Source organism: Podarcis erhardii (genome assembly GCF_964252035.2).
Source record: "Podarcis erhardii genome assembly, chromosome: 5".
NCBI lineage: Eukaryota > Metazoa > Chordata > Lepidosauria > Squamata > Lacertidae > Podarcis > Podarcis erhardii.
The window spans coordinates 72,185,072-72,246,019 of record NC_138509.1 but is presented as its reverse complement, the minus strand read 5'-3'; the positions used below and the strand labels follow the sequence as shown (position 1 = coordinate 72,246,019).

Here is a 60,948-nt window from a genome sequence, read left to right as displayed (position 1 = left end):
GGACGGGAGTTGATCACAGTATGCATATTGTATGAGTGTTTCATCGTTGCAAACATTGCACACTTTCTCTGAACATACTTCTGGATAGATCTGTCCATGGGGTTATCTAATCCCCTTTTAGCCATGTAAACAAAGGGTGGAAAGGGATGGGAACATAGAAAAGGGATGGGAACATAGAAAAAAAAAGTAATCAATTTCTGTGTCATTTCTTGGGCTATTCAGATTTCAGTATGTGTGACCCCCAAAGTGGGAGCACGACTTCTTCTTGCCCTCTGGTTAATATTTTACCCACCCCTCTTCTTATAGTCATGTTTTCTGGTCACCTTCCCTTCAGGAGTAATTGCTGGAAAACGGCTCCTGAACCTATATATGGGGCACCTGTGGCCCATCAGACATTTTTGTTGGACTACAGCTCCCATCAGCCCCCAACAGCAGAGCCAATTGCCAGGGATGATGGGAGTTGCAGTCCAACGACACCTGGTGGGCCACAAGTTCCCCTATCCTCGACCCTTTTTTTTCTTTTTTTTTGGAAATTAAAGATCCATGACATTCAATGGGACTTTCTTCCATGTAAACGTTTAAGGATTGGGGGACCTGAATGCTAGGTTGACAAGCGGAAACGAGAAGGGAGGGAAAACAGGAGCAATTCGTGGCGACTGGGGGAAATATTAATTATTCCGCAAAGCGCTGCAAATCGTGACTTTTTTCCCCCTTTTAATTCCCTACAAATCATTTTGTTTTAAATAATTAGGGGGTTATGGGATGAATAAACCCGTCGCGGCGCCCGCCTTTGCTTCAATCACGGCGGCGGCAAGGCAAAGCAAGACCCGCAACCCCCTAGTTTTATAAATATCACGCCAGTGAATGGCGTCTACTCTTTCTCTCCCTCGTGTGTGTGTGGGGGGGGGGTGGAGAAGGCGCGAGCTCGCTCCCGCGCGCGCGCACACACACACACACACACACACACACACACACACACACATATTATACATAACAAACTACTACGCCGCGCTTCTCAACCAAGCCTGGGTTTGCCTCCCTCGTCTGGCTCTCTCCACACAACCCTTAGGAGGCCCAAAGAAGGACAGGCAGGTGCTCCAATAGGAAAGCGACCCCCCGCCGAGGCTCCGAACGCGATCAGCGCCTAAAGGTAAGCGCTCTGGCTGGGGTGCTGAATGAAAAAGCCGCCGCCGCCGCCGCCGCGACAGGCATGGGAGCGGGAAGGCGGGCTTGGAATGCCGCGCTAACTAAGCTAGGCTGCGCGTGGGCGCTTATTTCCACCCCGCTCCCTCCCACCTCGCCCTGCTCTCCCGCGCTCTTGCTGCTGCTGCTGCTGCTGGGGCTGGAGATGGGGATGGTCCGCGCACTGGCGCCATCACGTGTTTTTCTCCTAGGAGTGAGACGGAGTGTCGGCGGCGGCTGGAGGGGGCTGGACTCATAATAAACACAGACGGCAGCCGCTTGTTTTGGTTCGCGGGGGCTCTTCGGGAAAGTCTGCGGAGCTGCAGCTACTGCAGGCGCCGCCGCCGCAAGCGGCAGCAGCCCGAGGAGGGAGAGGGAGAGACAGCCAGCGAGCAAAGCAAGCAAGTCCGGCGGCTGCTGTTTCCCCCCCTCGCTCGCCTCCTTCATCCTGGGGCGCACGAGGAGGAAGAGGACGTAGCGGTGGTGCAGGAGGGAGACGGATTCTGCCGCCGCCGCCGCTGCGAGTGCCCTCCGAGACTTTCCCGACTGGAATGAAGAAGAGGCGGAGGAGGTGGAAGCAGGAGCCGCCGCCGCCGCCGCGAGGATGTTCCTCCTCCTTCTCCTCCGCTCGGGCAGCTTCCCCTCCTCGCCGTCTCCTTCCCGGCTCTCGCCCCTGCAGCCGCCTGCCCGCGTTTTGTGTCGAAATGGCACTTTCTCGCCCTAACCAGACGGGACTGAATGGGGTCGCCAGTCTTCTCCTGCACAAGCTGAAGAAGCTGCAGTCTCAGCGGCGCTGATTCCCCCCCCCCCCCGGATATTTTGTTTGTTTGGGTTCTTTTCGACGCGCCCCCCCCCCCGCCCAATCTCTCTCTCTCTCTCCCGCGAAGGATATTTTGACTGACATTTTTTTGGCGGGGAAGAAAAACAAGGTGGTTGGCGTGGTGTTTTGACTGACTGTTGTTGTTTCTTTGCTTTCGGAAAGAAGGGTTGCCTGCGTTCACGACGAAGACTTTCCTCCCTTCTCCTCTCTTATTTTTTTTTTTTTTTTTGCAAAAGCAAATCTTCCCTTCCCAACGCGAGAGGATATTTAATCGGCATCTGAAATTCGCTCCTTGCTGAGGGGTAACTTGAGAAGGGGAGGGGGCTGTTTGTTTGGGAGGGAAGCAACGGGGGAACCCCATCCTGCTCCCGTCGCTGGAGGAATTTCCACCCCTCACGGATGAAATTATGCACTTCTCCCCTTTCCCGGCTGCTGCTCGGACGAGACTTTCCTGGACTGGACTTTTGAAAGCCACGTTTCTCCTGCGAAGGGTGATTTGGAAATAAAAACAGCAACCCAAACTCTGCTCCTGGAGCTGGAAGGACGCTGAACAGCTGCTCTCTTGCCTGCTACTCTCTTCCTATCCCCTTTTGGAAGGGGGGGGGGTTTGCAGTGCTATTTTGCTGGGGTTTTGTTTTGTTTTGTTTGGTTGCTGCTGCTGCAAGAATTGGATTTTGGGCTGCTCCGTTAGTTCTCTTTTGTTGTTGTTGTTGCTTTGTTTCCCCCTCTGCTGTTTCGGAAGCTGCCCCTTTGCAGTAGGAGAGCTGCTCTGCCACCTCTCTCCCCTTCCAGCATGGCGAGCCCCACGGATAATAACGAGGGCTTCTTCTCAGATGTCAGGAAGGTGGGTTACTTGCGCAAACCCAAGAGCATGCACAAGCGCTTCTTCGTGCTGAGGGCAGCCAGCGAGTCCGGACCCGCCCGGCTGGAGTACTATGAAAATGAAAAGAAGTGGAGGCACAAGTCGGGGGGCCCCAAGCGCTCTATCCCGCTGGAGAGCTGCTTCAACATCAACAAGAGGGCAGACTCCAAAAATAAGTACCTTGTGGCTCTCTACACTAAGGACGAACACTTTGCCATTGCTGCTGACAGCGAGCCTGAGCAGGAGAGTTGGTACCAGGCTCTGCTACAACTGCACAACCGGGCCAAGAGCCATCAGCACCACCACCACCACCATCACCACCACCACCACCACCACCACCATGGGGATGTCACCATGGGTGGTGGAAGCATTGGGATGGGAGAGGCAGGGGAGGACACCTACGGTGATATGGCTCCTGGCCCAGCATTCAAGGAAGTTTGGCAGGTGATCTTGAAACCCAAGGGCCTGGGCCAGACTAAGAATCTGATCGGCATCTACCGCCTGTGCCTAACCAACAAGACCATCAGCTTCGTCAAGCTGAACTCTGACGCGGCAGCCGTGGTGCTGCAGCTGCTCAACATCCGGCGGTGTGGCCACTCGGAAAACTTCTTTTTCATTGAGGTGGGGCGTTCTGCGGTCACCGGACCAGGTGAGTTCTGGATGCAAGTAGATGACTCGGTAGTAGCCCAGAACATGCATGAGACCATCTTGGAGGCTATGCGGGCCATGAGCGAGGAGTTCCGCCCCCGTAGCAAAAGCCAGTCCTCCTCCAACTGCTCCAACCCTATATCGGTGCCTCTCCGCAGTAGGCACCATGTCAACAACCCCCCGCCCAGCCAGGTGGGGCTCAGCCGTAGGTCCAGGACTGAGAGCGTGACAGCTACCTCTCCTGCTGGCAGTGGTGTGGGAGGAGGGACAGGGGGCAAGCCCAACTCTTTCCGTGTCAGAGCCTCCAGTGATGGAGAAGGTACCATGTCCAGGCCAGCTTCGGTGGACGGGAGCCCAGTTAGCCCAAGCGCCAACCGGACCCACTCACACAGGCACCGCGGCAGCTCTAGGCTCCACCCCCCTCTCAACCACAGCCGCTCCATCCCAATGCCTTCCTCACGCTGCTCCCCTTCTGCTACGAGCCCGGTCAGCCTGTCATCCAGCAGCACCAGCGGCCACGGCTCCACCTCGGACTGCCTCTTCCCACGTCGCTCCAGCGCTTCGGTCTCTGGCTCCCCCAGCGATGGGGGCTTCATCTCGTCCGACGAGTATGGATCCAGTCCCTGTGACTTCCGCAGCTCCTTCCGCAGCGTGACCCCTGATTCTCTAGGACACACCCCACCTGCCCGGGGAGACGAGGAGCTCAGCAACTACATATGCATGGGAGGGAAGGCTGCTTCGTCCTGCTGCAGCATCACAGCTCCTAATGGTCATTTCACCCCCCGCACTTGCCACCTTCAACAGCAGCAGACCCGCTGCCCTGCTGCCCCCTGCTGCCCCCGGCTTGGCGGTGAGGATGTGGGTGATCCGGAGAAAGGCTTCAGGAAAAGGACTCATTCAGCTGGTACCTCCCCTACCATCTCCCACCAGAAGACTCCCTCGCAGTCTTCAGTGGCCTCCATTGAGGAATATACTGAGATGCTCCCCTCTTATTCCTGTGGCGGCAGCAGGCTCTCCTCCTATCGACATTCTGCCTTTGTACCAACCCATTCTTACCCTGAGGAGTGTCTAGAGATGCATCAGGTGGAGGCCAACCACCACCGGACCAACTCTACCCCACACACTGATGATGGCTACATGCCAATGTTGCCAGGAGTGGCCCCAGTCCCCAATGGTGGTAGTACTCCCAAAGGTGGTGATTATATGCCCATGAGCCCTAAGAGTGTGTCTGCCCCACAGCAGATTATCAACCCTGGGAGAGGAGGCCGTCATGTACAGGCCACGGTGGACTCCAATGGCTACATGATGATGTCTCCCAGCGGCAGCTGCTCTCCAGACAGTGGTTCTGCTGCCTACAGCAAATTATGGATGAATGGGACTAGCCACCACCCCAAGCTCTCTGTGGAGAGCAACGAGGGGAAGCTGCTGAGTGGTGGGAGTGATTATATCAACATGTCTCCAGCCAGTGGATCTGCTACCAGCACCCCTCCAGATTGCTACTTCGCCAGCTCAGGACCTCCAGGCCCAGAAGAGCCATCTGTGCAAGGACCCACCCGGTCCCACCACAAGCCCATCTACTCTTACTTCTCCCTGCCACGTTCCTTCAAGCACATGCAACGCAAGACAGGCGAAGAGGGAAATGCCCAGATGCGGATGTCCTTCAGCTCCGGCCGCTTGCTCTACGCTGCTGCCGAGGACTCCTCCTCCTCCACTAGTAGCGACAGCCTTGGTGGCCCTGGGGGACAGGAGGGTGTGGGGTATGCCCTTCCCACGCAGACACAGCCATTGCAGCCTGCTCCTTCTTGTACTGCGGACGCGGCTGTGCGGACCAAGAGCCGCTTGGCCAGGCCTACCCGGCTGTCCTTGGATGGCCCAAAGGCCAGCACTCTGCCTCGGGCTCGGGAACAGCTCCCAGAGCCCAAAAGCCCTGGTGAGTACGTGAACATTGAGTTCAAGCAACCGGCCTTCCCGTCGCCTTTGCCCCACGGAGACGCTGGCTCCAGCTCAGAGGAGTATATGAATATGGATTGGGGGGCAGCTTGCCCAGCTACCTTGGCATCCATGCAGCCAAGCCGGGCCGGGGCAGCTCCCTCCGGTGGCCGAGACTATATGAGCATGCAACTGGGGAACGGGGGGCAGTATGTAGTGTGTGCCCACACCCCCTCGCCTCCCCCTCCAGCCCTCCTACTCAGCTACGCTGACATGAGGATGGGTCGCGGCAGGCCGGAGAAAAGCCCCCCGCCTGTGGGGCTGCCTTCTCAACACCCCCAGGCGCAGCCGGGGGAGCTGCCGGCCGTCTTGCCCCACTCCTGCTCCTCGTCCATGATGGGGCCTCCGGGGATGAGCAGCGCCTTCACGCACGTCAGCCTGAGCCCCAGCCGCAGCAGCCAGAGTGCCAAAGTGATCCGCGCTGACCCGCAGGGAGGCCGGCGCCGCCACAGCTCCGAGACGTTTGCTTCCTCGACCACGCCTGGTGGTGGCCTTGGGGCCTCAGCCCTGCCCCACGGACCAGGAGGAGGCTCTGAAGACGCCAAGCGCCACAGCTCAGCCTCCTTCGAAAACGTCTGGCTCAAGCCTGCATCTGGGGAGGCAGGGGCCTTCTCCGGCCTTGGCACAGCGGCGTTCAGGAGGGAGCAGGCAGCTGGCGGGGCTGGGGGTGGCATGGAGAATGGGCTCAATTACATCGACCTGGACTTAGTGAAGGATTTTAATCACCGCCAGCATCATCACCATCACCACCCCCACCCTCAGGAGAGCGCTTCTCTGCTAGGGGTCAAGCAGCCGACACAGCAGCATCAGCCACCTAAATCTCCTAATCAGCCTTGTGGGAGTAGCCACTTGGGTGATGAATTAAGTGCATATGCCAGCATCAGCTTCCACAAGCGGGAGGACATCCAGTAGCTGGGCAAGAGCCAGAGACAAGGTGAGCATGTTGTGAGCTAATGGCTGGTTCATAGAGGTGGGGTGGGGAAACTGCTTTGGACTATTGCAAATAAGATGACTTGAATTGGTACCCCCAGTAAGCCCTTCAGTGAACATGCTCTCAGCTTGGGCATGGGTTAGGTCACATTTTGTTAGTTGGTTTAAATTATGTAATCGTTAATAGATCTGACCGTTCTGCCATCTACTTGTGCACTGCATCTAGTCCCCTATTTTGCCCCTGGTCACCCTTACATACTGTGTGTGTGTGTGTGTGGAGCACCTCAGTTTACTGGTGAGTTAGAACCGGAACAAGTCTGTGTTAAAGGATGGGTGGTCAGGGCATACAAATCCCATTAATTCTGGTTAAGGAGTGTTAGGTCTGTTATATTGCTCTGTTTATGGTCATAATATAAACATTTGTCAAGGAAACAAAGTCCTATGAAAGGATTGTTAATAGGGAAAGGAGGAAGTCACTGCTACTAGATAGCAAACATGAGATGAAATCTCAGGCTATGCTTGGTTTTGAAGCCTGGTTAATACTGGTTAATATATCTCAATCAAACAAAATCTGCCTTGCTTTGTGTTTTGCTATGTAATATCCCTTTCTAATATCCTTTCTAATGGCATTTGATCTGGAAATTGGGGCAGTTGCACAAAGGGGGGGGGGGAATCATTGCAAAAATGTTGCAGCTGTTTAAAACCCTGATAGTGGGGTATTAAATGGGTTTCTTTGTTTCTCATTTGCTTTTGTACCTTTAGAAACAATATATCGTATAATACAGCACCCCCAAAGCATAATCTTTTACGTGTAGACACCATTGTTATTGTTATTATTATTGTTGTTGCTACTACATTATACTTTTCTCTATGAAATCCCCTAATCCACTTTTGGCTGAGGCTCTGAGAAGTGTCTTTGTGAATATTCTGCTGTCCTACTTGTTTAACCTTCAGAAAACTGCCGTCTAAAAGAAAGGAATCCTGTGTTTGCGTGTGCCTGAGCAAGTGTGCATGCTGCATATGAGAAAGAGGTGTGGTCTTTAACTTAGGGCATGAGAGCTGGAATTGGAAACCTCTGCAGTCTAATCCTGAATGAGCCAGTGACAAGTTTTGTGGCTCCGGGCAAGTTTTCCTATGCGTAGAATACGTGTAGTAATACTTACCTCAATGGGTTGCTATGGGGATTAATTACCAGTAGATGATGTTTGCAAAGCTCAGTGTATATGAAACAAAAGGCACACTAACTTAGAATATGCTTGATGTTGTTGAGAAAGCTTTCCTGCTGCTGTGTTGCGTTGAGCAAAAGTAGATGAATGAGCAGTTCTTAAATAGTAAATTAAGCAGAATTTCCATAAACTTTCTGCATTTAAATTATGGTGATGAGTGAAGTAGCAAAGAGAATGTTTTAGATTCGTTTATGGTCCCATGAGTCTGCACAAGGAAGCATAATAAAATAATGAGATGCTTTATCACCGCTGTAGGTTTTCCAGGGTGTGTGTACTGCTGATACGAATATGGCTGCCACTCTTACAGTGTTTCTTCCACTCATTATGCTTGTCAAAATCTTGATGTTCTGCAGTTATGATTCTGCCCTGAGCTTTGTATTATCACACTCCTCCTGATCTGACCTCTTCCTACTACCCCCGTTATCTTTGATCCATGGCAATTACTGGTGAGACGTAGGAAATGTTTGTACTGGCACAGATGGAGGCAAATTCAGCAGTGTGCTTTTTGATCTTAGAATGTCATAACAAACACTTCTTCTGTTCTGTGACGTGTTTTAATTACGTGTTTGCTGGGTATAGGTACTAACAGTGTTGAGAGATGGGAGTGGTAAATGCCCTTACAAAACACAGAGGTGGTTTTCCTGTAGTTGAATACGTGAGGATTGAAAATGAAAACTATGAATACCCAGAATAAACATTTTGCACCATCAAAAAATAAAGTAAGCACCTTTATTACTGCTTTTTACCACATAGCAAATCACAAATGACTGTGTAGGTCCTGTTGCTTCTCTTATGTGCACCAGGTAAATTTTTAAATAGCTATATTTATTACATTCATATCCCACCTTTCCTAGAAAAAGCTTGAGGTGCTGTACATGGTTCTGCACCTCCTTGTTTTATCTACACAACAATCCTTTGTAGTAGTTTATACCGACAGTGACTGGCCCAAGATCGCCTAGAGAGCTTCATCGCTTTGGGTATTTGAACCTGGGTCTCCCAAGTCCTGTTCCAACACTCTAACTACTTACTGCCTTTAAATTTCAATGTGAGGGCCATCTGTAATGGGTGCTTTAGTTGAGATTCCTACATTGCAGGGGGTTAGATTAAATGACCCTCAGGGTCCCTTCCAACGCTATAATTCTATGATTATATAAATGCAGATAGTAAAGATTTGTAGGCCGCCTTGCAAGTGCTTCTTATAATGAAAACAATGTTTTTCATGGATGCGCTCTTGACAGCCACATTATTTGCAGTCACAATATCCCTGGCACAACTATGAATTGCTATGGGGAGCCTCATTCTTTTGCTGCCTATTCAAAATGTAGTCTAAATAATCTTCATGACACCATTCTCTAGATTCCACTTCTTTTCTGCTCTTACTGACTTTCCCCAGATGCTTCAGTTCTAAGAGTTTATAGCTTTGTTGCCGCATAATATATATAAGCAGTTAATTACTTTGTTTTATGGTCCTCGATGTCCTCGGTTGTTCCTTTGTCATGTTATCAGCTGATTCTGAGAACAGTTACAGGGTAACACAACTTCTCATGGAACACTGGTGACTATGAAAGTGGGCTGCTTGGCTAATGTTTTATTCCTTGATGGTTTGTCTAATGGAAACCATTGCTGTGCTAGACTTCTGTTGTTTGGTTGTTTTAGTAAATCAGTTGTGGTTTTCAAGGGTGCTGTCCAGTGAACTATGCAGAGCTCAAGTAACATATTAGCACAATCATATAGTGAAGTGTAGATCGACTCTTGCCCCTGAGCACTATATGTGTTGCTTTCTAATACTCAGCTAACTGAGCTATTGTGGGGGTTTTCTGGGCTGATGGGTGCAATGCAGTCTTTTTTACATTCTTCAGAGAAGGGTAGTGGGGAAATTAAATGTTGTAGAGAGTTCAATTCCTCCTCACATGGGATCACAGTTCTCCCCTGCCTTCTTGGCTGAACATATGCAATTCCTAAGATATCTTAAAGTCGAGAGTATTTACATTTCCTGATCCTCTTACGTTGCTCTTTTGATGCTTTATGAGAGGGGCTATTTTGCTGCCATTTTGTTTTTGTGCATGTTAAGGCAGTGAATATTTTACATGTCCTGTTTGAAGCAAAAACCCATGTCAAGTCTGCTGCAACCTGTAGAGTTTGGCTCTTCCTGCGCATTTTTAATAACTGGTGCGGTTTTCTTTTAGTTTGATTCATAGCTGAAGACATTCTGTTCACTTCTCATTCAGACATAGGCAAGAACAGCGTTTAGACTGACAGAACTGCTTTGGCTGGGAGTGGAATTCTGTTAGCAATATAGTTTCACTGAGCCAAGCCATAAAGTCTGTTATTGGCCTGTTTTTGGATTGTTGACTGTGGAGATGTCTTGGCCTCCGTTGCATCTTTATTCAGGTGGAACTGGGAATATGTCTACGCTTAAGACTGTGCACAAAGATATACAAGCAGCATTAAGTACTTCTGTGGAGGTTATTTGGGCAGTCGTGCTTTATTTGTTCATTGTTCACACATGTTTTAACTACAGGAATACATACCGCTGTTCTCTCCCTGGAAAATATTGGATCAGTGAAGCTGTATGTAGACATCACAGGTTTCTTGGCTATGCTATCAGTAATGTATTCTCTGTAGTTGACAGTGTTGCCCAGGGAAGGGAAAGAATGATGCCAATGTTCTGTAATGTTCACATGAGCCATTTTTCTTTTGAGGGCCACATTACTTTAATACGAAATCTATTGCAGCCACACACACCAGTAGTGAGCAGGGTCCATGTATACAGGCATTAGTCTCTGTGAATAAATGAGGCTAAGGAAGAGAAGAAATAACTGAGAGAAGGAATTATTTGTAAGGCACCCAGCAATACCTGCTAAAGGTGAAAAGATAAAACGTAACTCCTGTTTCCTTATTCGTGTTTTTTAAGAGGGATTTGAAAGCCTATTTAAGATACTGGAAAGACTGACCTGTTAATTTAAATCATAGCTGCTGGAACCTTAGAGTGGGGTTCAGTGTTCGAAACTCCCATTGTTCTAGGCACATTTTGCGACAGGGAATTTCATTGGAGTGAGCGATTTCTGAGCTCTGGTTGCAGTACTGCGCCTAAGATTTCAGATTAAAACTGCAGAGTGGAAAGAAAGGAGGACCTTTTTGTGCCTTCCCACTTCTGGCTACTCTCTGAAGACTGGAGAAGAGATCCTCTTAAGAATATTAGGGGGTGGAGTGGGCAGGGGAAGGACTAGACCGTGTGAAAAATGAACATAATGTTTTAGCAACAGTTCCTTCATTTTCAGCTTTGTATTCTTGTTATTAAAAAAAGTGCACCTAGATATTGCGTCGTTGCGCCCATAACCTAGGTTTAAGGTGCCATTTAGCTCCTAGCTTTCATATCTCAGTTTCTAACGCTGGTGGGGAGAAGGAAAAGAGTTCTCTCTTCGGTGTATTCTTGCTCACCCTATGTAACTATGCCCCCCATTCACAGAACAAAATGGAGGAAAGTGGGCAAAAGTGGGGAGTGTTAACATCTTTGACCCACTCTAGGAGTGGGGTGCTTCTGTGGCATGAACCCGCAATCTCCTCTTCCTTGTCTCGCAGCTTGGTCTAAGGAAGGGTTTCCCAAACTTGGGTCTCCAGCTGTTTTTGAACTCCAATTCCCATCATTTTAACTAGCAGGAAGGTATTGTAGTCCACAATACGTTTCAGGGTAGGTATCGTAGTCCAGAAACAGCTGGAGACCCATGTTTGGGAAGCCCTGGTCTTAAGGCATGGTTTTAAACCAAGCTTTGCTCAGGGCAGACCTGTTGAAATTACAGTAATGGCCTTAAATTTGCCATGTTCATTCACTTCAGTGGGTCAGGTCTGAGCAAAACTTAGCCGAATGCCACCCTCGGTCTTGCTGGATATGCTTTGTATCCCGTTCCTCCACTACAAGTTCAGCAAACTCTTCAAGGCAGAGGAACTTTAAATAACAGAAGGTCATGGAAAGCCATGTGTGTGGAGGGGGAGAAATGTTGGGGGGCAGGGAGAGAGAAAAGAAGGGGGGAGATGGTCTTGTACATTCCTCCTTCACCCGTCTCCTGTTACTGGAGGGTTTGTATTAAACTGCTTGATAGGTGCCTGGTGTTGCATGTGCATCTTGGTTGGCGGGGTGTGGTGGGGAATACACTTCTTAAAAACCACCTCCTTCCCCCAGCTCCCAGACCAGACCATAGGCAGGAAGCCATAGCTGCTATGCAAGATCCACAATGACAACGTGAAAGCCCCTTTCCTGCTCTGTGTGAGGGAGGAACCCAAGATGAGGGTGAATTAAAGGGACAGTGACCTTCCTTCAGGTTTTGCATGGTTTGGCTTGTTCTTGAAAGGAGGAACTTTACCCACTATCCACAGAGAGGTCCAGGGAACCCCAGTGAGGCAAGGGGGATGCAGGGCTGAGTATCAAACAACCACATGATGCACAACTGGCAAAAGAGGAGACCAAAACCCTGGAAGTGGGGGGGGGGGGGTGAGGCAGAGGAGGAGAGGCTATGAGCTGGATCAAAAGGCTCTGCAGGCTAGGACCAGCCTGGAGCTGGTGGTTCCTCATTAAAGTTAAGTTATGCCTGTTCATTCCTCACTTTAACTCAGCATAATCAGTGCAGAGGTCATAGAATCAGAGCTGGAAGGAACTCCAAGCGCCATCTTGTCCAACCCCCTGCAATGCAGGAATCTCAACACAAGGTCCCCCATCCAGTTTGACCCTGCTTAGCTTTGCATATGTGCTAGCAGTTTTATAGCTGTGCCACTAGGAGGGTCATAGTTGAAGGGTATTAAGGATTTAAAGTGCATATTTTTATGAACATGGAATAATTGAGGTTTTCAAATACTGCTGCAGATAGACCAGGGAGGAGCAGAGTAGCTCCTCTCCTAGAGCCCAGATGTTTGTACTAAGCCATGGTACCAAGCAGATATCTGATGTGCCGAATGTCTTGTGCTTCTGCTACATGGGGAAATTTTTTGGATGTAAAATCAAGTTCTACTATCAAGACAAGACAGTAATAACCTAATTGTAGGTTTTATGATAATCTGCTTTTTCAGTCTCCAGTGAAAATGTTTTATGACATCAGAAAAGCAAATCAAATAAAACCCTGGTCAAACTTTTGATTACTCTGCTGGTAAAATGTTGCCTTTATTTAAGGTTTGCCTGCTGATACAAATACTGAACTAGAAATAACAGTGCCAACAACAGCTCCTGGGAGCCATGTGATTCATGACTGCTCTGGTGAGAGTCCAGCTCCCCATGTGAAAATTACTGCAGTAACTTGGCTGTTACATTTGCTTAGTGACCATTAATTTATTTCTTGTAGTATTTGTGAGACGCATTTGCTTTCTTTGTTTAGACACCCAAAATGATTTAGCACATTAAAGTTATAAAGAGCAAATGCTTTCTTTTATGCCTCTTATTCAGTTTCCCCTCTTTATTTGTACAAGGAGGGACACTTATTAGGGGAGGGCACACACTGAAGAATTCACATTTAATTCCAACCTATATCCCTGCTTGCACTATCCCGTGACATCATTTCATCTGCGTAGGCTGGGTTTGCTGGTAGGTATGACTTTTTGGCATGGGAACATGGGGCAGAACGGGCAAAACTTGCTTCCAAAACTGGTCATAGTTATTTCTGGGTTTTATGTAACTCTGCATGCTTCCAGCACATAGTTCTGCTCACATTGCATGACATAGTTATTGTTAGGGTGGGTGCACATAGGAGTTGCTATGCTACGATACGATAATTTTTGTCATTGTCCCATACAGAACAACGAAATTGAAAAATCTACATAAGACATTCAAAAACCAACAAGCCTGCTATCCCAGCTATCCTAGCCTGGTTAGCCCCCTAAAAACTCTGATACCCCATTTTAAATTACAATATACTCCCATAGAGACTCCTTATACTGCGTTTAAAACCAAAATTGCATTTGGGTAGAAACTGTTTCTCAGGCGGCTATTCCTAGTCTTTATAACCCTGGACCTTCTTCCAGAAGGCAGAAGATACAGATTACTGGGGAGCTCCTTAGCTTTTCTGCTTTAGACTGCCGTAATAACCTCACTTACCTGGTTGCAAGCTCCTACTTGAATTCAGTGGAATTTACTTCTGAGTAGATGTGGTTATGCTTGCAGCCAAGGTAGGTAGGTATGTGAAGATGAGGACATAAGCTTTCTATGTATGTCAGCATGCAAATTTAGGGAACTTCCTGCCAGAGGATTCAAGTTTCCTGCTTGTTATGACTTCAGACCTTCTGTCAAAATGCAGGTCAGCTTGACTCCCAATTAAAATATTGTGTACAGTTAAGGCGGAGTAACTTTTAAATTAATACTCTTATCTGTAGACCATTAAAAAGAAAAGAAAAAAAACTTGACATATTGCCAAAGACAAAATCTGCAGAAGTTTTTGTGGCTCTGGGGCAGTAAGTTGAAAATCTGTAAGGTATGCAAGTCGAAGAAGTATGCTTCCTCCTATAGACATTTGATTTCCTTGTCCTCTTAGTAATTGTTTGCTAACCTTAGCCTATGTGTCTTATTCTGTATTTAAGTATTTGAACTTTTCTCATTAACTTATCTAAGCATCGTGCTTTCATACTGTTTAAAATTACACTCAGTTGCCATCAAAGATTTCTTCCATCACTTGCAACTTAGCCTAGCTAAAGGAATCATTGCACATATCCATGTTGTGTGTGTCACTGTGCTGTGCACTGGAATGTGCATACACATGTGGTTGAATGAGTTGGAAGGTGGTATAATACATAATCACACTTCAGGCTGCTGACAGGGGATAACATTTTATGAACGTTCTCCTTTTTTTTTAATAGAAAGCTGCACTAGAACTTTTCTCTATGCCTTTATATATTTTTAAAAGGTAAAGGACCCCTGGCGGTTAAGTCCAGTCGCAGATGACACTGGGGTTGCGGCGCTCATCTCGCTTTACAGGCCGAGGGACCCTGTATTTGTCCGCAGACAGTTTTTCCGGGTCATGTGGCCAGCATGACTAAGCTGCTTCTGGCGCAACGGAACACCGAAACCAGTACCTATTTATCTAGTTGCACTTTTGGGTGTGCTTTTGAACTGCTAGGTTGACAGGAGCTGGGACCGAGCAACGGGAGCTCACCCCATCGAGGGGATTCTAACCGCCGACATTCAGATCAGCCAGCCCAAGAAGCTCAGTGGTTTAGACCACAGCGCCAGCCGCGTCCCTTCTTACAGATTTTTACTTACAGAGGGTGATTTTTTTTTTTACTTTTGAAAAAAACACCTTCAAGGAGTATTCAAAGATGGCATCCTTCCCATTTTGAAGTGATGCTGTCTACAGTACCAGATAGTGCTGTGTGATTCTTACCTCCCTGTGCTGCATCACTTCTGATACTTTCCCTCCTAATCTGGCTAACTTAGGGGTAGGCAAATTTTTTCTAGCTTGGGCCGGTTCACGGTCCTGTAGACCCTGCAGTGGGCCGGAGTGTGTGTGTGTGCATGCGCCTGCATTTGCAAACGCTATTTCCTGCCCTCCTTCCAGCATGGAGGAGGCATGCACAGCTTCCCATTGGCTGCAGGAGTTTTCTGAGCCAATAGGAAGCTGGTCAGCGTTGCGGAAGGTGGTCCCCGCTCTGCTCCGTGTCAGTTTAGCATGGCGCACGGGAGCCTACTGAGCAGGCGGGGCTCCATGGGCTGGTTAAACGACCCCCATGGGCCGCAGGTTGCCGACCCCTTGGCTAACTTCTGGTATTAGAGCTAGGCCTGGAGAAAAGTACCTGGGGCAATGGGGCAGAAAGGGGTAAGGTGAGAAGAGAGGAAAGCCCAGCTTCTCTCACCTGTGTGTCCTTTTTCAGATGAAAATAGACATTGTATTTTTTTAAAAATGTGGTAGCCTATAAGTTACTGGACTTCCTTGCACGGTATATTGTAAAGTGGGGAAGTAAATTTTAAAATATTTTTTTAAAGAGAGAGAAACAGCTCCCTAGAGTGTAAGCCAAAGAATTAAAGAGTGCAGAATAATTTGCTTAAATTTAGAGTGCTGATAAAGGACATCTTATGCAATAATTGCCAGTTTCAATAATCTTTTACTGCTTTTTATAAAACACATTGAAATAGGGTAGGTAGTTCGCAAATGCAGCTCTGTTCCCAGTTCTCCAGAATGCTGAAATGGCAATCGTGGTCTCTTGACTATACACAATGTTATATGCACACCTTTGCTTAACTCAGTCTGGTTTCAGTCATGTCAAAATAAAATATGAATTACAAACCCTTTCATGAAATTCCGCAGGGGCAAGGAGGACAATATGCAAGTTCTGTCGGGGATGCTTGAGTAAACATCATATATTATGCATGTATCAATGTGACAAATTTTAACCAACACAGAGTGTAAATAGTTAAAGGGGATGTAAATAAGTCTGGCACTTTTAAAAACGAACCAAAAGATGGCTTGAAGTATGTCTCTCTGATCATCTTTGACATATCTAGGTCACATTTAACCTTCTATAATTGAAAGATTTGCTGATTTCTTTGCAAAACTTTACAGTGCAATTGGAAGCTAGTGAAAAATGAGTGATTTTTTTTGGGGGGGGGGTGTCCTGTGGCAAGTGTCTTAATTATAGATCAGATTCTACTTAAAACTCCTCCTCTCATATAGAAAGTTTAATTTTGAAACGTCTTCACTGACGGATTGTAAGGCTTTCGTCCCGTCCCCCCCCCCCCCCGCCCTGCCCCTTCATTCAGACTTTACAAACAGAAACTATCTGCCAAGTGCTGTCAGGCTGCTTGGACCTTAGCTGCAGATATTCTGCCTTATTTCAAGTTGAGCTGTGTAGTTCAGCTATGCATAAAAAAATGAAAAGACTGTCAAAAATTAGCTGCCTCTTACCTAAGAGCTGGCAGTAGAGCCTAAGAGTCCTAAACCTAGGTTGGTGGGTCAAGCCTCACATTGAGAAAAAAGGTTCCTGCTTTGCAGGGGGTTGGATTAGATCAGTGTTTCCCAACCTTTTTTGGGCAAAGGCACACTTGTTTCATGAAAAAAATCTCGAGGCACACCACCATTAGAAAATGTTTAAAAAATTAACTCTGTGCCTATATTGACTATATATAAAGTAACTCTCTTTAATAGGAATCAAATAAACACAAATAAAGTATTTTATAATTACTTTATTATGAAATAGTAAGTAAACAGAAATATGAAAAATTATAAAATACTTTATTCAGTGAACCTGTGAGGGCCCGCCCTTTGCGGCAGCCGATTGGCTGCCGCCGTGGGCAGTGAATATTAATGATGTATCATTTTTGTGCTTCATGCTGTGGCCACAGACATGTGATCTGATGGTGAATTTGGGGTGACCCAATGCAAAAATCCTGAGAATCCCTGTGGATCCATGTTTTGTAACCACGTTTTTGCACCATTGCAGCCCCAGGCAACAGTGGGTGCGTGATTTTGGGGGGGCAGGCTGTAGCCATGGACATGCTATGTGATCTGATGGTGAATTTGGGGTGACCCAATGCAAAGATCCTGAGGATCCATGTGGATCCATGTTTTGTAACCACATTTTTGCACCACTGCAGCCCCAGGCAACAGTGGGTGCGTGATTTTTGGAGGGCAGGCTGTAGCCATGGACATGCTATGTGATCTGTTGGTGAATTTGGGGTGACCCAATGCAAAGATCCTGAGGATCCATGTGGATCCATGCTTTTAAACCACATTTTAAGTGGGGAGGGAAGGAAAAACACAGAACGGACAAGGAGCACGAGAGGGGTGTGCAGAGAAGCAGCTGGCTAAGAATGCAGGAGAGGGGTATAACGGGGAGGGAGGAAAGGAAGGCAAAAGTTTTCCCTCACCTACTCACCCAAGCCAGCCAGCTCGCACGCGCTCTCTCTCTCTCTCTCCCTCCTGCCTGCTTGCCTGGAGGGGAGGGGCTTTCCCTGCTCTTTGTTCCGTTTGAGCAAGCACAGCAAGGAAACAGAGGCGGGTGGGCAGTAAGACCCTGAGGCAAGTGCGGCTTGTGCTTGCTCAGCAGCTTCTTCACGGTGCTCCGCGGAACGGTGTTCTTCATCCCGGCGGCGGCGGCTCCCTCTCTTTCCTCTCAAGCAGAGCGGCCTTCCTGCTCCAGCCGCGCCTGCGCCTGAGGAGTTTCGAATCTGCCGCCGCGCGCAGGGTGACGTCACGGCCGCCGCCGGAAGCGCCTCCCTCGCGCACTGCGGATGCAGCCTGAGCAGAGTCCCCTCTCGCTTAGAGCAGTGTTTCCCAAGCGGCACACGAGGCAACGTGTCGCGGCACACTAGTGTGCCGCGGAACACCGGTTGGGAAACACTGGATTAGATGACCCTTATGGTCCCTTCTAACTATACAATTCTATGATTCTATATTTAGCCATTCTATGGAAATTATCAATGCATTTGGACATCACCATGAAGATGTTATTTTTTTAAAAAAGGAGGTCGCTCTTCTTTTCATTTCTCATTCCAGGTTGGAATCTCTCTTTGGACCAAACTACACATGATGAAGGCAGCAACATGTGTTTGTTAATGCATTTGCCCCATTCACCTGTAAAGCAGGGTGAGTGGTCTTGAGGCATGTGGATGAGCAGAGAGGACCACATCTTCCCACCTTAACTTTCTCATGCCCTGTCGCTGCTGACTCTTTCCCCTCCATCTGGTCTAACCTACTTCCTGAAATATCACCCTGTGGTTCTTGGTGGAAGTGCTAGATGCAATGTATATTCTATAGAATGAGTAATAGGAAGTAGGACATACGACTTTTCAAGAACTTCAGAACAGACCAGTTTAGAATAATATGCTTAATAATTGTGTGTATTTTTTTTTAAAAAAACAACTTGGATTCCCTGTGTAGGTTTCTAGATCTGTGCATCAAGTGCAATTAAATTGCTCCTGGAATTTATAGGAGAAATAATTTCAAAAAGAGTAATGTAAATAGGATAATTATCAGCTGGGGTTGTTTTGTTCAGTAGCAGAAAACTCAGCAATCTTTTTCTTTTCTTTTCTTTTTGGTGTGGGAGGGTTCAAGCAAAGACTAAAGATGTTTAGTTTAGCCAAGGCTGCAATAGCAGACAACTAATAATAATAATAATAATAATAATAATAATCATGATAATAAACAAATATCTGACTTTTAGAAGACATCTGAAGGCAGCCCTGTTTAGGGAAGCTTTTAATATTTGATGAATTATTTTATTTTAATATTTTGTTGGAAGCCGCCTAGAGTGGCTGGGGAAACCCAGCCAGATGGGCAGGGTATAAATGATGATGATGATAATTTATTATTAATGTTAAGATCATCACATCCATCTCAACTGCAAACAAAGTTGTGTGCAATCTGCAGTTATTTGTTGTATTTTGTTTTTATTTAGAGGATTGTTTATTGTAAACACAAATGAAATAAATGCACTTGTTTTGCTTTATCCTTAAAGATATACAGTGAGGGGGGAAAGTATTTGATCCCCTGCAAAATTTGCCCGTTTGCCCTCCGACGAAGAAATGACCAGTCCATAACTTTAATGGTAGGTTTATTGTAGCTGTGAGAGACAGAATAACAACAGGAAAACCCTCAAGGATACAGGTTTCAGCAGAAAATGTTAAAACCTGTTATTGTAGGATGCTGGCAGAGACCATCTGAGATGGAACTAGCCCTTGCATGGTTGTTGTTGTCATCCCCCCCCCCAAAAAATAGTGACAGATCTACATTTTACATTACAACACCCTCCATTTTTGTAAACAAATGAAAATGCAAGGAAGTTCTTAGTTAGAATAGCTGGTGTAGCTACTTCTGTATGGAATGGGTGAGAAGTCACTCAGCAAAGCAGAAATGGGTGGGAGGGGAGAGACGACATTAAAATACGGTATCGTATTTTAAAAATTCAGGCACCTGTTTTTACCAAGCAGAACTTATAAACGTATGTGCATCTTGTGAATATATCAAAGCCTCATTAGCCTCATCCAGGGCTTCAATGTGCAGGCACATAAGCACTTCCTCGTTCACTTTGCTTTTTGAAAGAGCTTTCCACATAAGTTTTAAGTGTAGTAAACAGGAAAGGCTGAGCTCCCCAGCAGCTCCATGTTTAAACTGGAGCACCTGTGCAGCTTTGGACTGGAATCACTCCATGCTGTAATATGTTGTGGTTTTATAAATGCATGAAAGATTGAAATGTTGCACTCCTGTGAATTGAATTAGCATAGTTTATCTAAGTCAAAAGTTCTGATAATAGTGTCACCTAATTAACAGTCTTTAAACACTCGTAATAAATACTTTCTTCAACCAACTTTTTGCATCTTGCAAGTTTCTGCAAGGGGAAAGGTGTGCAGGCTTGTAGCTGGGGTATGTGGTTTCTCAGGCCTTTGAACTTGGTAAGGAATGTTCTCAAGATGGAAGAAAGAATGGTTGGATAGTGCTTTTTGCCTCAGGGCATGAAACTCACAAGAGGAATGTTAGCATGTATTCAAAAGCCTGTTTCACACACCTCTTTGTTGAACAAGATCTTGGATAGAGTCTTTGTTATTATCAAGCACTCTGCAGCAGCAACAACAAAAAGAGCTCCCCAAAGTGGCTTCCTTGAATAGAGATGTAGAAAAGAATCTGAAGGATGTGCAAATTATGATATGACATTGTAAACCAACTTCAATCTGTCTTTTTTATTTAGGGAAGGGGGGATATTTAGAGCTAAGGTGCATAACCAGGATCACACAAATCAGTGTCCTGCTAACATTTTTTATTGATGGCTGCCAGTGGTGGTGTGCAATTATCACTCCTACGCTACTTTTCTAACGTTGGCAACTGCCCTGTTGAGTTATCCCATCTTTTATTATCCTTTGCCAAGCCAGCTCCGGGGTTTTAACATCCTGGTTAACATTTAACAGAGGCAGGCAGTAGCAATGGTATTTACTGTTATGCTGGAACAGAGATACTGCAGTACCAAACTCTAAAATATTTGACCTTCTACCAGAACATGGCTTGAACTGAGGTGGGTCGCAACTGTAGCACTGTTGCCATGAAAATATATAGAGGAAAAAAGAAGAGGAAATGGGTCCCCAGATGCATGTTTGACATCTGAGTTTGAAAAGGTTGAAGATTGCTGCTCTGTAGCATGAAAAGACTGAGCAATGCATGGGTAACTAATGGAATATTTCAAGCCTATAGGAACATGCATGTTATAAATGAAGTTGAGACCTGTGATTGTTTGTTTAAAAATGGCCACTTTCCCCCCTCCCAGTGACTTTATATCCTTGTTTTACTTAAGTCTCTGCCATTGTTTTAAAGTCTTTCCTACCTTCTTGCAGCACTCAAACTTCTCCCTCTTTCACCCTGCAGTTGCTACATGTGAGCAAGATAAAGGATGTGGAGCCCTCAAAAATTCCATAGTACTGTACTCAATCCTTCCGTTGTTTAAAACCACCATTTTCCTCTCAAGTTTCCTCCATCGCTGCTTTACTCAAACTTCTGCCGTTGTTTTAAACCACCACTTTCCCCTTCTCAGTGTTCCTTCCTTCTTGCTACCGCGCTGTGACTGCTGGTGGTGGTCTTCACTTCCTCCTGACTTCATGCAAATCTAGGATTGCATTGCTGCGATTACATTATTATTCAATAGAGAGAAATAGTATTCTGTGACTAAGTGTCTAATTATACTAATACTCTTAGATGTTCCACATTTTTCAAAAAAATCATGCTCTTAAAGATTGACAGGACCTTGGCTTTGTTTTGATGCAGTTGTTTACTGTTTTGGGGTTTTTTTTGTTTGTTTTTGTTTTTTTGCTAAAGTAGCTCATCAAGTTTTATTCTGTTTTTGTAGAGCTCTCGTGACATTAATTACCTCTTACTGATTCAGGTCACGGCAACTGCATTTAGATTTGAGGACAGAAGTATGAATGTGGTGGGGGTGTACGTTTCATAAAGCGTGGATCAGATGCTAATTAGTTGGTTTCCTGTTGTAGAATTTGCAATTCCCCCTGTATTAGACTTGCTTATGTACCTCCTAAGGTGGTGTTTTAGATGGCTTCTTATATTTGAATCAGATGACAGGGTTTTAGATAGCTTTTACAAGGCCACAATCTGTACACCTTCAGCTGCAATGAAATCCCTGTGGTTTTATCATTTGACCTAATGGTGTGCGATTGAAAGCACATTAATAGTCATTGATTCTGCTGGATTGGCACAAGTCACACTCTTCAAAGTACATTTTGGGACATTATGTGGGTTATGTTTACACGATCAAGAGCCTGTGAAGTAACAGCTCCTTTTTTTTTTGACTGAGGAAATTCCATGGCTCTTCAGCCATTCCCACTACCCCCTTGTTGACTGTCTTTTGGTTATTCCCAGGCCACTGTAGGAATACAAGCTCTCCTGACTACAGGTTAGCAACAATCAATATCCTGCTGCTGTTTGCATGCCTGCTTATCCTAGGGTGGAAGAGAACTTAAGGCCATAAACAGAGCCCTGCTGGATCAGGCCAGAGACCCATCTAGTCCAGCAATCCTGTTCTCACAGTTGCCAAGCAAATGCTTATGCTAAGCCTGCAAGTGGGACCTGGGTGTAACAGCCCTCTTCCTGCCTGTGATTCCCAGCAACTTGTATTCTAAGACATAGTGCCTCTGGCATGGGAGATAGAACATAACCACGAAAGGCACAAGAGTTCCTGTTTGGCATTGCTGACTCACATTTCATGTAAGAATGCTTGACCATTATGTTTAATAATCTGGGCTTCTCAGCTTTGAACGGAATTATAATTGTGCTTCCGTTTCTTAAATTGATTTGTTAAGATTTTTTATTACAGTGGTACCTCGGGTTAAGAACTTAATTCGTTCCGGAGGTCCGTTCTTAACCTGAAACTGTTCTTAACCTGAAGCACCACTTTACCTAATGGGGCCTCCTGCTGTCGCCGCACCACCACCATGCGATTTCTGTTCTCATCCTGAAGCAGAGTTCTTAACTGAGGTACTATTTCTGGGTTAGCGGAGTCTGTAACCTGAAGTGTATGTAACCTGAAGCGTATGTAACCCGAGGTACCACTGTATTTTAAAGCATGTGCATTTTTGTTTTGTTTTGTTTGCTTTGTGAGTTGCCCAGAGTACCCTTCCTATGGCATAGCTGCACAAATGCAGTAAATACATCAATTCACCTCGGGCAACTGATAGTGCAAATGCAACTTGCCTAAAAGCGTAAATTGGAATACAAACGCCTGCAAGTCTTTTCTTTATGGCAGCTTGGCAAACAATTATTTGAGTATGGCGGCTTGGCTTCCCCTTGCTTTGAGTCTCCCGAGTCTCTTTTGCTCCTTCTTTGGGTAGGGTAGTGAGAGGCACCTGCTGTAGCCCTGCAGTAGGAGCAGAATGGCAGTGGATAGGCAGTGGTGTGTAATTTGTCACTTCAAGAAGATTGGCACTTCCTGAGAATCTGATTGTAGTCATCAAATTACTTGTAAGCTTCAAATTACTTTATGCCATTCCTTAAATATTACTACAGCAGAGTAAGTGGTTAGAGAATTGCAACAGCTATATAGAGGTTGCCATTGGAATCATCTGGCAGAGTGCACTGCCGTTCATTTTAAGGGCATCCAAGTAGATCTCCAATTGCTGCAGAAAACCTGTTGGAAATGGGGCCTGCTAAGAGGACTGAAATAAAGATTAGAAATGGCAGGTAGTGTTGGAACCTTTTGTTTTGGTTGTGAGCATGCAAAACAGATTCTGTTAATATTTTTATACCCTTTGAGTCATATGTTCTTTTCTTGGCGGGACAAATGCAATTCGACAGAGCAAGATCGAAGCAGTAGTTTTCTTCCCCACCTTATGTGACTCTGGCAGTGTCAAATATTTTGGCACCTTCTAATCTCTCTGTGTCACTCTATGACAGGATTCCCTTAAGTTCATTCTGCCTTAGCAAGTGAAGGTCACATAGCACACTCTTCCTTTCAGTCGCCATCTGGCCGTTTATTATTAGCAGTACTGTGGAAAACAGAAATTAGAAACACAAGACCAAAACAGTCTTTGCAAGTTCAGCCATTTTGCCTCCATCAAACGGAGCCATTTCTCCTCAGTTGGCACTCTCACTAAGAAAAGGAAGGCGCAGAATCTGCGCTTCAGTAGGTGCAACAGGTTGTATTAGATAGACCTCTATAACAAACAAGAGTACCAGTATATATGCTAAGCTGATCTGGAAATACTGAATGACTCCTGTATTAATAGAACCAATGGGAAACTACTTTTCTTAAGCTTCTACAAATGTTTGGTATTTCCCCATCAAGAATAGATAGGGCTCAGCCCTTATCAGTTTTTTTAACCTTCATTTCCTTCATTCTTATGGGAACTTAGGCATACAGAATTAATGATTTGAAAGGCTGAGAGTGCAATCCTAGAGATGTCTATCTGGGAGCAAGTTCCATGTCAATAGGATTGCAGTCTTAAGTTCCAATGTGCAACAAACACATTGGGGAGTGTTAGCTGCATTTTTGTCAATTCTTCAACAAAAATGTGTGCTGTGGTTATAGAATATGCATGGCCAGAACAGTGAGAATTATAGACATTTGCCAGGGAAAACCTAACAAACGTTACGTTGAGGAAACAAGAGTCGCATTTGCAGCTGGAGCAGTTTTATGGTATATTAGCGAGATGTCCACTAAATGCAAGTGAGTGTATATTAAGACATGGACACAAAGATAGGCAGCAAAACGGCACAGAAGGAGAATGTGGACTTGCAGAAAGAGACAAATACATGTATGGGGGAATCAGGACATGCAGGCTCTGCCCAGACTCTCAGTTTCTGTATTGAATTCATTTTGTTTACTGAATGTTGGTCTTTCTAGCATCACACAGCATTTTGTTTTAACTGCAAATCTGACTTGTCTGGAAAGGAAACTGTTGAAGGATTAATGTTCTTCTGCCCCACATGGTTCCTATTAAAGCAAGACTGGCATATATAGATGCATGTGTTTGTTAAGTGTGATTTGTAACAAATGAAGAGTTGGTCCTAAACAAAACATTTCTATCGAAATAACCCACATACATATATCCTCTACCCCAGCACCTCTTGCCCTTTTCATTGCAGGTGTGTGTGGATCAGTGATGTCTCTATAGGAGAGGCTTTTGCTGAGCTACAGAGAGAAACGTGCATAGCTTAGCTTTTGGAGAAAGGTATATATATGGAGCAGCTATTTCACATTAAAAATACAGCATTTTGAATTCATTTCTGTTATGTCTGCAATGAAGTGTAAATAAAGAAACCACTTGTTTTGCAGAAGATTATTGCCTAAGAAACTCAAGGAATTGCATATTTAGAAGTCAGGGAGGGTTTGGAGTCAGGGAAAGAAATACAGTGGTACCTCGGGTTACATAGGCTTCAGGTTACAGACGCTTCAGGTTACAGACTCAGCTAACCCAGAAATAGTACCTCGGGTTAAGAACTTTGCTTCAGGATGAGAACATAAATCGTGCTCTGGTGGCGCAGCAGCAGCAGGAGGCCCCATTAGCTAAAGTGGTGCTTCAGGTTAAGAACAGTTTCAGGTTAAGAACGGACCTCCGGAACGAATTAAGTACTTAACCCGAGGTACCACTGTATTGGTTATTGTCACAAGAGTTCTCTCCTTCAGGCCTCACCCCCTCTTCCTTTTTAGAAAGTGGGCATGTTAGAGGGACTGCTACCTTAGTAAGAAACCAATATGTGGACGTGTTCTTCCATTGTGGGTCTGCTTACATACGATAACCACAACTGCAGTTATTGTTTTGCTATGTTTGCAGGAGCAGGTGATTTTCCAAGAGACCAGAGTCTTCATTAAAGGTAGTTCGCTGTCAAAGTCAAGAATTCACAGCTTATGCCCTCCTACACATTTTTGTTCTTTCCCGATTTGTTCAAATTTACCACAAGAAGTAGGAGTCAACTGGAAAAGTGTTGTAACAATTTCCCGAATGTGCACTGCTGAGGCTTAAATCATTTCAGCCACACTGTAAAATACTAATGGCAGGCCTAGGTGGACCTGGTCTGGGGTGGAAAATGTACTCTGCATATGCTCAAAGACAATCCTCTTTCATCGTTTTTGGCTCTAGCAATGAAAAAAAAAGTTAAGTTTTATCTTTGGAACACGCCAGTATAAACTTGGGTTGACCCACAGAGGTGAAAATACAGTGGTGCCCCGCAAGACGAACACCTCGCAAGACGGAAAACCCGCTAGACGAAAGGGTTTTCCGTTTTGGAGGCGCTTCGCTAAACGAATTTCTCTATGGGGTTGCTTCGCAAGACGAAAAAATATTGCGAGTTCCCGCGGGTTTTTTTTCGCTCCCCCCCTTTCCTAAGCCGCTAAGCCGCTTATCAGCTGTTCCGCTGATAAGCCGCCTCTCAGCTGATCGCTAAAAGCCGCTAGACCGCTAATAGCGCTAATCCGCTAAGCCGTCAATGGGCTTGCTTCGCAAGACGAAAAACCGCTAGACGAAGAGAATCGCGGAACGGATTAATTTCGTCTTGCGAGGCACCACTGTATTGCCAAGTGACGAAGTATAGCTGCTTTAACAATGCAGTCCATGAGCAGAGTCCACACTCTGCAATTGAATCATCCCAGTTCCTGTCTGAGCTGATTGATCCTGACTGTGAGAGGCATAAACCTATAGTTAATGGTTGTTGCTTGGCGGCAGAGCACATGGTTTGCGTGTAGAAGTACCCAGTTTCCATCTCTGGCATCTCCAGGTAGGGCTGAGAGAAACCCCTGCCAAAATCGTGGAGAGCCACTTCCAATCTGCATAGAAAATACTGAGCTTGGTGGAGCAATGTCCTGACTCTGTATAAGGCTAAGTGGGATACTTCAGTTGGAGCATGAGGCTCTTAATTTCATGGTTGTTGGTTTGAGCCCCACACAGAGAAAAAGATTCCTGCATTGTAGGGGGATTGGACTAGATGCTTCTTGTGGTCACTTCTAAGTCCGTAATTCTAAGGCAGCTTCTTACGTTTCCTAGACGGTAAAAGATAATATTCAGAACTTCGTGATAATTCCAGTTTGTCCGCACCCAAATATTTAACTTTGGCTCATAACTTATTTGTTTCTTTCCTTTAGCTGAAATTGGTCCTGTTGGAGGTCGTGGTTGTCAACTGGAACTCAAGAGCGCTAGGAAACAATCAAGGCCGAATGCAATTTTTTCACTAAGTTTTTCTCAAAGTAGACTTGTTGAAATGAATGGACCTACTTGAGTTATTTTATTTTATTTTATAATTTTAGTGGGTCTGCTCTGATTAAAAGTTAGTTGAAAGCATTCTGTGCCTTTCCCGCCTCAAAAAAAAAAAAAAGGTTTTTGGTTTTGTTTTTTTAAAAAATAAGTAAACCTGGGAAAACTACCTGGTATCAAACTATTTAGAAGGTTTCTGCTTGTTTATTATTACATACCCTTTGGGGGTTTTTTGTGTCTGCATGTGGAATTTCCCTCTTTGGTGAAAACAGTTGAGGCCTTATTACATCTTTCCCTTAGGAAACTCTAGATGAGCCACCCTCCAACTTCAAAGTCCCAAGGAATTCCAGATCCGAGTCTATAGGCCTTATAGTGAATGATTTGCCACTTAACAGTGCAATGAATCACAAATTTATTTATTTACTATGTGTGTCACATGAATTAAAAAAAGAGAGAGAGGTGTGGGGATGGGCAGGCTCTGCTGTGAGGTTTATGAACGGAACAGGCAAGATGCACACAAGGCAAGGAGGAGTAGAAGAAAATGGGAAAGGAAAGAAATCAGTTATTCAAGACCTGAATGAAGGGGCAAGCTATAAGCAGACATTTGTACCCAGATCAGGCTGATATTCCCTTGGTGGTTTTCATGCCTCTGTTGCTCGTTTTGGCAAATGCATAGGGCCAGTGTGTCCTTTCCCCCCTGCTTCTGCTGTCCCAGGGCAACTGCCAATTAGAGCTTGAGTGTTCATTTAGCCAAGGGAAGGGAAGCTCCCTGCAGCCCTTTCCTTCTTTGGCTGAACCAAAGAAAAAAGGGCCAGAGAGCACTTTCCCTTCCGGCTGAGCCCTTTGTGGGTGGTTGCTTGAGTAGCAGAATGCTCCCATTATCACCCTTGGCTCCAAGGACTCTTGGCATGCTCAGAGAACTTGGGGAGGAGGCGGTTAGTGGTACAGTGGTGCCTCGGGTTAAGAACTTAATTCGTTCCGGAGGTCCGTTCTTAACCTGAAACTGTTCTTAATCTGAAGCACCACTTTACCTAATGGGGCCTCCTGCTGCTGGCACGCGATTTCTGTTCTCATACTGAAGCAAAGTTCTTAACATGAGGTACTATTTCTGGGTTAGCGGAGTCTGTAACCTGAAGCATCTGTAACCTGAAGTGTCTGTAACCCGAGGTATCACTGTAATTACAAATTATGTCAAGACTGGGCAGAAGAAACATAAGGCGGAAAGTATTTATATAGCACAAAAGGGACAAATGTCATATTCTGCCTTCCTACCTGTGCCCTATTTCTTAGCAACGAATAAAAATCAACAGGAGCATAGCTTTGGGTAGTGTCTGTGTATTCAGGAATACACTACCCAAAGTTATTAGTTATTATCTGTGCCTTTTTGTTTTTTAATCAAGATATGCTGGTGTTCTTATTACAAATGTTGTGGCCGCTAGTGCAAAACGATTGCAAAGGGTAGCAAAAAAATATGAAGTGCTAGTGCTCTGTACTGGTGAATACCATCACAAAATGATGCTAGCAACGTAGAACTGCATTTAATATTGCAGCTCTTTATGCATGGCTATTTGCGGACTGATAACCGAAATTTGCTAGCTGTCCTCTTCCTAGGCTAGGCTGCAATCAGAAGTGAGTGCTCATAGAAGCAACTGGGCAACAACTCCCCTGCAACCTTGCAGGTTCACATTTCCGAAATCAGATATACTCATGGTGCCAGAGGCTGTTTGAAATTGCCCTGGGAATCCCAAAGAAGATGACTTTAGGCACAGAGAGGCCACACGCAAAAGGACCACATTCCAATTTGAGGCAACTCATTAATACCACCCCTGAAGGAACATTCTTTGCTCCTCCCCCTTCTTCCTACCAGTTCTTTTTTGTTGTTTTATTTTTGTTCAGAGTTAATCATCTTATTATATGTACCGCTGCAAATTCATATCTACAGAAGATGTTATCTGTCGTTTTGAATTGGATTCTAGCTTCAGAGGGCGGGGGGGGGGGAGGGTGAAGCTGCAGAGGTTTATTCACTTGATTCTGCTGGTGGCCCAGGCTCTTCAATTAGAATGGTTGGTTGTAATCCAGCGAATGTTAGTCATGCCTAAATCCAATTAAAATCCTTGGAATTTACTGCACATAACTATGGGATGTGCCTACCTTTCTCTGGAGTGTAACTGTAAAGCTCAACTATGTGGATAATGATAATGTGAAAACTGCAGGCATAATTTCATTAGCACATCATCCAAAGCTTCTAACTATTAATTCTGTTACTGCCACTGGTGGTCATATAGCTACATTGTATGGTCAGAATTGTAGATTAACTAGCAGGTAGTATCATAGGGGCCCTTTAACAGGTAGCACGGGGGGAAATGAGCAAATTTCTAATTACACAGCTCAATTCCCACAAAATATAATTCATTTTGTACACAGATCTTTTGATCTGATCTTGATGATCCATTGAATGTTATAGCCCTAGATATCCCTTTAATATAAGAGTGTGGCATTTGGCAGTTTCGCAAACTTGTATTGTCATAGCAAACTCTGCTTCTAGAAAAGGTTTGTGTGCAAATATGGAAACTTGGGTTAGTTGTTGGATTTTGGTTTCTCTAAAAAATTTAGACATGATGGCTTCCTAATAATGTTTAAGGACTGTTTCTATGTTTGCAAAGCTTTCACTGCATAGATACATTTCTTTGACATGAAAAATCTGATTGTATGAACCATTTTTTGCTAGTAGTGAGCAGTAATGGATATTGACTTTTTGAGCCCTGAGGAGACTTTCTGCAATGTGAGTCATGTATCCCTTGATTTGAGATGAAGTATTTATTGCAAATGTATGGGATATATAAGGAGAAATACATATATCCAGTTTATTTATTTAGCTGATATATTTATCACTTTTCATGCACACCTCACCAAACAGTTTATATAAAAACATTAAAATAAGCATCAGTTAAAATGATATAAAACAACATTATAAAAATGAGCAAAACACAAGCTGGAAGGATTTTTTTTTTTAAGTAGATCTCCTTTCCTCAGGGGAAAATGATTCTTGAGTTGCCCTGTGGTGATGGTTGGGGGAAGGAAAAGCAGCTTTGGATTGGAATACTAGGAGCTAGATGTGGGTAGCTCACCAAATTGTCATTTCTAATCTCTGTCTTCTCCTCAGGGCAAGCTGTGTCCTTAGCCCTGTGCTGGCATTTGCAGGGAGGGAGGCTGCTCTGCTTTCTGAATTTCTGAAGTTTTACCTCCAGCTACACTGAAAGTTGGTTATGCTGCCGCCAAGCTGGAACCAAATGGAATATTCCTGTCCTTGTCTCTAGACATGCTGTGGTACACAAAGGAGAAATGTCTGTTACTCTGCATATTGAATTCATGGGTAATGTCAAACTCGCTATAACAAGAGTCCTAATAGGTGAAGAGACATCTCTTTACCCTGGCGTTTGACTTCTGATATATCTGTTTTAGGACCAGCCTTGTTATTTTGACTGTAATTTGTTTTAACCTGTTTTTGATAGCACACTTTTAAATGGTTGGGACCTGCCCTGAGACCATATGGTAAAGTGGGTAAGAAATCTAATAAATCAGTAAAATTGGAGGCGGAATCACCATGCTCAAGTGAATGTATCCTGCCGCATCGACAGCTACTCCTTTTGTACTTTCATACTTGTACTCGTTTGCCTTTTTACCCTTCTTGATGATGATACTCAGTTTGTTTTCTAAGTTTAGGTTCACATAAACAGCAGTGAAACTTAGCAGTATCGGCTTTCCTGCAGATACTGAGGGAGACTTCAGCAGCCCTTGCTGGTTGGCTGAAATGGGCACATATAACTATACAGAGGAGTCTTCTATTGTGGTGTTACATTGCACTGTTTCTTTCCAAAGGTTTCCCCCTCTTATGCACATTAATTTCTAGTCCATTTTTAATATCTTTGTATTCTAACCATACTGATTATGCCTCTGTCAGTTTTTCAGAGAGTGGCAGTTCGCTTCTTAAGATAGGAAAAGGCCTTAAAACCAAGGACTTTTATCCCAAAAAACAAAATAATGGCAATTCTACTTGGATCCTGGGGGCACACTTTTCATTCCGTACGTAAGTTCAGATCAACACTATGTTTCTAGGCCAATACCTATGACGCAGACATTCTAGGAGTATGGGTGATATTGTGTACAGTGGTACCTCAGGTTAAGTACTTAATTCATTCTGGAGGTCCGTTCTTAACCTGAAACTGTTCTTAACCTGAAGCACCACTTTAGCTAATGGGACCTCCCACTGCTGCTGCGCCGCTGGAGCACGATTTCTGTTCTCATCCTGAAGCAAAGTTCTTAACCCGAGGTACTTTTTCTGGGTTAGCAGAGTCTGTAACCTAAAGTGTATGTAACCTGAAGCGTATGTAACCCGAGGTACCACTGTATTTCAGATTGTATATGTGAAGCTTAAGTGAAAAAAGCACACACCTTCCTGAATTTAAGCAAGGTGTTGCAATGCTTAGTTGTTTTCTTTTATATAGAGAAGCCGCTTTTGCATATGTGTACTTTTTGCAGAATGTCGAACAAGAGAGCCACAATCAGTAATTGATCTACTGCCTGCTTTTCATGGTCTCATGTTTTGTCCTTTGGCCTACAGAAGGAGGTTTTTAGCCTATCTGAAATGTTATGGGATGCAGGTATCAAATTTTCATCAGGCTTGAGTAGTGTTAATTTGATGTATTACTACCCAGTCACATACAATCATTTGGTTTATTCTTTGCATGACGGTTAAATCTCCAATACTAATTGATGCAGATGGTATCATATTTTTACAGCAGTTGAAAGAAGGGTGACATATTGTGCCATATTTTAGTGACTCTTGCTGCCCTTGCTCTCCCCCCCCCCCCCAATAAATGGTTTGTTTTTAGCAGGACTGCTTCTTGCAGTATGTTTGCAGCATGGAAAATGCTGCAAACGTGGCTCCTTTCTTTGCCAGACAGGTAATGTGAGCAGCCCTTGACCCACAGGGGAAGACTTTCCAGGATTGCTGGTGTAGAATCCTTCCACATGGCTTCCCATGTCTCTAGAGCAGTGCAGGAAGGAACCACCTTGTAGCTGCATGCCCTCTACAAATTTCACGTGAGAGGAAAGAAAATGCAGAAACTGATGCCGTGGGGAAAGAGTTTTCTGATTGGATGTGTGTAGTCTTACTGGAAAGCAAAATAATAGTTTCCCCACCTACCCATTTTTATCTGTCCATTAAACTTTCATTGGAATACGCAACTGGCTTGATATCTCTGTTCAGTGGAGAGTACATACCAAAATACATTGTAATATAGCAAGTACAGCAAAGTTTCCGAACTTGATTTACCACAGCTGCTCTTCTGTGGTTAATGTTACAAGACATTTACCAGCTGCCCCATGGTCTAGGTTCTCAAAAATAGCCAATTGGTATCATTTAGGTTGGCAAATTCTCTTCATTCTTTTTGTGAACAGCACCATGTTTGCAGATGCTAAAACTAGTGTGCAAAAGCAATTTTATTCAGTGTTGGTAGGTGTAAGTTCCAGTTGTGTGTGGTTTTTAACATGTATTGCATTTTGGGGAGGGGCCGAGAGACTTTGATTAGCCCTGGTAACAAACCCTATATTAAGCATAAAGGAGCTTAAGTTGTCCTATTAAGGACCTGGAGTGAAGAACTGCCTAAGTGAGCCCTGTGGGAAGGAGGTTTGATTTGATTGTGGGAATTTTGTATTTTTCTCCTCCCTGGGGGCAAGGGGGATTAGCTGAATAGAAGTATGCATTTATGCAGCAACAGTGTTGATGCCTGTAAAATCGTGGCACATTCTTTCAAAATTTCAGAGGACAGCCACCCTCATTGTTGGGAAGCATAGTGCTGTTTAATATTGGTATGCAGCTTGTTTGGCATGCTACATTAAACCATAGATTAAATTAAACTATGGTTTAACATGAATGAGCATGCTTCTGCTCATTCTGGTGCATGCTTCTCACTACGGTCCAATTTGCTTCTACCTTTGCCACATTGGGAAGAAGCAAGCTCTCGTGGGTTGTTTCCACCAAACAAACCATGAGCGATAAGAACAAACCTTGACTTCTGATCGTGGTTTGAAAACAAACAAACTGTGAGCACTGGCTGACATAGAATGCTAATGCAACTTCCTGGTTTTTGCTTCCCAGTGTGGCAAAGCCAGGAATGGCAAAAGAGCCAAGCGGGTGAAATTGAGCATTGTGGAGCAGCATAGTTTATTTTAAAATACGGTGTAGTGTTGTGTCTGCAGCAGATTTTTCCTGAGGCTCTCTGCACTGATGTTGACTGTCAATATGGATGTACCTTCCTCCAGTAATGACAGACGGTGGAGTTTTCTAAGTAACATCCCCCTTGATTACTACACCCTGACTTGCACATTCAGGCTGCAGTCCAAGACCTCCTTATGCCAGGCTGTGGGGGGGTTGAATCTCTCTGTCCACTTCTGCTTGCTAAACTGACACCCCACTGCCAACAAAATGACACTTGCATCATTCTGCAAGTGCTGACCTCCGCCTTCCAAACGGGTGGGCAGAAGGCCTGCCGGTGGTATTTCTGTCAAAAGAGCCCAACAGAAGGCCCCCAAAGCAGTGTTCCAAAGGTTGGGCAGAGCCAGTCTGGGATCTGCTGGATTCCAAGCTGATCTCACAGCCAGCCAAAGGCACCATCTTCCGAAGAACATTGAGGGGCCCCAATGTGATGCCCTGACGTCGCTCCACGCCAACTCCACCTTTGGCTTTAACAGTGGGAGGATGGCCCCCTCCAAGTAATATTGATGGGACTCAAAGAGTCTTGGCCCCTTGGAGCCGGTACCTATATAGCCAGCGATGGCCTAAAGCTGACGCAGGAATCAGACCCAATCTACCTGCTGCCCATTTTCTGAAGTGTCTGGACTGGTGATGCAGCAGCAGCTCTGGGCAAAGTCAGCAAGCAGTTTGGATTGCTGGTGGAAGCACTGCACAAGGATGTGGAGGAATAGTGCAAGTCTGTCCCTTCTGCAACCCTCACTGCTTACAAGGCGTTCTTCATGAGGACCCACCATTGAGAGGCTCTCTTTGAGTCATCTTCCCCTGGTGGTTCTGCCTTACAGGGCACTTAAGGTGGGTGGTGAGGTCTGCAGCTAGGGTAGGGGCCTTGCATTGCTCTTCTACCATAATATTGCAGTTTCACCCCAGAGTTTATTCATGAACTGGGGTTATATCTCTGAAACCAGCCTCTTACATAATATTTTCTTATTATTTAATGTTCTAGTGTAAAAAGGTAAAGGTAAAGGTACCCCTGCCCATACGGGCCAGTCGTGTCCGACTGTAGGGTTGTGCGCCCATCTCACTTAAGAGGCCGGGGGCCAGCGCTGTCCGGAGACACTTCCGGGTCACGTGGCCAGCGTGATGAAGCTGCTCTGGCGAGCCAGCACCAGCGCAGCACACGGAAACGCCGTTTACCTTCCCACTATAAAGCGGTACCTATTTATCTACTTGCACTTAAGGGTGCTTTCGAACTGCTAGGTGGGCAGGAGCTGGGACCGAAAGACAGAAGCTCACCCCGCTGCGGGGATTCGAACCGCTGACCATGCGATCAGCAAGTCCTAGGCACTGAGGTTTTACCCACAGCGCCACCCGCGTCCCTAATGTTCTAGTGTACCCAGTGCAAAAATCTGCTGCATTCATAAAAGCTTTCAGTTCGCTCTTCCATTTCCTGCTTTAAGTATTCTATCACTTGGGGTGCTGAGAAGCTGTTCAGAAAGTCAGCTTATCTGTTTCAAATTAGGAACAGAGACAAATGCTCGTAGGATTTGTCTCTGGCCTAGGATCTCGTTGAACAATGCTATCTCCACTGCTGGTGTACTCTTAGCTGGCAATTACTCAAAATTGTCCTGAGTTACACTGACCTTGTTGCAAGCCTGGCGATTGAATACTTTCCAGGAGTCAACTGATTATTTAGGTCATTTTGCTTGACCAGGTAACACTCTGAATTCTTAACAGTACTAGCTCCATTGGTTGTGCATAGCTGGCTTGATTTGAATGAGACAGGAAGGAATTGGGGAAAGCTTATGTTTAGTTTTTGGTCAGTCATATTACTCATATAGGCCTTAATGGTATATGTACTCCTTTTGTGGAAGAAGACTAACTGAATTTTTAAGCTGTCATTGAGAAAGACCCAGCACATATTTTCCAGTGTCTGTGTAGGGAACTTGGTCTAGCCCAGACATGGCCAAACTTGGCCCTCCAACTGTTTTGGGACTACAACTCCCATCATCCCTAGTTAACAGGACCAGTGGTCAGTGATAATGGGAACTGTAGTCCCAAAACAGCTGGAGGGCCCAGTTTGGCAATGCCTGGTAGCCACAACATGCTTAGTCATTCCCACCTCCATTCACCACCTCCATTTCGGTATTGCATGTTGCCAGTATAAAATCCTCCAGGCAGAAAATGTGTCTGTATGGCATTCCTGTATGGCACCTAGAACACACACAATGCCCCACAACTGAAAACAGGTCATATAACAATGCAAAATGCATACCTAAGGCAGAGAGACCTTTTCATCCATTTGCAAAAACTTGTTGAAACAAAAATGTCCTCAGTTGTTTCTGTAAAGTTCAGATAGTGGGTGTCTGTTGTATCTCAACAGGAATGCTATTCCACAGAATGGGGCAGCCATGCTGAAAGCCATGCTCCACCACTATATCTGATATTTTTGGCATTGTTATGGTTTTATTTTATTTTTCTTTGGCTAGCTTCTATGAATACTTGCATAGGCATAGTTGCTCCATCCTATGGGATATACAGTGGTACCTCTGGTTGCGAACGGGATCCGTTCCAGAGGCCTGTTCGCAACATGAAAAGCCTGCGACCTGAAGCACCGTATCTGTGCAGGTGCGCGGTGCAATTTGGTGCTTATGCACAAAGCGTGATTTAGCGCTTGTGCGCATGCGCAAGTGGCAGAACCCGGAAGTAACCCTTTCCGGTGCTTCCGGGTCGCTGCGGGACGCAACCTGAAAAAACATAACATGAAGCAGACGTAACATGAGGTATGACTGTAATAGATGAGATGTTGCAATGCTACAGTACTGTTGCCTTGTAATCACCTTTTATTTACAAATAAGTTATTAATTTGCATTATCTAATCATGCATTTCATGGCACGAGTGACACTGTGTGGGTTTGCAGCATACTATGCGTCATTTTAATTATTCCAAAACATTTACAGAGGAGTTTCTATTTTCCCAAATGAACTACTGTTAACAGCACTTATTATTTATTTTAAATGAAACAGGAACCCACATACGGTGGAAGATGTTCATATGATCATTGGGAAAAATGACGTAGATGCCTTGTGGCTTTATTTCCTAAAACTAAATAAAACCCAGGCATTCAGAGTGCAGCACGCATTGCGGTATTTAGCACTATCAAAAATGTACTGAATGCTCCAATTTTGTGTTGTTTGACCTGAAAGGTTGGAAAATAAAATCTGTTAACTTTATTTACATATGTGCTGCATTTAACACTAGCAGTTCAAAAATAAAATTGCTATCACACATAGGACTAAGTGAGTCACTTTCTGAAGTTGGCCTGGGGCCAGGCAATGGAGAACTTGATGTGGGACAGGCTGGGGCCCCTTCAGTGTAACTTAATCCAAAGAGCAGATAAACTCTTTTCAAAGTCAAAGCCAGTAACAAGTTATTCCCCATTATACAAATGTTACAGCACATTATAAATGGTGGATTGATTTAAGTCCATTCATACTGCTGGGTTCTAAGTCGTGACTCGGTCTAAGTCAGCAGTTTAAGCTGGAAATATGAAAACCCAATACTCTGGTAGTACCTTCACTTATTTAAATTAAATTATTTATTGGTTGATTAGTTGGCCTACTTTGTATTTATATATGAGTTCTTAACCCCCCCCCCTTCACCATAAAGGACAAAATATGCAATCATAAAAACAGATAAAACAATTTCAGTCACAGGGCAAATAAAACTAGGAAGAATCTACTTCTGCATAGCATTCATTACCGTATTTTTCCATCTATAAGACGCCCCCATGTTTAAGACGCCCCCTATTTTTGTGGACTCAGATTTAAGAAAATGGGAGGGGTGTATCCATCTATAAGATGCCCCCTAATTTTTGACATTATTTTTTAGGGGAAAAAACCTAGTCTTATACACGGAAAAATACGGTAGTTAACTCTTCCTGCTCGATCCTTGCTACTGCTTTATTCAAGTGGTAAGTGACTCCTGACTGAGGGGAACAGAGGCAGCTGTGTTGGGAGGTACCAAGCTGCCTAGGGAGGTGTGTTGTCTTCCACCAATGCAAAGATTCACAATTTGACAGAGAAGTTATCAAGTCTTATAAAAACCCACTCGGCACCATGCTTTCCTTCTGACTCATGACCTGGAACATGTAAGGCAGAGGGAGAGCATATGAGTAAAAATTACAGGAGAGGGAAACAGTTTTGACACTATTTTGGATGTCCAAGCCGGACTGGAGACTGGGAGGACTCTTTCAGATGCCATGGGAGGTAGCAATGCAGGGAGCAGCAGAGGCAAGGGTGAACTACAGTGGTACCTCAGGTTACATACGCTTCAGGTTATACACTCCGCTAACCCAGAAATAGTGCTTCAGGTTAAGAACTTTGCTTCAGGATGAGAACAGAAATCATGCTCCGGCGGCACGGCAGCAGCAGGAGGCCCCATTAGCTAAAGTGGTGTTTCAGGTTAAGAACAGTTTCAGGTTAAGTACGGACCTCCGGAACGAATTAAGTACTTAACCTGAGGTACCACTGTACTGAAAATCTCTTTCCATGCCTTCCCACTTATGAGAGCCTCCACTGAATCCAGGAGCCTTTTTTTCAGTAGAGGGACATAATTGGATGCAGCACTGAGACAATATTAGTTACTAAATACGGATGCCGTTGATTTCTACACACAAATTTGGACGATATGGTAAATGCATTTTCTATCAATTTGAAAACAAGTTATTTCCAAGTGTGTAGTTTAGGAAGCATTGTTGATGTTTTGCATCTATTTTGGTGTCCTGAGTTTTCCAGTGAAAGAATGATTGGTTGAGCAGCTGAAGCATGCCTTTGCATGGTGCAATGAACATTCACCTGGGCTCATAAAGTCTTGTTCTGGTGCAACATTGATGAAATAAAAGCATACCTATTAGCTATAGTCTGCGATCACTAAGCAGAGTGTATTTTTTATTGCTCAGACCACCAAAATAGCAAAAAATGTGAGCTGTAGGTTCTGGTTTGTGTATGCTTTCAGAGTTTTCTGCAAGTGATCATAATTTATTTATCACTAAATTGCATTAATGTCAATTGAGGTCATACTCATAAATATGGCTTCAGTTGTATTGCTAAACTGGCAGTGTTTTAAAAGCAGCGTCATTGTTTAGCAGTTATCCAGGCACAGCATGTTTTGATCTGTATAGGGAATATTTTACAAAGTGGAGGCCTCAGAAGAAACATAAACAATAGGGAAAGGAAAGGGCAGCTGTTTTCTATTAGTTTTTAATCTTGAGCACTTCAATGTCTTCTAATGTTATGGGACATTTTGGCTGCATATGAGAGACCGTGGTTTGTAATATTACAAATGTCCTGGTTACAATGTACCGTTTTAAAAGGAATGGAAGAAAAATACGAACAGTAAAATGTACAAATCCTCAGACGTTAGGACTGAAGCTGTGAGGCTAGTTGAGATGGAAAGGGTTTGCAATTTCCAAGGTACTGTGTTTAGAGACATTTGAGTGCTGACTTATGTGCTCAGACAATAGCTTTTCAACACCTTGTCTCTGCATTAGTCGTAGTGACTTGGGAGCAGTTGCAGTGCTACTCAGCCAGCCTATAAGTGGAGCTGGTATGGGAACTTTCTGAGTTTCTTATGTTATCCTGGCGGTGTGGGACAGAGCCACTCTGAAGTAGCTCCCATGTTAGTGGTATATTGGAGAGGGCTCTCAATGGAGAGAGGACATTAGAAGCTCCAGTGTTGCAGCTTTCAGCTGATTATCTCTGGCATCTGTTGTGTTCATGGTTGGTTAGCACCACACACCAAACTTAGCCAGACCACACAAATGTCTAGGCTCCCAGACAATGGCAGGAGCTCACAGCTTCTTTGCTGCTCCCCAGTCTGTTGTACTTTCACACCGTGCTGAGCTAAGTCAAGGTTTTGTTTAGTATGTCGTCTGAATTGGGAGTTGTTAATAACCCTCTTCTCGCTAACTATGAGCTGTAGCCAACTGCTAGCACGTGCTGCTAGTTCTATCCTACCTGGGCTGGCAGGCCTGGAGGCCAACTGAAGAGATCTGAAGGGATAGGCAACATGGTATCCTCCAGATGTTTTGGACTACAACTCCCATCAGCCTTAGCTCTGTCATGGCCAGTGGTCAGAGGTGATGAGAGTTGTGGTCCAGAACATATGGAAGCTACCACGTTGGCTACCCTGATTTAGAGTAGCAATATCAGGTCAGCAGTGTGACTGGGGAGAACACGAAACCAGGGTAAGTGGGTAAGGTAGGTCTAGTCCTAGGCTTACTATTGCCTTGAACTGGCCAACTCTTTTCTTTCTGCTGTTGCCTGAATAATGACTCTGGTTTTGATTTGGAGTGCCAATAACAGTAATGACCTTTTTCAGTGGTCTTGGGAAATAGAGCAAATATGGTGATGGTGATTATGATTGCCACAGTGTATTACCCACCCTTTACCCTAAGATCCCATGGCTGGTTACAGCAATTAAGACACAACATTAACATTAAAACACAATGTTGATAGCTGTTTAATACAAATTTTAGAAAGAACATAGGCAACTTGTGTCAGAAACCTACCTATAGTTCGTTGTAATGCACCAGGAATGTGCTGGAAAAGAATAAGCTGTTTACAGTGATTGAAAGGTGAAAGTTGTGTACAAATATTGTATTACAGCTCCATTGTGAAATCACTTCTCATTGACCATGTCTTTGGTGGCGATGATATAGCAGGTGTAGGAGTTTCTTTTTCCACTTGGATGACACAAGTAGTGTAAGACATCATTTATATCAAGTATCATTATAATATGATCTTCAAAACAGGACACTTGATCTTGCCCAGAGCTTGTGATGAATTCATTTACAATATCTGTTAAAAGTCCCATGTAAATGACCAAATAACACCATGTCCCTTGGCCATGTATACATCCTGATCATAGTTCATATCATATTATCTATAATAACTAGACTAATCAAGAGTGGTATACCATTATTGTGAATAACACATATTTATTCAGGGATATAAGTTTGTGCTAGCAACAGTTAAGAATATAAGGTATCATTTGCTGCAAAAACGGAATCTGTTCCTTGTAACCAGCCTTGTACATGTGTGTACATGTATGCCTTGTACACGTTTGTGTGTGTGTGTGTGTGTGTTGAAAGCAATAGCCCTAAAAGGATATTAGCAACCTGAGCAGTAGTGTGGAATTTTGGATTAATAGGACTCTGCTGTTGATAGATTTTGATAGGTCCTTTTTTTAGTGGGTTTGGCTAAAGAAAGCTTTTGGAGATAGCAGTAATGGACATGACCACATTATGTCACACCCTTCATCTGCAGATCTCAAACTGGTAGAGGCCTAAGGAGTATTTTCAGATGTCAGCAGTGTGCTTTGTTCTGGGTATAAATGAAGATACTGTGTCAACACTAAGGACTTTTTATAATTTAAATGGGCAGAAGCACAAATATAAAAAAGTCCAGAGAATTGTGCCAGTATAAGCACGTGTCCGAATGAGCAGATAAAGGAGTTGTTGTGAACATGGGTTACCATAGTATTTGTGTGACTTGAAGGAGTAAAAAAAATGTGTCTACAAGCATTTTGAACATTGTTTTTCGAAATAAGGTTGACAGGATTTCTAGGTTAGGATTTTAGCTCTACCTAGCTCTGTTTGGTGGCATGATCTAATGGGCTTATAGATGGTCCTCAACAGTAGCAGACTGGGATTACAGCTGCCAGACAAGGTCTAGATATGGTAGTCCAATAATTCAGGTGGATTCAGTTGCATAAGACAAGTATAGCATTGTAGTTGGAGTATTAGACTAGGATCAGAACATTCTCATTTTAAATATCCACTCAGCCAGATTGATTTTGGGCCAGGCACTCTCTCTCAGCCTATCTACCTTAGAGCAGGCATAGGCAAACTTGGCCCTCCAGATGTTTTGGGAATACAACTCCCATCATCCCTAGCTAACAGGACCAGTGGTCAGGGATGGTGGGAATTATAGTCTCAAAACATCTGGAGGGCCGGGTTTGCCTATGCCTGCCTAAGAGAGTTGTTGTGAGTATAACGGGAGCACAGAAATTCATGTATGTAGCTTGTGCACCTTGGAGGAATAAGTAATATGGAGTACAACAAACAAACAAACAAGAGCTAAGTACTGTAGCATCAGTGTACATGAATCAATTGGAATTGCTAATAAGGAAGCTGGGTGCCTCATCGCTAACGTGGTTGAACAAGTTGCAGATTCTGCACTAATAACTCATACTCTGAAACTAGAACACCAACATTTTATGATTTGAAAGAATTGCTGAAGGGTTGAAGTGGGAAAGCAATGATGTAGGATTGGTTTGGGGATCCATTTAGCTTTGTGATCAACTTTGATAAAGCCTGCTGAGAAGCTGCTGGTTGGAAAATGTATTTAGGATGAACAAACTTGTAGACTGGAGTAATCGAAATGGGATGACATTTACTAGTACAAAGTGTAATGGCCTGCCCTTGGGGAATAATAATGAACACTCTCTAGCCTAGAATTCATCAGCTGGAAACACCAGAGGAAAATGCAAGAATCTGGAAATATTGGTCAGTCTCAAAATTATAACAGGCTGTTGTTGTGATACAGCTATCCCTCACACCAGTGGTTTAGATGCATAAGAAATGTTGTGTTTGAGCCAGAAGCAAGAGCTCTCGTGGCCTTTATGTGGGAAGTGCCAAAATGTGCACCCTCAGTCATGGGAGTTGCAGCAGTACTGTGTGAATTTCTTGCTTATGCAATGTGCTGATCAGACCCATGCTGAGGGGCAGGGATGAGGAAGCTGGAGTTTATGGCTACTGGTTAAACCTTTCCATTAGGTTTAAGAAAGTATTCATGTCATTGGATAAAGTATTGGTGAGGTTTCCTGTAAAAGCATTGTGTCAATGACTGGACTCCATCTCTCTTAGTTTAAATTGCTTAATGAAAGACAAATGCAAAGGTATCTTGACAACATGCCACACTTATGGGATGCAGCTGGGAGCAAAATGGAATTTGATCGTCCCATAGAAGGAAGGAAAGAAGGAAGGAAGGAAGGAAGGAAGGAAGGAAGGAAGGAAGGAAGGAAGGAAGGACTGATTTCTCTTCCTCTTACCGGATGATCAGAAGATCTTTTTGTGAAGATGTGTTAAAGGTGCAGATGGATACTTTATACATATGATGGGATGGGCATTGATCATAGGTAGAACGTAAGGGCAACCAGCTCAAAACTATAGCTTTCCAGGGGAAAATTATTACTAATTCTGCTGTTCCAGGACAGGGAAACTCTGGCTATTTAGATGTTGTTGGACTCCCATCCATACCAGCCAGCCCCAGCCAGCAAGGCAATGGTCAGGGATGAAGAGAGTTGTAGTCTTACCATTTCTAGAGAGAGGCAGGGCCCTCATCCCTGTCTTAGGAAATGCTGGACATCTCCCATGTAGCTGCTTCCTACACTATTGGCATGGAAAGTGTGTGACTCAGGAATGTATGAATGACTCAGACCAGAACAAAACTGTGATAATTACAATGGGGTTAGGGCATCGCTTGTTCTCTGAAAGTCAGATACCACAGCACTGACTCTGGAATAAATAACCGGATAGAAGGTCAGAGCTCTTTGCATAAAAGCACAAACTGCCTTTTAACAACAGGTGGAGGCATACTTATCAGTAGATCATTATGAAGGTTATCTTTTTATACAGCGGCCTTTATCAATGCTGACTTTACTGTGTGGGCCCTGTGCTGGCTTCCCCAAAAAAGGCTAATGCTCATTTTGGCGCAGACAGGAGCTGACCTCTATATTGGGTGCAATCCAAGATAATGCATTCAACTTGTAGACTTGATACTTCTTTAAAAAAATAATAGTTTGCAACTGTTTATACAGCCTCGTTTCACTATTTTGCAGTGGCCTCTATCCTAAGATGTTTTCCTCAGTACAAACTGCACATGCTACTACTATAAATCAATTACTTTATTTAACACTTCAGTGGAGGAGAAGGTGATAAGCTCTCCCCACATAAGCTGAGCATGAGTAGATTGGACTAGATCACGTACAAGGCCCTGCTCCAACTCTATGAATCTTTGACATTTTGTGTTTGTTTTTACACCTAAGAATCCTCTTTTCTAGATCTTTATATACCATATTGGCCTGAATATAAGCCACACCCGCAAATAAGCCACACCTTTAAAATTGATGGGGGGGGGAATAGCCGGGCTGCTTCCTTTGGGGGGGGGAGAGCCACGCTGCTTTGCCAGTGGCCTTCCCCCTTCTTTCCAGCAGCTCAGGGGAGGCTTGGTAGTGGTGGGCGGGCTAGCGCCATTGCCCAGTGCTCCCGGGCTGCTTCGGGGGGTGGGTGAGGACCCGCGCCACTTTGCTGGCGGTGTAAGGTCGTGAATATAAGCCACACTTTAACTTTTCACTGTCAGAATTTTGGGGAAAAGTTAGGCTTATATTCAGGACAGTAGACACCTGCTTTTGAACACATGGTTATTTATAGCAAGGTTTCACCACCTTCTGTGCTATCATGCAGAATATGGTGTTTCCTGTCATGCATTGTGGCATCACGATGATGTTACAGGAGGACACATAGGCACCTGGTGCAGTTTTATGGGCAGGCAGAGGGCAAATGTAACTGGGACAACTTGGATGCTGCAACAAATAGCAGATGTCAGAATTCTATATCAACATCAAAGTGGATCTGAAAATGCAGGAGAGATGGAGACTTGCCACAGTCCCAAGAAATGATGGAAATAAAGCAATAATGGAATATATTTGAGGTTACACTCATACCACATGGTTATTTGTGTGATGAATATTTGTTTTGTGTGATCAGTGAAGTGCCTGATATGAATACCAGATAGCATCAGTCATCCTAAATGGATGGTGAAGATAAAGGGGAAATCAGTTTCAAGGATGCTGAGAGGTAATGCTGTTATTAATGCCCAATGTGTTTGGCCCATAAATGCCTTCCTCTGTGACGTTTTTACAAAAAGATAGGACCACAGTTAATCATGCTTCAAAACAAACCACCCACCACCTTTGAAACACAATCTCACATACTTGTAAGGCCCTCATTGTCACAATTCCCCTTATTAGCGACACTAAAAAATATTTCCTCTTCCATATATAAACATAAGAACTTAATGTTTCATTGTAAACAGCTCAAAACCATCAGAACTAAAGAAACCAGAGAAAAATATGGTGGTGAGGAGAGACTTTTTGTGGCAAAACACATTGGGCATTAATAATAATATAAAATAACTCCTCCGGCATCTTTGGGATGGATTCTCCTTTATTGTAACTTCCATTGTATGTTTTCAGTTTTTCTGTGTGTGAGAGAGATTTTGGTTTTGAAACATCCTAAGCTAGCATATCAACTTGTTGGTGATCCTTGCATTTCTAGAGGATGATTTGTGCCAGGGATTATGGCAGCCCAACATTTTGATATAAACATTGATGGGAGACTTGCCAGCTCAAGGTGTCTTGGCAAGTTGGGTGCTTTTTTTCTTTACTGTAAGGCTGAAAAGCATCTGCTTTGTACTGGAGTTCAAAGCATAGGTGGGAGCCAGGGCAACACTGCATATTTTTAATTGATGAGTAGTCTGCACCAAGTGGGTTGTCTGACGGCTGGTTTTAATAAGTTGTTTCATTTACAAGTTAATACTGTAAACATATGATATGACTTGTATGTGCTCTGGCAAGAATAGGTTTTAGTTACAATTAAGGAAATACCATTGTGAGTCTCCAGATGTTGTTGAACTCCAGCTCGCCTTAGCCCCAACCAGCATGTTCAGCAGTCAGGAATGGTGGGAGTTTTCCAACAACATCTGGAGGGCCACTGGTTGCCCACCCCTTCTTTAAATCACATGCCTTTTAGACTCTGAATTGTACGAAAGCATAATAAATTTTCTTTTTTAGGGGGGCAACTGCCAATTTAATTAAATCATCCACCAGATGTGGAAGTTGAGCCTCAAAGCCCATTTGGGTAGCCAAGCAACATTTTGGAGCAGTGGTTGTGGAGGTATTTGACTTTTAGAAGACACATGAAGGCAGTTCTTTTCACGGAGGTTTTTAAGGGTTGGTGTTTTAATGTGTTTTTAATATTTTTTTGAGAGCCACTCAGAGTAGCTGGGGCAACCCAGTCAGATGGTTGGTATAGAAGGAAGGAAGGAAGGAAGGAAGGGAGAGAGAGAGAAAGAGAGAATGAATAAGTAAGTAAGTAAGTGTATGGGAAGGTCTTAAGCAGGTTGAACAGAGAAGTCTGAAGGGAGCTTTTAACCACATTTTTGATTGCTCAGAGTTCAGCTGTCTATAGTTAGAAGCCTCTTTGAGGCTGTTTCTGGGGTGTGCGTTTTGAGAGCAGGACTTATGTGCATGACCTCTCTGCCTGAAGAGGACTTCTGTATTTGGATAATTAGTTTCCAGCGGCAAAAGCAAGGCAAACAGAAATGATTATGTATTTGCTATGTGTGTGTGTGTGTGTTTTTAGCTTGCTAATCTTGCACCTCACCAGTTTTCCACCCAACTCTTCCCACCTAATTTCCACCACCAAAAGTGAGAGATTCCATTAATATCATTTTGTTAACGTTGCTAACGCCACTAAATGATTTAACAGGCAGATAGCTTTAACATACCTCTCAGTCATATTTGGTATGAGGAGCCAAAATCAAATGGGTTTTAATTTTATCCATGGCTGTATCCAAAACATTACCTGGGGCTCTGCAATATGTTTGTTGTTTTATCCCATCTGATTCAGACTCCGTTAGCTGTGTCCTCATGGTTTAATGTTTTGATCAAAATTGGACTTGTGTCTGCTTGACCTTCATTAATTAAAGTGCTCCTTTAACTTTATATTTACTTCAAAATGTAAAAGGTATTTATTTGTTAAATTTGTTCACGTCATCTCTTGAAATGGAGGTCGCTAGTGCTTTTGAGAAAGTAGTGTAGAAACAGATACTGAAGTATACAATAACTGTAGGGAAAACGTGCACCAGCAAGTTCAACTCTTGCTGCGTGAGCTGATTAAGTAATTCCATGCTGCTTTCGAGGTTAATCCCACTGAAGTCCAAAATACCTTGATAGCTAAATCGAGAGGCCTGTATACTTCCACATAAGAGCGTCTTGCTTGAGCAAGAAAGGAACAGCTCATCCTGTTTCTGTGTAGGTCTTTGTATGATTTTTGAAGTTCCTTACAGTGAATTATTTAAAAGCATCTTAAATAATGACTCCTTTCCATCCCAATAGCAGATTAATTTCAGGATTCCAGGGGGTTGGACTAGATGACCCTTGGCATCCTTTCCAACTCTACATTTTTTTAGTTTTCTCCCTGGTTTGTACCCTGACTTCTGTGTTCAGCGACTTCCGCCTATCTCTTAACACTTGAGAGTACTTGCATACCACCTTCCTTTCTCGGCATAGTCTCACTCAGTAAACTCCTAAGGGCTTTAGTTTGTTCTTTTTACCTTTATACAAGGCCAGATTTAGAAAGAAATAGGCCACCTCTCAACTGAGAAAGTTTACTATATTAAGACATAATTGGGCATATCTCCCATCATCATATGCTATCCTATCCTTAACTCGGTGAGTCCGAGGAAAAGCTTCAGGGGTGCAAGATCTTTACACTTTACTACAGAAGGACAAATACACAGATGGCGTTTACAAGTCTACTCAGATGTAGGTCCCATGCACCTCAATGATCATTTTCCCCAGGTAATTGCATAGGATTGCAACCTGAATTGCTTTATAAGGGTGAGGGAATAGCAGACAACTAGTGATCATTGCACTTGGGAAGGGAAGAGAAGAGAAGAGGATGTCATGACCCATGTAAGCAGCAGAGGCTGCAGGGATACCAGAGGGAGAACCAGGTCTGGGCCAGAGCTCAGAGCTGTGGGAAATAGGGAGGCCATTGTGCCTGAGCAGGTTGGACAATAACTCCCAGAGGAACCTCCCAGACCCCCAAGGCCTATAGGGACAGAGTTTGGACACCTCATTGACTTCTTCCCTGGAGCCTGAAGAACAAGATATCTCCCATCACACATCACCAGGCCAGCAGTGCTGGGAGTGCACCAGGAAGGAGGCTATGGAATGAAAGAGGTGCCTGTCTTCAGGCCAGAGGGTTGGAGCCTGGAGAAGGTAGTCTGGAAGCAGGGGAATAAAAGGCCTTAGTCTGCTCTCAAACTTTGTCAGAGGAAGTTGATCCATCAGAGCTGTCCAGCAACCTTGCTGGCTAGTGTTGGGTATTTGCAGTATGGTAGCGCTGCAGAGAGCTTGCTGGGGAGACCATGCATTAAAAAGGGACTCAAAAATAACTTAAACAAGGTTTTAATAACAAAAGCAAAAACTCCTTTTACACTAAATACATCAACAACAAACCAGACCCAACCACCAACCCATCCCCCAGGGTAATGGGAGATACTACACCCAAATGCTGACACACCTTAATCAGTACAACTCAGCAGCACCTGCTATGTTTCACAGCTGTAAAGCTGGGTCTCGTTATTTTGCTCTGGCCCTTTCTCTGGCCCCTTAAAGACATACACATTGGCCACAGGCCTTAAATTTACGGCATGTAGTGCCTTGAAAGAAAACATAATGAAAATGATCTATAGGTGGTACATGACTCCAGTCAAGCTTGCAAAGATATATCATTTGCCCAATAATAAATGCTGGAAATGTAATGAATGCGAAGGAACTTTCTATCATCTTTGGTGGACCTGCCCAAAGGTTAAAGCCTACTGGGAAATGATCTATAATGAAATTAAGAAAGTCCTTAAGTGGACATTTGCAAAGAAACCGGAGGCTTTTCTCTTGGGCATGGTCGGCCAATTGGTACCAAAGAAAGATAAAACCTTTTTTATGTACGCAACCACAGCAGCAAGAATTCTCCTGGCAAAGTATTGGAAGATGCAAGAATTACCTACTCTGGAAGAATGGCAGACGAAGGTGACTGAATTTATGGGACTGGCAGAGATGACCAGCAGAATCCGTGATCAAAGGAGAGAGACGGTGGAAGAAGACTGGAAAAAATTTAAACTATATCTTAAGAACTGTTGCAAAATTTCGGACTGATAAAAGGTTAAGGGTCAAGAAATAAAGAACTATAGCTGTAAATAGTTAAGTTAAGAAAATTTTGAGGGAAACGAAATATTGAAAAGGAATGAAGGATTGCTAAAAATTTCTGAAACAGGGGTGCAGTGAAGGGGAGGCGTGGGGAAGTCATGTGTTGTTTATTTGTGTGTTTTTTGGTTTTATGAAAATTAATAAAAATTATTTAAAAAAAAAAAAAGACATACACATTGGGTGGAACAATGATGAACCTTTACATTTAAAGAAACCATTCAACAGCTAGAACATAACAGTCGAGGATCATGAATGGGTTTAATTAATTTTTTAGGCTGCCAGTTACAAATGAATTCTGGGTACAAGGTTATTACTATGGTTTATTTTTACATTTTTATTTAATCTCTCTTCCAAGGAACTCATGGTGGCCATGGGAGGTCCTCTTTGCTTCCTAGCCACTTAGGAGGCAAGTTACTCCTCAGGAGAGCCATGGTGAGGGTCTGTGCTGAAAGAGGAATCCCATGGTAGGCCTATGCTTAGGCGAGTGCTTGTATGCTTTCCCAGACCAGGCTGCTTCCCAGAGGCTTAGAGGAAATTGAGACCTACTTCAGAATAAATGGCAGCGCACGAGCTTCCTGGGTCTAGAAGTTATGCCCTGATTGCTGAGCTTGGGTGGCCCATGGGAATCAGCCTGAGTAGGCAAGGAAGGAAAACAAAGTTGCTGCTGCTTATCTCTTGATTTGTAAGTGTGTGTTCATCGTTTTGAAAAACGTTAGGTTTAAAGACACCTAGGAAGCATGTTCTTTGTTGGGCAAGAAGTAATGGGTGAATAAAATGTCGACACATTTCCAGTCTTTGGAAAAAGAAGATTCCACTTGATTTCGCCGCAATTCTTGTTACAATGCCTATGTGAAAGTTGTACCCTAGAATAGAATCGTAGAATTGGGAGTGTTGGAAGGGATGTTGAGGGCCATCTCACCCAAGCTGCTGCAATGCAGGCATCTCAACTAAAGCATACATCGAACCTCTGCTTAAAAACCTCCAAGGGAGGAGAGTCCACCACTTTCCAAGCAAGTCCATGCCACTGTCGAACAGCTCTTACTGTCAGAAAGTTCATCCTGGTGTTTAGTCGGAATACCCATCAGGAGCTTGAATGGCTTGAGGAGATCTTTAAAGAAAAGGGCTTAGATCTTTGTAGCTTTACAGATGAATGTGAATAAGCTTCTTCGGTAAACATTGGGAATATTTGTAATATTAAAGTGTACTTCAATAGCACTATGCACATGACGTAAATGCCTTATATCCCTCTTGTTGAACAGCCTTGAAAAAGGGAAATGGTTTGCCAGCTGGATCATGCATTAGTGTTATCTTCATGTATTTTGCAGCAGATGTTGAGCAGAGACCACTTGTCAAAGGTAGCTTGTAGTATAAGATGCAAGTTAGCCCCCCCGCCCCTTCAAGTACATTTTTCTTGCATTACCAATGTCTTCCATAAAGTCAGCCACAAAGCCATATTATTGGGGAATCCAGCTTGAAGCCTGTGGTGAGTAGGAAATGGATTAAACACAGGTTTTCCCTATTTTCAAGCTGCCAACAATGATGTCATTAATGTTAACGACCCTTACCACAACACACTGAAGTCAGAGAACCCTCTCTTAAAACTCCTGTCCTCTGCACAGTTTTACGCGTTGTTAAGGAAACACTGATCTTTGTTGATAAGAAACAATCGGGGTATCCAAACACTAACTTTTGCTGGGAAAGATGCTCTGCTCCAAACTTACTCAACATCTTATACAATTCATTTACTATTAATGAGGAGAGAATTCTGATTTTTAAAAGATGGGAGTACTTCTAATCGTCTCAGAAGTTTTTGATTAGTTTCTTAGGCAGCATCCACTACATATTAATAAAATATCAAATGTCCACAAGGCAACACTATTGTATATTGTATGTGTGAATCAGATCAGCTTAAATCATAGGGTGTTGCTGTACTGCAGTTTTGAAAAGCCCACATTAAAATCTTACCAAAAGATTTCCCCATATTTAGCATTCAGAAAGCAACACTATTTGGTGTTAAATGATAAACCTGTCTGTATGTGGGGGTGGCTCTCAAGAAAGAAGCGAACAATCTTATGTGTCAAGTTGCTAAAAAAACCCCAACAGTATATTCATCTATTATATGTCACAATATATAATAATATGGATTTATATACCACCCTAAAGCTATACCTGAGAATTACATGATTGCACATGCTAAATTCCTTTTTCAATGTTTTGTTATTTTTCTGTAAAAGTTGTGCTGTGCAGTGGGAGATGTGCAAGAAGCATGCCAAGCTTGCATCTCATGCTGCTTCTCAGTTGCTTCATTTTCAGAAGTTGTTCTGTGTGTCGAGGCTTTAAACATCATATTAATTGCCCAAGGATATTACTCTAGACCAGGGGTCTGCAAACTTTTTCAGCAGGGGGCCGGTCCACTGTCCCTCAGATGTTCCAGACTTCCATGGATCGTAGAAACCATCAGCTCTGGTACCACTGTTAGAATTCAGGCTCGGTCAGAGGTATGTGCCTATCTATCCAGGCACCGGCTGCATTCCTTTAACCTCCCTCCGGCGACTCCCGGCAGGAAAAACACACGAGGTCCGTTCCGGCGATTTTCCTCAGGCTGTGAGAAAAACACACCAACTGCTTCTCCTCCTTCTCCTCCCTGCATATCCCCAGGGAGGGGAATGAGACTCAGACAGAAATGTATCTACATTGCTTTTATTCCTGTCTTTAGCAGTCATACAGTCAAAGATGTCTGCTCTCTTCAACAAACAGAGAGAAACTCCAAACTCCACCCATGTACATCCTGTACAGGTCATATGACACACACTGAGCTCACATCCTGTGCTCAATAAGGAGAACGGACTGCCCCTTTGTTTCCATGGCAACAGTCACAAACATCCAGTCTGGCTTTGCAGCCACAAGCAGCTGACTGAGCTGCTAGAGCCTTTGCTTGCTGCAGCATTGCTGCTTTAGAATAACAGTGGGGGGCTGGACTATATTTTTTTTGGGGGGGGGAGAACGAATTCCTATGCCCACAAATAACCCAGAGATGCATTTTATATAAAAGGACACATTCTACTCATGTAAAAACATGCTGATTCCAATTTAGAAGGCGATGGGGCCTGATCCGGCCCCCAGGCCTTAGTTTGCCTACCCATGCAAATACCCTTAAGCAACTAGTGTGCTCTTTCTTCCATATTGGGTTCTGCAAAAGTACACAAACTGTTAACAATGGTGATTTGTCCATGATAAATTCTGATTTCCCGTGCAGAAATCTTGTGTTTATATATCACCAGTAGGCAATACCTTGCTATTCGAGCATGGGATACGTGAGCAGAACATATCATCTTGAGCCAGCTGTAAAATATTGTGGTAAATGTAGCAACACTAAACTCCTGCTCACAATGAGGCACGTTGCACACTCATTGCAAAAAGCAGGTATTATATATAGACAGATAGAAGGCATTGCAGAAGCGGAAGGGGTTGCCAATATTGTGATGTACATTGCAAATTTTAATTACAGATGAGACAAACCCATGGTTTCCTGTCCTGACCATGGGATCATCGAGAGATCGTATGTGTGTGTGTGTGTGTGTGTGTATGTGTGTGTTTGGAGTCCTGTGTGTTTGCTTGGTGTTTTCTAAGTATTTACTTAGAAATAAAACCAAGCCAGTTACCGTTCTCAAGAACTTTCAGAACCCTGGATTTGCACAGAAATGATATATGCATACTTATCCAGGACTAAAACCAGCACCAGTTTCCTGGGGAATTTCAGGACAGTTTAAATACTCATAGTGACCAATGATATGCAGAGTACACAACTGACTGTTATTCTTATGATGATAAACCTCAGAAATCACACATTTTTCTTGTTCTGCTTGTCCCCTCTCCACACACACATTTTACATAGCAAACAGCTTTTAACTCAGACAAAATATAGGATCATGGATTAGTTTTAAGTGATGGCTAGTATAGACTTGAATATTTGTTTCGTATTATGTACTGATATATATTTAAAGCAGGTTATTCTTAAAGGACACTTACATTAAGAATCTAAATTTAAAAAATGTTGATTTTTATCCCCCCCTGGAGGACGTTGCTCTTCTTTTCCAAGTACCTTCAGTCATGTTTGGAGAGAGTAAGTAGATGAGAGCAACATTAGCTGAAGTGTGGTGCTATATAAAACATCTCAGAGCAACAAGCTTTGTCCTGCGTGGCAGAGCTATACGTTTCATTCTCTGTTTCTGTGATTGTATAGCCATTGCAGGTTAGAGCATGTGACCATTCTGTTGGGTACAGTTTGTTCCTGCACTAAGCTTGTTCATTCAGCCATACTGGAAGGGAGCCAGATATGAAACGAAAAGCAAACCATGTACACCTAGCTCCTTCCCAGTTTAAACGAGGCAATTTTTTTCTTTGTTAACAAGCCTTTTAAATAAAATATGGCAATATTACCTTAATTTTAGGCCCAACACAGTTTAAAGCTGTGAAGCTATGTTAAATTTCCTATAGATATTCCAGTTGGGATTTTTCTGTAGATTGGCAACAGGAGTTCAGAAGAAAGCTTGAAAGTATGTAAAAAGATCTGTGAGAGAATTCTCCGGGGTGTTATTCACAACATACCACACATTTGCAAGGAGATGCTTCCTGTTCACGTGAAGGGCCATACAAAATAAATTTGGTTTCTTAAGCAATTAGCGCATAAAGCACAGGCAATCTTTTCAGTCTTTCCATGTCTCTGTGGAAAGTCTCAGCATTTTATTAAAGTGGAATAATGCTCTATTTCTATTTCTAGGAACAAACAGTCTTTAAAATACATACAGGTACTCTTACACATCTAAGACTTGACGTAAGCAATTTGGTTTGTTTAGTTGAGAATTGCAAAACGTTTAAAGGCAAATCATGCACTGCAGTCGACTCAAAACAAATTCAGCAGTTGTAGGAATTTTGATTCACATTTTTGCCAGTCACGTTTTGGAAAAGTCCTTCTAGCTCTGTGAAGGTTTGGAGGCATCAAAAAGCTAAGCTAACATAAGGAAGAATAATAACCAGGTACAGTACCAGAAAACACCTTTCTGTCAGTGATTTTTTGCCCTCTGGTTTAGATGCAATGATCCATATTTGCATTTGTTATCCTTGGGTTCCTTGAGTTACACCACTCATCACCTCTAATGTGCACAAAAACTCTACAATTATCTTTGGTGCTTAGCTTTGAATCCTACAAAGCAAAATATCCCCCCATTCCCAGCCCTACTTTGCTTCAACTTACAAACTATGCACTGGACCTGGAGTGCTCCTTCTGCATGCTGAAATACTCATTCTTTTGGCAGAATGGACTGAGATCCAGTGGGAACTCCTGCTGGAGGGAGGAAAGGCAATTTTCGCAGCCTCCTGTGCCTTCATTCCAGAAGGTTCTCTAGCCCTCCAGAAAAGTTTTACAAGGGGCTGCAGGGGGGGATGAGAAACTAGTGAAAATCATCTCTTTTCCTTTACTGTAGCAGGAGCGTCCTGATGGATGTTTGACCAATTGTAGTGTGTACTCGTAACAGAAGAGTCAACTACCTGTTATGTATAGTTCCATTATTATTGCACTCTGAAAATGTGTTGTTGTTTTTAATGGATAAAGGCATCTGCAAGTGATGTTAGCTTGGGTGGAGATTGGATGAGGTGGGTTGAGAAGACAAAGAAGGTATTTCACACTTGGATTTCCCAGTCCTTGCCCTTCCCTTAAGCCATTTTCTCTTTGTCCCTCCCTGACCAAGATCTCCTTTACCTGTTCAAACAGCCCTCCAAGAAAGAATCATGGAATGACATGAATGTAATATGTAGACCTTTATTCAGAATGGTCATTTTTGCAGATGTCCTAATAGCTGCAAAAGATGTATGAGCATTGCATCAGCTTTTATTGTTAACCTTTGCTTATGGCGCTAGGCGTTTTAAAATCTTGCTTATATGAACTTTCTTTCTTTTATTCTCAGATCGATGACCTATACAACCTCAGAAAATCCTTCTTGGAACTCATGAGTATCCAGACTCTGTTTTGTGTATCACAACTAGGACCTCACATCTTCTTCCCCAGTAGATGGGTACGATGCATCCAGTTCAATTTGTTTACTTTACACAAACCTCAGGAGTTAGTTGACTGAACTGCACATTCTTCTTATTCTTTTTGTGTGTGTGTGTGTGCCAAGCAAAAGCACTGTGACACCTGGACAATGAGTCTATGATTACTTACTCCTCTACCATAAAGACTTAGCTGGCTACAGTGAACTCATGTGCCCACTATAAAATGGTGAGAATGGGCATGCTACTAGCTCATTTACATAAGACATGACATTTTAATTTGCTGCTGAAAAACCTGTACGACAAATCATCAGTGTAAATTATTACATACAAACTGTTAATGTTGGTTGAAGAGTATTAAATATTTAACATAGGTTTTTGATTTATACATGTACTTTTTTAATTAAAAATGTAACTTTTCCTACAGCACATCTTTTTTTGATGTGGAACTGAGGTATACTATATTCTGTTGTAAACAGAGTGGGGTTGGGGTGGGGGAAACTGTTAAAAAACAAGGCGATTTAAGAATAGAGTAGGGTACTATTCTTTTTAAGATTGTAATTCAGAATATAATATAATATGGATCAATGGGCCCGTGGATCTGGATTGTACAGTCATATTTACCAATCTAATGATTTGTAAGATAACCCTGTGACTGAGCTGAATTCTTTCAAAAATAAAATAATATTTTGTATTGTTCCTGTAAAACATTAGGCTGTATTAATGAAAAGGCAAATGAACTGTGCATGGTATTTACAAGTGTGGGTTTTAAAATTGTTGGTTGCACAGGAACTTTGAAAACATCAGAAAAACAAATCTAAGTCTTCCATTGTATATATATATAGAAGAAGAAGAAATGAAACTTGGGCGAACTCTTTAAATCAAAATATCCCTGGAATGAAATACGTGGGTGTTTGTAAATTCTGGAAATCTCTTTCTATACATAATAAACTAGATACCGTTTTATCTTTATTTCTCTTACTTACTTTGTTTGCCTCCCCCCCCCCCAAAAAAAAAGTATCCCTGTACTTAATGCATATATTAAGTAAGGTATCTTCACATTCTCTGTGGTGGGGTTAGGTCCTTACTTTAGAATCGATATTTTGAATGTACTTGTGTAATGAGATCTCTCAATAGAAAAACCACTTCTCTATAGAATTTCACTCATACTTTGGAATTTATGTTTACTCACTGCCTGATAGATTGAGGTCCTTTTCTATTCCATTAAGTGAGAATTTTGAAATGTCTTCAATGTTAGGAAGACCTTCCCATAACTTTAAAAAGCAAGAATTGCTCCAACATACTCATTTTCCTTTTTGTACTCTTGAGAGTCAAAGGTAATTCTTCTGCTGTCTATTGCACTGTCTTGTATATCCAGTTTGTTTCACTGTTTTGTATATCTGTCTGCAATCCTGTGGCTATCTACATCGAGCTAAGTGCTATGAGTTTAGTGGGACATGCTCTTATGTAACAGTGTTTAGGACAGCAGCCTTAATTTCCCTTTTATTATTGAAACAGAAATCTATTGTGCTGATTATTTTATTTTCACAGTGAACTACCCTCAGGTCTCATAGGTCGTTATACCACAAGAATAGGAGCAACAAGCGAATTGGATGTGAATTGAATCCAGTTTGAAATCTAAGATAGATGAACCTTAATAGAGATACTGTAAAAACAGCATTTACGGAGCATATTAATTGAGATTCACTTTCTGCTAATGTAGCACCCAGGAAACAAGTTGGAACATTTTTTGATCCTTAGACTTTGGACATAACCCAGTCTTTGCAAACTATAGCTGCTCATTATTTGAATAGGGCATGCACAGGAAACCTTTATGGTAGATTGATTCCCTTCTTTAACCTGATATCCTCTCCCCCTGCACCCCTAGCCATAATTTGGGCCTCAGATGTTTTCAGCAGTGTTCTCCACTGGTAATTTCTGAAGTGCCACTATACTGAATTTCAGCAGTAAGAATACACATACTACAAAGAGCAATGGGTTTATTTATTTTGCCATGACTCTTCAGATGGCAACATTCTGATTCATCAGGGTATGCCCTCATTTTTTGTTCATTTTTGAAAAATATTTATACAACTATATGCATTTCTGGAGGCCTCACCTATTAGCACTGCAACACGTCATCAGAATCTGTGGGGTGGAAAAGTTCCAACAGAAATCTGGAATACCAGACATTGCACATTCTGTAACCTCTGAGTTCTCAACTTTTTTGGGAAGCTGTAATGAGCACCAAGAACTGCCCATTCCATAGAGGGAAAACTGATGTTCAGAACACCCCCCCCCCAAATGTACCCATTCCAAAACCAAAATGGAGACAGCCAAAAAGCAGGTAACACCCCCAAAACTTGCATAACACTCCCAAGCAAAACTAGGCAATGCATCCACAAACTAAAGAAAAGAAGAACCAAACAAAACATAAGTAGACACCGCAACCAAACAACCTCTACCAAAAGCAGTTATAAAACACCAGTCAGAGGCATTCCGGGGAAAGCAAAGTAAGGTGTTGTGTCTGGATGCTTTCATTTGGCTTTTGAGCCAGCCCCCCACCACCCATGTTTTAAACAAAGTTTTCTAACCCCCCATTCTTAAAAAACCTGGGAGGGGCGTGATACCTTGATGGGTGCTAAGAGGGATATTTGAGGACACTGCTGTCTATGGACATCATACCAGGGACCCAAGATACAGTGCTACCTCGGGTTACAGACGCTTCAGGTTACAGACTCCACCAACCCAGAAATAGTACCTCGTGTTAAGAAGTTTGCTTCAGGATGAGTAAAGAAATTGTGCGCCGGCAGTATGAGGCCCCATTAGCTAAAGTGGTACCTGAGGTTAAGAACAGTTTCAGGTTAAGAACAGACCTCCGGAACGAATTAAGTTCTTAACCCGAGGTACCACTGTACTGCATGTAGCTATGGTTTCTCCCTAAAGTGTGGTCTGGTGTTCTCCAGATGTTTTGGACTACAACTCCCATCCTTCAAGTAGCTATGTTTGCCTCCAAGCCTATCACTTGATGCACATACATGATGAGCTTTCAACAGTCAAGCCCTATAATACAACATTCTTCCAGTTGGAAGGAATGTAACCGCAATAACTTCCAGAAGAGCAGTGTATCTCTGGTGTGTATCTGATTGAACGCCACTTGTTGGGTGGAGACTGCCATTAAACCACCTTATTGATTGCTTCAAAAATAAAAGTGGGGATACATCAGCCATAATGCTGTCAACCTAGAATGAAAAAAGGCTGGCATTTCTATCATTCACAATTTTGCTTTTAACCACAGCAACTTTGATCCCCAAAGCTATGGTAATAAACACAAACATTTGCCATATGCCAGCCTTATGAAGAAAACTAGCATTGGGGGGGGGGATACCTTTAGAAAAAACCCACAATTGCATCTCAGTGTCAATTGGCCACCAGTCTTTTCATCATTTGAAAACCTCTTTTTCAAAGTGTAGCTGTCATCTGAAGCTTGTGGAAGCATCTCGGGGGCATGTCCATAAAACCACTACCAACCATGGTCGGCTGTAAACTGTTTTACTCTTAGAACATCAGCCTATCTACACAATCCAGGAACCACAAGACACATTCCAAAATCCAGCTGGCATGTACAGAGGTAAAACAGAAGCTGCTCTGAGAAAAATATCTGCAACTACATCTTGGCACATTTAACAAGAGTCTTTGCCATGGAACGCTATCTCTGTCCCAGAGTTAGAAACTATAGCAAAACTGCAGCTGGTGACCATGGGATCTGGCTTGCTTTTCTTTTTGCTTATGTTTGATTACCAGAACCATATCTTGAATACCATATCTACGGAAATCTTTACCAATAATAAATTAAGGATCATGGGTTTGCTCCTCTAATAAGTGTACTGATATGCTAAGAATCTGAACATAAGATTTGGTGTTGTAGAAGAATGTTTGCTGATGAGAAGTATCTTTTTCCCGTTAAGTGGATTTCATTTTTACAAAATATAGTTTAGGCTTATATTTGGCAACAACCCACTTGCAGCATGTGATGTAGTAGCAATGAATGCTGTTGATACCTTTGTTAACAGATCTAGCACCAAGCTCTAATGTCCAAAGTGCAGAAGGATGCTCCAAACTTTAGTTAGAGGAGTTCTAGAGCAACATTGCATTTTCACAATCTCCTTGTGCTTATTAGAGAAGAAGAGGGTTCCCCCACCCACCCACCCTTTGCAGCTATGGTAAAACTGCAGTTATTTACTTGAGGGTAATTCCCCTTGAACATAATGGGATTTGGACGAAATGCATCTGAATAAGGTAATGCAATGCAGAGGAGATAGAATGAACAGTATTGCTAGAGATGACAACTAGGGAACATTTCATAATAATAATAATAATAATAATAATAATAATAATAATACCCCGCCCATCTGGCTGGGTTTCCCCAGCCACTCTCGGCGGCTACCAACAGAACACTAAAAACAGAATAAAACTTCAAACATTAAAAACTTCCCTAAACAGGGCTGCCTTCAGATAGCTTCTAAAAGTCAGATAGTTGTTTATTTCCTTGACATCTGGTGGGAGGGCATTCCACAGGGCAGGTGCCACTACCAAGAAGGCCCTCTGTCTGGTTCCCTGTAACTTCACTTCTCGCAGTGAGGGAACCACCAGAAGGCCCTTGGAGCTGGACCTCAGTGTCCGGGTAGAACGATGGGAGTGGAGACGCTCCTTCAGGTATACAGGACAGAGGCCATTTAGGGCTTTAAAGGTCAGCACCAACACTTTGAATTGTGCTCGGAAACGTACTGGGAGCCAATGTAGGTCTTTTAAGACCGGTGTTATGTGGTCTCGGCGGCCACTCCCGGTCACTAGTCTAGCTGCTGCATTCTGGATTAGTTGTAGTTTCCGGGTCACCTTCAAAGGTAGCCCCACGTAGAGCGCATTGCAGTAGTCCAAGCGGGAGATAACCAGAGCATGCACCACTCTGGCGAGGCAGTCTGCAGGCAGATAGGGTCTCAGCCTGTGTACCAGATGGAGCTGGTAGACAGCTGTCCTGGATGCAGAGTTGACCTGTGCCTCCATGGACAGCTGGGAGTCCAAAATGACTCCCAGGCTGAAAACCTGGTCCTTCAGGGGCACAGTTGCCCCATTCAGGACCAGGGAGCCCCCCCTACCCGCTCTCCCTCTGTCCCCCCAAAACAGTACTTCTGTCTTGTCAGGTTTCAACCTCAATCTGTTAGCCTGCAAAACACCCTGGAAACAGAAGACTAAGTCATCAAGGAAAGAGGCACTAGTCTAGCTCATCTCTTTGCCTACTGTACTGTTTTATATTGTTGCTTTTAATTTGTAGGGCGCTTTTAACATACAGAAACATTTAAAAATGTGATTGCCTGCCTGCAGTCTGAATAGGTGCTGTTCCGCTGCATATGTTGACTAGGCCTTGTTCCAAGTAAACTTGCAGGGTCAGGCTGTACAGATGTTGGTTAATGATTATGTCTTCACAACTGTTGGGTTGTTGTTTTTTGTAAGATTCTTTGGACTATGTTCATTCAGATGGTGAGGAGAGCAGTTCTAGTCAACCTTCAAAATTTACCTCTGGAAAAATTCTCAGGAATTATTTTGCTTCCATTGCTTGTGTGGAAAGCTATAGCTATGTATGGAAAATGATAATTTAAAGTACTAAAATGTTCCTAGGCATATTCTTCCAGTGGTACCTCGGGTTACAGAGGCTTCAGGTTACAGACTCTGCTAACCCAGAAATAGTACCTCGGGTTAAACTTTGCTTCAGGATGAGAACAGAAATCGCATGGCAGCAGCGGGAGGCTCCATTAGCTAAAGTGATACCTCAGGTTAAGAACAGTTTCAGGTTAAAAACGGACCTCCAGAATGAATTAAGTTCTTAACCCGAGGTACCACTGTATAAGTTTCATATGCACTGGGGAACCAAAAATCATAATTGTGTGACTTGCTTTATTTTGATATTTGCTTTATTGCAGTGGTCTGGAACCAAACCCACAATATCTCTGAGGTATGCCTGTGCTGAACCACACCTGTTTATTGGAAACCAAGTGAACATGGGTTACTAGAATTCTATATCAGGCAACCGTTACGTTGGATTCCTGGAATGCATGAAGCACTTTGCAGAAAATGTAAATGCTTGCAGCTTATAAGTTCTTTCTCTTCTTCTTCTTCTTCTTCTTTGTTTAGTTGTTTAGCTGTGTCCGACTCTTCGTGACCCCATGGACCAGAGCATGCCAGGCACTCCTGTCTTCCACTGCCTCCAGCAGTTTGGTCAAACTCATGCTGGTAGCTTTGAGAACACTGTGCAACCATCTCGTCCTCTGTCGTCCCCTTCTCCTTGTGCCCTCCATCTTTCCCAACATCAGGGTCTTTTCCAGGGAGTCTTCTCTTCTCATGAGGTGGCCAAAGTATTGGAGCCTCAGCTTCACGATCTGTCCTTCCAGTGAGCACTCAGGGCTGATTTCCTTCAGAATGGATAGGTTTGATCTTCTTGCAGTCCATGGGACTCTCAAGAGTCTCCTCCAGCACCATAATTCAAAAGCATCCATTCTTCAGCATCCATTCTTCGGCGATCAGCCTTCTTTACGGTCCAGCTCTCTTCTTTAATTTCTCTTCTTTAGTTTCAGCCAAAGCTAATACGTTTGATGAGATGATCAGAAGTTAACATAAGTGTTTTTCCAAGTCATTTCCCCTCGTTAATTCATCCCAAAATGTGCTTA

The 60,948-nt window shown here is 43.5% G+C and overlaps 1 protein-coding gene across 1 annotated transcript; it reads left to right on the top strand.

Moving 5' to 3' along the window:
* The first annotated feature begins 1,214 nt into the window (after positions 1-1,214).
* IRS1 (insulin receptor substrate 1) lies at positions 1,215-55,198 on the top strand. The gene is given in 4 exon segments (XM_081861507.1): positions 1,215-3,155; positions 3,158-3,222; positions 3,224-6,435; positions 54,142-55,198. Coding segments are annotated over 3 exon segments (3,615 nt in total). The 5' UTR covers positions 1,215-2,795; the 3' UTR covers positions 6,414-6,435; positions 54,142-55,198.
* Positions 55,199-60,948: the final 5,750 nt, after the last annotated feature.